The 72,089-nt window shown below is 40.6% G+C and overlaps 4 protein-coding genes across 6 annotated transcripts in view; 1 reads left to right on the forward strand and 3 right to left on the reverse strand.

The window, feature by feature from the left end:
* Positions 1 to 11,760: 11,760 nt before the first annotated feature.
* Positions 11,761 to 22,029, reverse strand: ss18 (SS18 subunit of BAF chromatin remodeling complex). 2 transcript variants are annotated; one of them, XM_053329809.1, is made up of 10 exons: positions 21,873 to 22,029; positions 21,315 to 21,391; positions 21,133 to 21,217; positions 20,044 to 20,200; positions 18,398 to 18,628; positions 18,046 to 18,216; positions 16,242 to 16,364; positions 14,592 to 14,722; positions 14,106 to 14,168; positions 11,761 to 13,370 (listed from the first exon to the last, which is right to left on the reverse strand). In XM_053329809.1, the coding sequence occupies exons 1-9, from the start codon at positions 21,939 to 21,941 to the stop codon at positions 14,151 to 14,153; spliced, it is 1,062 nt and encodes a 353-aa protein (XP_053185784.1). In that variant the 5' UTR covers positions 21,942 to 22,029; the 3' UTR covers positions 11,761 to 13,370; positions 14,106 to 14,150. The 2 variants fall into 2 exon arrangements, with proteins under 2 accessions (XP_053185784.1, XP_053185783.1); XM_053329808.1 differs by lacking the exon at positions 14,106 to 14,168.
* A 664-nt stretch (positions 22,030 to 22,693) lies between these two features.
* Positions 22,694 to 27,888, forward strand: psma8 (proteasome 20S subunit alpha 8). The gene is made up of 7 exons (XM_053329974.1): positions 22,694 to 22,886; positions 23,956 to 24,082; positions 24,293 to 24,417; positions 24,595 to 24,717; positions 24,821 to 24,940; positions 27,230 to 27,292; positions 27,383 to 27,888. The coding sequence occupies exons 1-7, from the start codon at positions 22,785 to 22,787 to the stop codon at positions 27,476 to 27,478; spliced, it is 756 nt and encodes a 251-aa protein (XP_053185949.1). The 5' UTR covers positions 22,694 to 22,784; the 3' UTR covers positions 27,479 to 27,888.
* A 24,057-nt stretch (positions 27,889 to 51,945) lies between these two features.
* LOC128369079 (BTB/POZ domain-containing protein KCTD1-like) lies at positions 51,946 to 58,673 on the reverse strand. Its single transcript, XM_053330042.1, has 5 exons — positions 58,437 to 58,673; positions 57,399 to 57,577; positions 56,270 to 56,414; positions 54,632 to 54,937; positions 51,946 to 52,365 (listed from the first exon to the last, which is right to left on the reverse strand). Exons 1-5 carry the CDS (start codon positions 58,671 to 58,673, stop codon positions 52,204 to 52,206), a joined length of 1,029 nt encoding a protein of 342 aa, XP_053186017.1. The 3' UTR covers positions 51,946 to 52,203.
* A 12,252-nt stretch (positions 58,674 to 70,925) lies between these two features.
* Positions 70,926 to 72,089, reverse strand: part of LOC128368604 (aquaporin-4-like) — a 2,720-nt gene continuing 1,556 nt past the window's right edge. For both annotated transcript variants that reach the window (XM_053329455.1, XM_053329456.1), the window contains one exon: positions 70,926 to 71,456. In XM_053329455.1, coding sequence (XP_053185430.1) covers positions 71,205 to 71,456 — 252 coding nt within the window. In that variant the 3' untranslated portion in view covers positions 70,926 to 71,204. The remainder of the gene's footprint in view (positions 71,457 to 72,089) is intronic.

Here is a 72,089-nt window from a genome sequence, read left to right on the forward strand (position 1 = left end):
ATGTGCACTGTGCCACGAGCCTTCAGGAACCACACAAAATGGATTAGTATTTTTTTAAATGCTGCTTTTTTGTATTATCAAATTTTCAATGATTGTAATACATGTATTTAGAAAGATACATGGATGCAAAGTCAGGCCAGATTACTACATCTCTAAAACAGATTGTCCGATAGTGTCTAATTCATATTACTGTATCTAAGTTTGCCAATATGCCATTTTCTCTGTACAGCTGTTTCCATAGTAACAATGCCAACAGTAAAACCTATGATGCAAAAGGAGACAGTATAGCCAGGGGATGCTTGGTTCAGATTGAGACGGCTGATTGGAAACAAAAATGATTAAATCATCTGCAGCTTCTTAATTGTAGTACTATAAACACACATTTATGCAAACGTTCCTGACAATAGTTTCTTGTAAGATCAGCTCCAAAACTGATGTCATATGTGATGCAATAGATTCAAGCACAGTGACAACATATTGTCAATAACCTGTTGTCTTTCATACAAAATAATCTAGCTTTTGGCGTATGCCGTCACATGGCTATGCTTGATTTATGAAGAATGGTCAAGACTGATTTGACTAGCAAAGTGCTCCCCTCCTGGCCTGCTGTGTGTAGTGTTGACAAGGGCTGAGTTGTTTGCTGTGCCTCTAGGCGTGAGGATGAGGGGGAGCAGCCTGGAGTTCCTGCCTGGCTCAGGGGGAGGTTGGACTGGATTAGACGGCTGACAGCTGGGCCACATCTCTGGAGGCGCAGGGTGGAGAGGCCCCCTGTCTGCCTGCCTCTGCACCAAGTGTCAATTTGAGCATGAAGGAAGGATGGAGTGAGCCAAAGAGTAAGTAAGTGAGCGAAGTGGGGCCACTGGTAGTCCTGGGTGGATTGACATCAGCGGTGCATGGGCCGTGCACACCGTTAGGCATCAGGAAACACACTGTTTATTTAGCGGGTTTTGACTTGGGGGCACAAATGTGTGCACACTTGGACAGACACACAGACACAGGACAAAGCACTCTTACAAGGTTGTAGCTCTTGACCTCTCTAGTTTTGGTTTGTGATGTTAATAGTAGGCACAACATGGTAGCATGGAAGCGTATTAAACAAGCTTTGAGATTTGACTTAAAAATGCAAACGTTCCTATTAATTGCATTTGTTTCATAATCAAAGCACAATCTTTTCTTCACAAAATCAAAGCTTTTCAATAATGTAAAAATGGCAGTGAAACTAGCTCACCTCAGGTGGTATCCTGTACAATTATGTGCAATCAAGATAACAACTTCAAAATCAAACACACTCCTATTTTACTTCTATTTTCAGTGATAGGATATGTAATTAAATCTGACTTCTCCAAGTGGTTGCATTATTTGATAGGCTGACTTTCAACAATTGCTCAAATTTCCAGATGAGATTCCTTGATAGATTATTTGATTGTGGCATGCACAACAACTGGCATAATTTACTTCAGCAGCACAGTGTTATGAAGAATGTTTCACTGCCATATGAGAATTTTCTATAATAGGTTTTCTCTAATCCTGAGAGACTGCTTTGTGTATTTCCTGCACTGAGACTTGGCTATCACTGGGATGTGGGCCGGAGTCGACTTTATTAGCCAGTGATGTTCTAATGTGATTTATTTTTATAAATGAGAATGGGGTAGGAATGCAAGTGGGGGTGGAGGCCAGTATGCAAATGTGGACCCTCATTAAACACCACCACCACACAACATTATCTGCTGCTCCTCGGATTGTTTGTGTGCATTAACGAGACGCAACCATGTCTGCTAACTAATGACAATGTAATGATCAGAGCATTCATGATAAAGTCATCAAAAGGCATGACATTTACACACTTGATGTATTAGGAACATCGCTACCACCCATACATTCAGGTGAACCCCAAGTCTGTGTTGAATGAATTTATCAGTTTGAGACTCCCAGTAGTGATTAAAAATGTGAGTTTAGAGTTTATAACAGTGACCCTCAGTGACAACAAACAACTTACCATATCTTCACTTCTTAGACAAAAACTTTGCCTTCTGTTATTGCGATTCTTCTGTTTTTCGCTTCACTTTAATGATTACATGCTCCTCTAAATGTGATAAAAATGATCTGACCTCTTGTGCTGATGAAACCCCTTGAAAATGTACTAGAAAGACTAAAATATGCATTAAGTTCAATTACAAATACATTAAACTTCTTATAGCTCTACAGAGATATAATATAAATTCTTCTGTCTAAAACACTTCAAGTGTTTTTTGTCATAATACATTTTTACTTTATTCAATAGAACTGATTTGTGGCTGCATACTATAATTATATTTATCATTATTATTATATTATGATATGATTCTTCTATTTACATTTGTATTTTTTGTGGTTTATATTGTATAATGGATGCTGTATCACACGATTCAAAGCAAAGTTGTTGTTTTTTCTTACTAGCATGCTTACACTGTTAGGCTTTGTTTCAAAAATGACCATGCAACTCTGCACATCAGATTTATTTTTGGTCCTTCAAACTTTTCTTATGAAGTTTGGATGCTGTTCTCTAGGGATTTCCATGAGCCCATTTCTGTGTAAAGATGTTTATCTTTATGGCTTTTGCGAGAATGAGGAGATTAACCCCATAACTAGCAGACATCTTATAGTTGATCTGAGCATCATTAGTCCACATTAATAACCCATGGAAGTGCAAATGGGCTTTTTTTATCATCTTAATTACATGACATCTGAGCCCTCTATCTAAAGATGACTCTCTTTAGAGATGAGACGGGCTCTGTGACTTAGAGGTACTTGTTTTTGTGTGCACATCTGACAAAAAATCCTTGTGCTAAAGAATGTGCACGCGTACTTGTACATAAAACACACACACTCACATGCACGCGCACATCAGCTATCTAAACTAAAAAGGGTGCCATTGCCCATTAGAGAGATGGATTGACAGGAGTGCAGAATAAATCTTTGTGGCAGTGAGTCAGAAATATAAATAGAGCACCTAAGATAGATTTGTCTCTGGTGTTGATGAAGTTACCTTTGGGGGTAGAGCTCTACCTTTTTAGTAATGAGGACAACAGTTTGGTCTCCTAATGAGAAATGATAGTTTTGGAGGTGCCATACAAAATGCCATAAAATAACACCTCACTTAGGCATTTTCCACAGTGATGTTTAACAAAAATGTCAAAAGTGGGATTCATTTGTGAAAGAATCAGCCCCACCTGGTGGCTTTGATGCAGACTATAAGCATCTATACAAGAGGAAGAAATATTGATCTACATCACTATCTGTTATCCACAGATCTTCTATATTATTGCAATTTCTTCAATGATAGATTTTTTCCTCAGCTTGACTTGAATGGTTAGAGCATATTAATTCAGCTCAGAAGGACCTCCATAAGATATTTATTTTCAGCATAACACGTTTAAGCACTGATGGCATTAATGCAACACCTAGACAGATACAAGAAATCTACCTCAAATTCCCTGCTGCTAAAATCAGTGGACATGCTCACACACAATCTTTTTAGGTATCAACATTTTTTTTTCCATAACAAAAAACACACCGTTAACAGCTGAATTATTTTAATTAGATCAATAAACACTGGTAAAATCAGGTAGGCAGGGGAGGGAAGGAATGCTCTATTACCCGTTTTATCATCAAAGTGAGTGCTGTGATAATTATGCTAGCAGCACCCAGTCAGAGCAACCCACCAGAGACTGATAACAGAGGACTGCCCAGGGTTACAGTGATTGCACACACCAACTCCCTCTATGCCATCTCATTGAACAGGTTGAGTTGCTGATATTCATGTAAAAAAAAAGATGCAGAATGAAATACAACAGCACTAAGAGGGTGTGATACAATGTTTTTTTTCTTTTTTTTTTCCAACCTGAGTTTGAGAGCTGGCATCCCATTAGAGCTCTATTGCTAATCAATGTGAGGCATTATAGGTTGTATAAATCACACTCTGACACCTGCTGTATGGGTCGTTAACAGAGAACCCACTAGGGATGAATAGACGGAGCAAACATGCAGACTTACAGAACATAAATGTCTGAAGCTTCGGTTGAGGCATTGATACCGAAACACTATTATTGTGATCAAAGAGCTGATCAACAGAAAAATTTGGTACAATTTAGTGAGGTCATACACTAAACAACTATAGGCATTTCTCATTTAGTAAAACACATATTGGTTTGGCTTTGCTACAAAGATACATTCACAGTCTCACTGCTTTCTAATAATGCTATGTAATCTAGGTTCAAATGATTATTTGCAATTTGCGGTTACCAAACAACCACAGACCACCGGAGGTATTTCTCAAATATTAGGAGGCAAGAAGAAAGAGGTTCCTGTGAAAATTTTTAATTGAGGATGCAGTTATTCTGCCCGAAAAGGCATGCTAGAAAGTGCACACGCAGGCATTTGTAACCTGAGTGCGGTACAGAGGGGGACCATCTGAAGACTCGCAGGCCCTTTGATGTCTTCTGAATACGGGCATAATGCATGTGTAATTAATAAGCCATTTGCATATGATGAACTAGGGCACTTAGTCAATGTTCTCGGGATACAAATACCTGAGGAAAACAATAACAACGGAGAACATTAAAAAAGGGAGTCTACGCAAAAAAAGACAAATCTATGGCCCGCTTCGGATTAGAAATACATTAGCAGCTAATTATGTCCTAATTGCCAATATTTTAGCAGGTGTTTGTACTTAACCACTGGTAATGCCCTCCTGGAACAAGCTCATCAGGGTTATTCTCAGGTGAATCTCTCCAGTCCTCTGTGATTATGATGCGACAAGATGGACTTATGGTCAAAAACATGGATAATAATGAGGCTGCTGAATAGGACAACAATAACAACAAAACAGAACAGCAAAACAGTTTTTGAATAATAATCAAAATAATACTAATAATAATAATGATAATCTAAGATGATGAAGAAGAAAAAAAGCAAAAGGCATAGAACAGGAAGAAGAACTCATCTATAACAGAATATGTAACCATGACAATTATAAACTGTTACTGGTCCTGAGATATATGTGCTGACAGCTCACAGTTCAAAGAGGAGTATTCATTTTTTGGCCAAATGTTTTTAAAGCAATCAAAGACTCTGGGAGGTGGAATTCTCTTACCTAATCAAACAGCAAATGTAACTCAGAGCCTGATTAAATATTGAGCTTAGGACTTTCAGATATCTTTTTTCATTGGCCTGCTGGCATTTTGGCAGCAAGGGAGCATCAAACTCCCATAAGTCCCTAGAGTTGGTCCACTCTGGAAAAGTGCTGAGCCAGCAGATAGATTGCAAAAATGTCATGGAGAGAAAGGAAATGAACCACAAGCATACATCATTAGAGAATCTTCTACAGACATTAAAGTTGTTCCTAAGGTCCAGATAGGTAACGCTGTGGAAAGTAAACTTGGATCATGCCTGTTGAATCAGACAATTACGATGTGTTTAATGTTGCATAAGCAAAACTGGTGAAAGACACACTTACGTTTTGTTGTGACAGGATCTTTGTCACTGGAGACATTTTGACATGTCCTAGCAGAAAAACTACAGGTGTAAATAATAAAATTAATGATGGCTGGATTCCATTTAGCTGCTTTTGTTTCAGTGCCCTGGTATTGTGCATGCTGACTCATGGTCAAACTGTTGTGGACTATTGGGAAACAATGTAGCGTTACTGATTGTTTTATGTCATGAATATTCCCCTCACTGTTAACTGTTCATCCTCCTACAGCTGTATCATAACTGTTTTTAGGTCCTGCTAAGGCAAACTGAACTTTGCCTACTACTGCTGCTTTACATTAAAAACATTCAACTGGCAAAATGTGGAATGGTTTATGTTGTGAAGCAATCAGAATAATCACAATGTGTTAGTTACTGAGGTTAGCACTAAACATAGTTGTTGTTATGTGTCTGCAAAACAAGACTTGGTCATTTTTGACAGCAGTTTTGAATATTGCAGGGAGTGATAGGACAAGAGGGAGCAGCCGCAATGAGCTTAGGGCTTGTAACCAACTCTTGTTACTGTGTGGAAAACTACTTGTATTGTTGTGCAGCATGAAATCAGATTATGGTTGCTCATGGCATGATGGAAAAAGGCCAATTATTGACTAACTTCTTTATTAAAGCAATATGAGTTTGTTTGGTTGCACTATAAACTGACGCACCAGTTGCTCCTCAGTTATATTTCTGAAAAAATATTGTTTACTGTAGCGCCTGTTGTTACTACCCATAAGTCTCCCCAAATCAAGCAAGCCTTAACTCTCAAGGAGTAATACTTTAATGTTATTAGTAACACCTGTACTTTTCCTTGACAAGTCAAAATGTAAAAATCAACTGTCATGTTTATATTTACTGGTAGATACTAGTAGTTCAGCTTGTTGTTCATAAAAATGCCGATTTGTGTGAGGTATTCTGAGAGTTGCAATTCCACATATCCTTGTGTGTTATTGAAACTACCCCAACAATCATACAGGTCTTTTGATATTTGCCTCTTGAGTCTGAAATACCACTTTCCCAGTTCCTGTCTCAATACCCAATGTTACATCAAATATCTGTTCAACTTTTTCCTCAATCTTTTTTTGTACTGTTCCGTACACTTACCATTGTATTGTTCGACCTTGAGTGAGATGCTGTCAGGCACTTTTTAGAACATAAGCGTTGCAGTTTCCCATAATCCACTGGGAGTGTTGAGGTGAGAGCTGTGGCCCAGTAGCACTCTGAGTGGCTGGCAGCGGATCAAAAGCAAACGAGGTTCCTGAGCTCATTCCAATTATAACAGCACACACTATCAACTACAAATACAAACAGCACGTAAGTGATAGCGCTGGTGGCCTGGAGGACTGCTGCCAGAGAGCAGGCAGCATGCTAATCAGGATACCTCTTGCCATGGGCTATTTAGGGAATAGCCTCTCATCCCACCAATTCCCCATGCCTTAGCCAGGAAAACGAAAGAGAAAAAGGGGAGTGAATTCCCTGAGTGCACAATCCAAGGACAAAATATTAGAAAATGGGTCTTTATCTTTGCTCTCGGCCAGTATCCATAGTAATTACAAAAAAAGGGGGGAAAAACAATACATATGTACTGAATAAAATATTAAGAGATTTGTCAAACACATACAGCTACAAATGACTGTATGGCCACCAACTTCTAATTGCCTTTTCTTTTGATGTTAATCTTATCGCCAAAAAGTACAATAATGCTGAATAAAGATATTAACATTATTTTCTCCATAAAGATCTCCATATATCATGCAAATCACACACAGGCTTTTGTTGACTTTGCGAAGCTGGCATCACACACTACGGTTTAACCTTTGCAAAAGTAGAATGTGGGAAAACAAGATCCTCAGTCATTTGCACACCACTTCACACTGCTTATTGCAATTAGTCTGATTATTCATAACAACATCTTCCTGAGCATCCCATTGTAGTCGGCCAATCCAAGAAAGTGATTTATATCCGGTCGACTGTCTTCAGGGAAGGAAGTAAGATGTTTGGAGTGGTTCTGTGGTAACATGTACGCTCCCCCACTTGCATGGACAACCCCTCAGAGCTTGGCAACTCTCCAGAGCCATGCAGGGGCGGTGGAGTACAGCGGGAGCCTGAGTGAGAAGCACACATTGTGCACCACGGGACCCCACCAGCCCCGGCCCGAAGGCACAACTCTCAAGGACATGGAGAACTGGGGCAGAGAACTTCCAAGCTTCCCACTGTTAGGGCAGGCTGAGAAAAGAGAGGGAAAGTTTCTGCCTCTGTCTGTGTGAATGTGGCTAGTGAAATGTGTGACACATGGATTTTCTTTATGTGTAAATACTAATCTCGCTAATGTTTCTTAAGCATAGAACAGCTCTCAGACACACATTAAGAGTTTGACATTTAAATGTTGTCTACAGGTACCATCAAACTTTTTTATCAAACATGTAGGTTGCAGACAGGTAGTTGAGATTAATATAAAGGGATAACAGTAGAAGCGATCTTTACTATGTTTGTGCACGTACGCAGGTGCACATAACTGTGTTTGTGTTTCTGGCTCTGTATCCACTCTGATCTCCTAGTCAAATATAATTACTGACTTGTATGACAACTCAGCAAGTGATACATTTGAATCGATGGCTCAAATAGCCACATGGTGTCCATGGAGTGAAGTGTAATTCTAGGTCTTGCAGACAAATAAAAATGTAATCTGATGATGGAAATTGCAGCTTACTGATGCACAAAACCTCAGATTTGTGTTATATAATATTTCCAATAAGGTGATAAATCAGTAAATACACATTTGTTTGGGGTGTTCGTTGAATGTGCGTAAAAAAAAACAAAAACAAAAGTTCATCTGTATATTTCAGTGAAATTTGACATAAAGGGAAGTGTATTCTGGGTTTTGATATGAAATTGTACAAAAGAGGCAACGCCTTTGACACTGCTGGAACAAGCCCTGGCTGCAGCCCTTTCCCTCATTGTCCTTCCAGTCAGGAGCTCAGGTTTACTGTGGGTCAGCCCCCCCCCCTCTCTACATCAGGGGGCAGGAACCACACTGATCTGAGATGGAGTACCCCCAACCAAACCTTACCACATCGACCCATGCCACCATCCTGGGCCTCTAATGGAAGTCCTGGGCATCCAGACGCCTCCCCCGCTCCGACATGGGCGTCAAGTAGCGATCTACTCATCATTGGAAGCAGCAGGCCTCACAGTCCTCCTTTTCTCTCCCTGGGGCTGGCTTTTTGGGAACATTGCAGGCAGATGTGTCCAGATGAGCACGTTCTAATTTGTGGGCCCAGGTTAATGCTCTGCCAGAGGCCCTGGAGGATCAATAGCTTTATTTCCCTAAAACGCTGGCGTGGTGAGAACCAGCTCATGGGGTGCTTTTAATACCGCCACAGTTCCAATGACGACTGGGCTATATTGATTGTGCCCATGTGGAACTACGTGCGCCTTCTGGGGAAGGATCTATTTGTGTCACCCTGGGCTGGGATGGGGGCTCCACTGGAGGAGTAGAGAGCTCAGCCAATGGAGGATGCCAAAAACATCAAAACAGCCATGTTTACAGATTACCCAAAGGGAAAGCAAATTACAGCAATTATGCAGGCTGTGGGAATACTGATATCAGCATACCTGCTATTTCACCCAGAGACTACTTTTATGAGGCTAGAACACATACAAAACAGCACACTCAATTTGATTTGATGGCTAAACCCTCAACAAACGATGGGATTTAAACAAAGCACTGCACATCAGATGCATGCAAAACAATGCCTTTCTAGGGGATCGCCCTGTTTGTGTATGTCAGGTCCAAAAAATCTTTTCAGTTGTTTTGAAACTAGATATAAAAGCTTACACAAATATCTGTGAGGCAAGTATGTATCTGGCAGGCATAATGATGAAAATGCAATACTGCACATTGTCTCTACCATATTTTTTTTTTCAAACAATGGCAATTAATCATTCTTTGTAAACACTGCAAATTGCTTTACAGAAAACTAATTTACCCTTGCAGCATGTATCTCATATATCAGTGCAGAGACAACATACAGAAGAATCTTATCCAAATCACAGGCCTTTGTTTGCAGCTGTCGTGACATATTCATAACTGGGGCCATAATAGTCAGATTCCTGTTATATCCCCCAGGGAGAGCAGAGAGAATGGTGTCACATCCAATTACTGCGGCACACTGTAGAGGTAAATCAAAACTCATGCCATGAACTCTGGAATCTAAGGTGTGCGCACACACACACACACACACACACACACACACACACACACACACACACACACACACAAACACCAAAGCATGAGCAAAGCAACACAACAGTTATATCAACATTGATAGAATATTGGAAAACATTCTCCTGTTAACTTGGAGGTCATGTATGGATTACACAGGGAAATGGGATTGGCTGGAGGCAGTTGTCTTCAGTCCTCTCAAAACATAAATTGACATTCATAAGATATACGATCTAGGAGCAAGTGAGGCAGACAGCATTTGCTCAAGATTGAACGATTATAGATTTGTTTGCCAGTATGCAGAAATTGAAACTGCCATTGCGGGTGATGATATTCTCCTCACTGGATGAGGAATAATTGGGTGACCAAATTCAACCATAGCTTCTCCTCAGCACCAATAAGATGCTTTTCTGTGCAGTGCAATGAATACCTTTGTATTTTCATCCACAGTAGTGAGGAGGCCTGGTGGTTGGTGGTTGGTGGTTGGAGGGTATCTCAGCAGTGCATAGCCCCGTTTCACCCTGGAGCGGTGCAAAGCTCCTGCCCAATAAAACAGGCTGCATCCCCAGGGCCCCTCCCTCAAGCCTCCAGTCAGCGCTTGTTTTTGCACCATTTATTTAGTGTGACACATCTCCAATTAAACTGTGGAGGCTGCTGCATTCCCCCCATAACTACCTCTTATACCTCCCCATAGACTTACTGTCACACTGAGAGTGTGGGTATGAGAGAGTGAAAAGGGGAGTTAGTGGGGGGAAAAGAAAGAGGGAGAGAAAGAGGGAGAGAGAGAGAGACACACAGAGAGAGAGAGAGAGAGAGAGACAGAGAGAGAGAGCGATCACATCTTGCCTGCCAGCTATGATCACAATGTCATTTTCCCCTCAGTGGTTAGGAGCCTCCTCTGAAAAGTGCCCTGAATTATAATTATCAAAATATTGAACAAGATAATCATCCTCTTAAATGATGCTGCCACTTCACTATTTGCATTACCATAACAGAACATGCAAGGAGTGATGCATTCCTGTAAGGTTCCTTGATATCTAATTCAAAACTGCTCAGCCAAGTTTGGCTTTTTTTTAACAAGATAACACACTTTAAGTTAATTAGTCATTAATAAACTAATACAGAAATATTAATGCTTAGTCAAAATTCCTCCACTACCTCACTTTCAGTATGTCTCCATCAATTTAAATTTATAAGCGTTTAAAGGAGATCTTTCATAGATGGTAAGAGTCTCCTTGCCACCTCTTCATCCTCCCCCAACGGCCCCAGACAGTCACAGGAGGAGTGACTTTGTCCGACCCCAATACCGTCTGCGAGAGCGCAGCTGAGGGCAGCAGCTGCCAGGGAGGACTGGTGGGGGAGCGCCCAAAACGCCAGCTTTGCCAAGCAGAGAGGCCGGGGGGAGCCCCAGTGGCAGCTGGGAAGGGTGGGGCAGCCAGCTGTGGAGCAGCAGGATGGTGGGGTGACTAGGAGATGCCACTAAACCTGAGCGGGGAACATAGGATACACAAGTGCACATATACAGTATGACACACAAAAAAGTTCACAAACCACTTCTTCTTAAAGCAATTCTGCAGCACTCCCCACATCCAACACTCATCATCAGCACCAAGGCAACCCAAGCAGTCTGTGGCCCTCTTAACACCAACACCGCTCTCCCATCACGTGCTTCGGCCACACATCTGGTGTACCATCTGTATCGCTCCCCCCAATGTGACAGGTAGTCCCTCTCCCTCTCTGGAGGAAGCAGAAGGGGAGAGAGGGACACGGAAGGTAATTTTGGGTGTAAATGTGCTCTGGACCTCTCTGAATGCATCTGGACAAAGCAGACATGCTGCTGAGCCAGGCAGGGTCATTATCGGTTGGAAAGATAGCAAATGAAGACAAAACAATTATATCATACTGTCAGATTATGACAGCACCAATAGTGCACATCTTGTTTATGTTGTCGTTGGGATGAATGATCTTGCACATCTATGGTACCAAAGTTTCTACAAAAAGTTAAATGCTATAAATAAAACAAGTCAAAAGTATATTAAAGATTCTTCCAATTTATTATAATGTACAGTTATACATTGCCATGACACAAATGTGACCACCATGTGGATGGGGTGCAAAAAATATTAAAACAGCCATATAAACAATATCAGAGGACAATGAATTCCTCTTCTCTATGCCGCTGTACATATGGGATCAATAAAGTATGCACCATAAAACAGATACCAAGCCAGTGATATAAAACTGCACAACCAGTCTTTACTGTGAAATTAAGGAATCCATTTCAGAACATTATTTTCACATCTTATGTTACATATTTGACAGTAACAATCTTTAATATTCACACACAACACTATTTGAATGACATCAACTTAGACGTTTATTCAAAAAGGGAAAAAGGGATTCCAGCACTGTCAAGACTAACAAAACTAAGTACTTGTCAGAAATATTTATTCGATCACGTTAGATCTTTCCCATTCACCAATTTGCAGTCAATGGACAAGACTGAGGTGCTTGTATAGAAGAAGGGAAAAAAGCACTCTAGAGAGCATCAACTTAGGCATACAATTTGCAGTGGCATCTGCTACATATCATCCCTCTGGGCACATTTGTCAAATAAAGGCCAAGACCATTATTTTGTCAGGTAATGTAAAAAAAAAAAGAAAAAAAAAAAAGGAAGATTCTATTCATGATCCAAATTTTTACAGTTTTTTCATTGACTTAAAAAGCATAGCCAAACACAGAATACAGCAATCGTTACATGTGTTACATTAAACATTTTCTGCTGTTCGTTGTTCATATTTGTCCTTCAGGGCTTCTCAATTAGACTTCCATTTTTACACAACAAATTCATGCAATGTCCATGTTATTGAAGTGGCAGATCTAATTGAATAGCTATACAATTCAATGTAACAGTAAAATACAAAACAAAATGTGCTGGATGGGATCATTAAAAAAAACAAACAAAAAAAAAACAAAAACATTGACACATACACCATGAAATAAACAACACAACTTCAGTACTACTTTCCAATGTCTTATACAAAGTTAGCTTGATCTAAAAAGCATAAAATATATTTTTACATCATCACATACATTAAGACATGTACCATGGCCTAGCGGGAAGTTTGTCTGGTGCATTATCTCTAAGCCCCCACGCATTTCCCTACTGCTGGCATTATTGCTTCTTATGAACAGGGAGCTGAAGGATAGAGAAACAATGCACCACAGTAGAATGAAACTCTGTACACATTTGAATCATCTCTGATATCCAAAATTTTTGTTAGCCTGTTTCACAATCTGCAATGCTAAAGGATAAGGCAGTTCCATTTTTTTTAAGGCATTGCTGCTTTGAGACATACTGGACCAGAGGGTGAGTTGTGGATTTTGATGTCATCAAGTCAATGGACAAGATAAATTGAATATATTTTTATAGGCAATGATAGGATCCCAAAGAGAGGGGGAAGCGAATCTTGTTTTTTGAGTGTTGTATGTTCGTGTCTGAGAGAATCTCAGTGAGCTGCAACCATCATTAAAGTCTGCTTAGCAGTTGACCACAGGTCAAAGCTCAAACAGAGATCAGAGCAGAGGTGTGTGGGTTTGCTGTGACCATCTCTCATTGCTGGTAATTTCCATACTGGCCCTGTGGGAAGAAATGTGATTCATATTATTTGACATTTTCAAAAACGCATAGGGAAAAAAAGCTTATATTTACAAATCTTAAAGAGGGTGCAAACAAACATCTGTGGATTCAACCATATACTGCAAACCATGATTTATGGCTGCATTTGCTGATATTGACCAGCAGGTGGCAGCATGGCCTCACAACTCGTGAGCTCTAATTTCTAACCTGACACCTCAGGTTTGGGCAGCAGCATGGCTGAGGATGATTATTAACTAGTGGATAGTACTTTAAGTTAAATAAATTCAGTGCAAGGACAGTAGCAGTTGATGCATTTCTAAACAGGGGTCGAAGTATGTGTTGTTAAAAATACACTGGAAACAAATTTGGAAAATTATTACTTAACAGTTCAATATAAATAACATTTCATTTCAAATATGAGTTTAATAATTTAAGCACAATTATTTGTTATTTGCATAGATTAAAGACACACCAAAGCATGTAAGCTCTTGGCTGTTTCACTGTGAACTAAGCATGCTGTGTTTCTGGACCTCATGACAATTCGACCCCTGGTTACCAACAAAATAAAAATATTAAAAAATAAGAAAATTATCTATCTTTTAACATAAAAAGAAAGAAAAGAAGAAAATGGGAGAGAGATAAAGAAAAAAAGAGACAGAAGAAACATAAATGCAAATTAAGGCTAGGTTGTCAAATGTCTAGATTGGACGTTGAGGTCTTCACAGCAACCATTACCTTTGCTTCTTACAGAGCTAGTCAGGGGTTCAAATCCCCGGGTCTTTATTTCCTCATGTGCCCCTGAATATTCAAAGATAAAGATATCAAAGTGTAGCTGTGGTCCTCACATAAGACCAAAGGAAATACAGGGCAACAAATAGATCTTCCTTTAAACACTAGAGCAGTCTGCATCAAGTTTAAGGAAGAATCCTGTTAAAGCCCTCATATTTCCCTCAACTGGCATGCCACATTAGCCAGGATATATAACTAAGACTCAAGTTAACATGTTAAAGACAACAGTAACACATACAATGTTCTGGAAAGAATAAATTTAACCCCGAATATGATGACAGCATGCATAAAATAATACCGTTCATGTCTACCTTCTTACTTCACTCACAATGAATATAGTTTCACACAGAATAACAGAAAATATACATCTAACTCTGGCAATCAACATAATCAGTTAAGTCCTGCGCTATCCAGCACTGGGAGTATACTCACCTGGTCATAGCCATAAGGGCGTTGCTGCTGGCCCTGTGGGGGTCCAGGTTGAGGGGGGCGATAGGCTCCATACTGCTGTCCCTGGCCCTGAGGATAGTTGGGGTACTGTCCTGGGGCACTTTGGGAGGGGCCTGTGAATATTTATATCTCACTTTAAAATTATGCAGTTATGACACATTTGAGGAAACCCACAAACGTTAGAAAATGCCCCTGAGCACAGTCAAAACCAACTTTGGGATTTTTTTGGCTAAAAAGAATGGTTCCAGCTAAACTGTGGAAGTGTACTTTTGTAGTCACAATGTGACTACAAACCTACAGCGGCTCAAATGTAGGCTTGAAATGTTGTACTTTTAAAACATAAGAGAGAGCATTCTACAGTGGTGTGAGTCTCTGAGAAGCTGTAATCTTTTGACTTATTGCAATTTTCAGTCTGAACACCTGCTTGTGCTTAGAGAGAGGTTCATTTGTTTGAGTCCAGACCTGGACTCAAACAAACGAGCCCAGTGTGAAAGCAGCCCAAGTTTTCTCATTAACTGTTCCATCTCCCACTTGTTACTTTGAGAACTCTAGGGACTCCCTGTTAGTTTACCATCGCTAATGGGTTGCAATAAAAATCTTTTTTTTAAAAAAGTTGATGGATGACAAAGAGAGGATGGTGGGTATGTCAGACACATTTGTTTGGGCTGCCTCCACAACGCCTGACTCAGTAATGAATGAGAAGGAGTGAGTCAGGTTGGAGCCAGGCAGTGGTTCCCTAATGCAAGGAGACATCAAGGAGATTCTGTTGGTCTTCATTAGAGGAGCAGGCTTCATTAAGAGGAAAAAAAAATAAAAAAAATCACTTTATCAGCCCCCATACACTGCAGCTATCCATGCAGGCGCTGTGAAGGACCGCGCAAAGCTTGACTGGAGCTGAAGTCAAATGAGGCCCACGCAGCATCGTTAGACGCTTATAATGTCTTATGCTGTTGAGCATAACCTTGTGGGGGCCTGTGAGAGAAAGCATGTGTGTGTGTGCCAGATGGATCTCACCTCACAGCCTCTGCCTCTCTGCTAGCTCATTACTAACATGAGCTTTGGCTCAGACAGAGGGTGAGTGATGGAAAGTTCCAGTGAAAAATGGGATGAGGGGGAAAAAGACGAAAGACCTGCAGGACCTCTAATATTAAATACTGCATGACAAACATTATTTAGACATCCCATGTAATTTGGTTAAATCCTAGATCCACCACCACATTAACCATATCTGAAAATTAGAAAATATAGGTAGGGAATAGGCACAAGTCAACTAACAGAATGCTTCTCTCTTTAATGTTTTTGTACAATAGTCTGTATATAAAGAACCAAAGTTCCTCTCCCACAGAACAGTATGTCATATCAAACTGAAGCACCAGGAGAAATGCTAATGTGGTGCCCGCCACCACTACTGATTAAATGTGTCTTCCACCAAGCTTCAATCCCCTAACCATTCATTAAGGTGGTCCTTTAATTCCTTGCTCTTGAAGATGTCTTGACATGTGTCTGGCACAGTTACGCCAGCTCGCTCAGGAAGAATTATTATTCAACAGTTTAAAAAAAAGGCAGCCAAAGAGGGCTGATAGCGTCTCCTAGAGGACAAAATGGGTCCCTTTTCGAGAGAGGAAAACTCACCGTAACCCTGCTGCTGTGGTGGGTAGCCCTGCTGACCTGGGTACTGCTGTTGAGGAGGGTAACCCTGCTGCTGGGGAGGGCCTTGCTGATATGCTTCCTGCTGCTGACCATACTGGGCATTACCTTCAGGGGGCAATAGCAGACAATGTGAGCAGCATGTTGACAAGCACAGCGAACAGGCAGACACTGAAAAAAGACTCCATATAATGGCAACTCAAGAAATCAATTAGGAACTGTACCTGTATTTGCAACACAGCATTATTTGACATACACAACCATAAGATAAATACAAACAGCAGCATGTAATAAGATTCTATTAGCAAAAGGCAGAAATGACACACACTATAGTAGTGCAGAAAATTCAAGTAGGGAAAGGCGTGCACAGCTCAACAAGCATAGACTGCTTTTAGCTCAACTCATGTACAAAGAGATGCATATAACAGTGTTTTGAAAGGTGCAGTTTTGAGACAGCCATGTTATTGTATTGAATGTTTGAATGTGAACTTTTCTTTTTTTAAATGTTGAATTCATTCGTAACAATAAAAAGGGATGACATTTGTGTTTGAAAGGTCAAAGGAAAATAGTGTAGGCAGCAGAGGAAAAAACAAAACAACAAAAAAGTAAATGTTAATTGGACAAAGAAAGAGAAGGGGTTGTTTCTCACGAATCTGCAATCCATCACTGTGGCTGCTACTGAAATTTGACTTCTCCTAAGCAAACCAGCATAGAGAAAATTGCATTGTTCATTAAAACACGAGTATATTGGTAACTTTTTTTTCTTCAAATATTGTTGGTGGCTCATTACTCTCAATATCACTGCTCCTTTGCAAATCACAAGCATTATTTTCTGCATGTGCACAAAACATGCATATTTATCAAGAATGGCAGTCCCCTTTAAACTGGTACATTATGAAGCACTTAATGAATATAAATACACTAAATGGCTATTGCTAGTAGTATGCTTAGTCATAGTAAATGTATAAATTGGGGCATTTTTTCAAGATAATTTGAAAAATTAACGCTTATTTGAATAATATTTTGATACAGCTTCGTCTTTCCAAGACATTGACTACTAAGTTTCCAAGACTCTGTCCCTGACTTGGCACCTAGCATGACTGGGGGTGGAGTGGGGGTGGCATTACAAGATTAGGTAAGTGCTAACTTATCCATGGACTGCAGCAGCTTTGGGAATAGGGTACACTCTGGCGTGCGAGTGATCACTCAAAATCAGGTATTTTTGTCCTTTATTAGAGCCCAAAGTCACTTTAGTTTCCCAGAAAATAATGAAGAAACTGAAATTTTGGTTTTGTCACAGTCTCTTGGCATCATTTGTGTTTTAACACAACTCCTGGGTGGAATTTTTTTGGTTGATTTTCTACAAGTGACTGGAGGGTTCTCCTACCTTCTGAGGCTCCCTGTCCTGCGTGACTGTACTGGTCCCCATAGTAGTCTTCCTGCCCTGGGTACTGCTGAGGGGGTCCTACATACACATACACACAACATACACACAAGTAGATTCAAGGTGTTGTCGGATCGGATGTTTGAGGGGAAGAGTAAAGAGGATGGATTCCTGGCCGCTACTCCTCGTTAGAAAGCTTTTCGTTTTGCTCCTTGACTAATTTTTAAGTTATTGGATGCTTTAATTAACATCTTGAGTCAACAAGATGTCTGTGAGCAGCAGATGTGGAAATAGAGGAAATTGAGAGGAACAAGAGTAAGAAATGCAGGAAGGTGGGTTAGGGAGAAGAAAGACTGACACTCACAACTCGCACACTTAACAGACACACACTCTGGGGTAGTATACCTTGCTGTGGGGGTCTGTAGGGGGGCATTGGCCTCTGCCCCATGACATGATTTCCTTGGTTGACCTGGCCCATCATGCCCATTGGGTTTTGTTGCCCTTGGTAGTGCTGACCGCCACCACCAGGAGGCATGTTATACTGCTGGGAAGGAGGCTGCTGGTGCATCATAGGGCCTGAGGTACACCAACACATTTCACTCTCAAACTCTACTCAGTGGAAAACCCAAACTATAAACAGCATTTAGTTCATCAAATAATTCAGGTGAACAGTGTGCAGCAAGCACTGTTAAAACAGATGATACGGCACTAGAAATCAAGACAACAGAGTAGAGACTCACAAACATTGTTGTTTTACCTTGATTGGGCTGCATGTTCATGTTTGGCCGTGGCCCATAGTTTCCCATGGGCTGGCCCTGGGTCATGTTCATTTGGCTCTGAGCTGGCATGCCCTGGGAGGAAGGGACAGCGTGATTGTAACCACCCATTGAGCCGTGGCTGCTGGGGGGCATATTCATAGAGCCACTGGGCATGTTTGGGGGCTGGTTGGGGCCTGGTCCGGGACCTTGCATGGGCATGTGATTAGGCCCTGGAAAACAACAGAGATTATTTATGATCCCTGTTAACAAAAAAAAAAAAAAAACACACAACAAAAACTACAACACATAAATATTTAGTACACATTGAATTTCTGTCCTGTTGTGCGGGTATGTTGTAAATTGAGGCTGTGACATGAGTACACATAATGTTTCCATGCAACAGGAAACTAGCCTGGGTATACCCATGCTCTCTTTCCAGCGACATTCCTCTTCGCTAGGAAAGTTAGCATGACCACCAAGACAAAATCTTCGCCTGAGATAGGGAACCAATCACAGAACGGAAAGACAGGCTCAAGACGATGATGACCGTTGAGCTACTCTGTTTACATCCAGCATGGCGGCCACGAAGGTGCAGCAACTTTTCGAAGCAGCAGTAGATTGTGTGCTAAATAAATTGGAAGGCAAGTTCAATTTGAAAATAGAACAAAAACTTACATGACTTTTCCTTCATAAAAAGGATGTGTTCACGCTGCTCCCTAAAGGCTCTGAATACGTCATTGTCTATCGTTGATATGATTGGCTTGAAGTTTGACCAGTAGCGTACAGAAGCATTTGATTGACATTCGTTGATCCCGCCTCAAATACGAGGAAATTAACGGCTCCAGGCTAACAGGAATCGCATGTTAAGAGAAAATTGCTTACACTGATGACATGTTAAGAGATTTGAGGTTCACCCAAACTGCAATTAACATCTGTTGCCTTCACCTCTGTCTGACCAATTCATTTGTGTTTCTATATTCTTTTCACGAACTCCTCTCTCACAATATTTCAAACAGATCCATTCACAAAAAACTGCAACTAAACATCTGAAGACACATCATGGAGACAGATTTGTATTAAATACGAATTTAGCAGTTGTTTTATCACCCAGCACTTATGAGACAGCCAGTCATTCAGTCCTGAGGAGGGAACATCACGATAAGGTCCAGCTCCCAAGGAGTACCATAATATTGCAAGCCACACAGGTGTGTATTAACATGCCAGTGAAAAAATTACATGACAGTGGCTACATTTTCTGGTTTCTGATATGGTGTTCTGGTCTTTCATTCTTTTAGAATATACAGTATATGTGCTTTACTGGAATCAGTAAAGTTTTACATTTTAAAAACAAAGAGTTATTTCAATGCTTCACTGAAAAATAATAAAATATATGAATTTCTAAATGAAAATCAAATAAATAATCTGTAGCACTTGAAGACAGGATAGCCATAAGGAAAAGAAGTCCAAGACCACTAGAGCTGGCAACTGGGTGACATCATCTTTCAGCAGAGCGACCTCCCTCACAGTTCTGTGTTGTTGCTAAGCAACCAAAGTGAGACAGTGACTGAGGGAGAAGAAGGGTAAAGAAAAAAGAGAGATGAGGGAGGGATGTTAAGAAGGATGGGGGGTGGGGAGGGTCACTTACCAGGCATCTGTCCATTCATCTGGTTCTGCATGTGTGGGGCTGGAGGGCCACCACTGACCATACCCTCAGAGGGCATGTTGTGACCGTGAGGAGGCTGAGGGGGGGGTCCACTTTGGTTCATCCCACCAGGGCCCATGGGCATGTTCTGAGTGGGTGGCTGCAGGCGCACAATAGACACAAAAACACACATTAGCAGCAGTGCTACAAACACATCTGAGCCTGGGCCTCAAAAGAGAAAACTTAAGAAGAACAAAAGAGACAGACAAAATAAAGTATAGCTGTGATGTAACACATTTTAAGATTTGCATGTTTAAAAGTGAAAATAAATAGAAATACATAGTCACATAATCACTGCTCTTAATTAAGTCACAGCCATCAAGAAACTTAAAAGTTGTAGGACTGCCATTGGAGAACACACTGCAAGCCCATAAACACAAATATCGACCAAATTAAACACGCCATTGCTGGAATAATAGTAACTCCAATCTGAGCTACTGCTATTTTGACTTATGTTGGGTTGGTACTTGTCGAGCAATATCTACTCTAAATAACACTCATTCTTTAAAAAGGGGTTTAGTTTTGAAGTTTCATAAGGGTGGTGGATGTTCAAGAGACAGCTTTTTAATAGTCAAATTAGTGCAGCAAAAGCCAAGTTATTGGATTTTTTTTTAAATTTTAATTTAGCTAACAGACTATTTGAATTTCCCCTCAGGGATAAATAAAGTAATTTTGAATTTGAATTGAATGTAACAGATTTATTTAATATGAGAGTGAACTTAAAAGGGATTTTGCACCCAACATTAACAGCTTGAGAATGGCAATTAACCCTTTCAGGGTGTATACATTGTTTAGTCTTGGAAATTATTCATTTCAATTAAACATGTCAGACCCGCTGACTGAAAATAAAGTTTCTGAGTGAATGTGCTGATTAATTTGTTTAACATCCTCAAATTTCAGCTATCCTATAAGTCATATGTGTTTATGCTAACCAGATGCAATGGCTGAATACTGACAACATCGTCTTACCAGGTAGAAAATACACATGTTTAAGCACAAATTCAGTCAAAAGCAGCATGGACAAATACTCACAGCCGGAAGAAGAGACTGCATGTTCTGATTGGAGTCTGCTATTGTGGCCAGGTATACTAAATTTCTATGCAGCATCTGTTGGTATCTGTGAAAGTGGGGGGTCATCAATAAAAGCTTTGGGCCAACATAAACTTAACATAGTAACAATGTATAGAGAACAAAAAAATGTTTGAATAACTTACTGTGAACACTCTGCTGTTTTGCCTTTGCTCTGGAAGTCCATTATACACTGAATCAGCTGGTTGTTTTCGTCTAGTAACTGCAAAGGAAAAGCAGATATATATCACGTTTATGCTATCAGTGAGAAAGATTTGAATATAGGAACACTAAATCACTAAGTATGGTTAGTCTTTGTATGCTGATGGTCAGTCCACCGTGATTTGAACATAATGGGGGGCATGAAGGGGGGGCGTTTTTGTGAAATCTCAGTGTGCGTTTCTAGCTAACAAAAGACGCTAGCTAGCTATCCTTAGCTAACGAAACCACAGGCCTCCATTCATTTAGAACACAATTATACGCAATCCTTCAAAATCGACCAAAGACTCTTCGTCTACACATGGCGTCGTCGCTCTAGAGAGGTTCATATTCACCGCGCTTTGACCCTCCGACGTTGCTCACGATCTATTCAATGTTGGACCTGGATGGGCACTGCTACATTGATTAGCTCATAGGCTAGCAGCGTCTGCTACCACAGCCTCCATTCTGCGACGCGGAGAAAAAAAAAGAAAAGGATGAATTACCTTTTGTATTCCAGCGGGTGTTATATCACCCTTCCCACGCTGCCTGTGAGGTGCAAACGCCACCGACATGGTGATACTGTTATAAAATGAAAGTGAGCAAGTGCATAAACGTCAAAATTTGCTCACACACTTCACAAATCGGTAGAACTCAGATCAACAGTTCAGAATGGGGTTCAATTTCGAAATGCAGTGGTCCGTTTTGTAGAGGGGGGATATAACACATTTGATGACATAGTTGATCATTATTGTTTATTATTGCTATACAGGGATACGAAGCAATTTAATTTATGTAAAATATGTTATGATATCTCAACATAATTATTAATATGGTAGACAACACACACATTTAAATTTAATTTAATTGATCTCTCCACCTATTTTTCATATAATGGAACAGTCTAGTTCTAGTCCAGAAGGCCACGGGAAATGGACTAGTCCATAAATAGGGGAACCACGCTCAGAGCTTTAATATATTTCTATAAAATATTGATAATATTGCAAGCAGATTTAGGGCAATAGTACCTGGTAACGGCATATATTTGTCATCGTTTTATGTGTGTTGATACGCCATTAACATCACCAAATGATCACTAAATGTGCCGACTGAATTAAACTTGGTATTGAAATATTAAAGTAGAAAGGTATTTGAATTATGACGTTTAAATTAAAACGATTTATTTATCAGATCAGTTACGCTGATCCACTGATGAATAACCTACTGTAGTTTTTATTTATTTTATGACAACTTTCCAGTCGTGGTCCCCAATCTTGGTATCACCCTAGTTCAGAGGTCGTGCGCATGCGCTGTTTTAACACACAGACAGAGTGGGTTGGTTGCTTAATGCTAACTAGCTGAATCATTTGGTTGAAGTCTCTCCCTCTTTCTTGTGATTGTACGTGTCTTGTAGCGCAATGGCGGCAAGATATGACAGAGCTATTACTGTATTTTCCCCCGATGGTCATCTCTTTCAAGTGGAGTATGCACAAGAAGCTGTAAAGAAAGGCTCCACTGCGGTAAGTCCTAAAATGAAACTGATGCTAAAGCTAACGTTAGCAAACGGCAGTTAGCCGATGAGCTAGCACCTATCAGATAGTTAATAGTCAAGTATGCCGCTGATTCTCTTGTTTAACAGAATCTGTGGTAATATTACAATTTTAGTGTACTGCTAGCTAATGTGTAAATATATAACCTCTATATAAGCATTAGAGCACGACATAGACAAATAATCAACATGGAAAAGAGATTATCATTAGCACGCATTTTGTCGCTGTGTCACTGCCACAATAGTTTCAGTTTCAAAGCGATAGGAAACAGTATGTGATGTTAACGCGGTTATCATACTTATTTTTTTCTCCCCACATTTCTCAAACAGTAAAATCATTTTGCAAGGTTTGTGTTTATGAGAGTCGAAAGTACATCAAATCCCAACGATAGATTTCTAAATGTATCTTATGCTGTTTAAGGAGCCACTGTAGTTGCGGCTAAACTCAGTGTGTAGTTTGTTTCAGGGAGCGTTGACATTTTTTTTTATCTGTTTGTAAGAATACATGCAAGTCAATCGAAACCTGTGTTTTTAACCTTTCAAACTCTTCAAAGTATATCTTTGAAATTTGAGAGCGATAGATTTTGAATGATACTGATAATGAACAAAACAAGGTTATATTTTCTACACACATGCGAAATTTCTTTCGGGGTTAATGCATTATCGATCTCCATCTATATCTAATGAGAGTATTTTAATGTTCAGCCTGTCAATTTAATGTGGATTTGCTCACAATTGCTTTACAGGCATTGTTGATGGCTGGGCTCCTAAAATCTATTCAAGAAAGAAAAAATCAGTTATGTGTGTAATTTTGCGCTGTAAATGTCCTCACATATCAAACATGAATTGAAGTTAAGACCTGTTCTTGGTTTTACATGGCAAAGTTATCTAAAGACCTTGATTTAATGTTTCCGTTTTGCTTTTCACTCATACAAGTCATACACACACAACTTTTTGCTTATTTGAATTGCAAACCTCTGGCAGGGAAAAATCTGTATGCTAGTGTTTTGAAATAGATTTGGGCTGTTTCTTCTCTGCAGGTGGGAATCAGAGGAAAAGACATTGTTGTGCTTGGCGTTGAGAAAAAATCAGTAGCAAAGTTGCAGGAGGAAAGGACTGTCCGCAAAATATGCGCTCTGGACGAGCATGTCTGCATGGCATTTGCAGGTAACCCACATAACAAAACAGTTCAATCTTTGAATAATAGATCCTCTATGTACGGTAATATGGCACAATGGACTACACCCGGTTATATGTTGCCACAGCTCACTTTGTTACAGTGCACTCCAAATTAGTTGTAACAAATATTACAAATTTTCCTGTTATTTTTCCTTCTATGTTGTATAACCCATTGAATCTCTTTCAATGTTTTGTCAGGTCTGACAGCAGATGCCCGTATTGTGATAAACAGAGCTCGGGTTGAGTGCCAGAGCCACAGGCTAACTGTTGAGGACCCTGTCACAGTGGAATACATCACACGCTACATAGCTACACTGAAACAGGTACCCAGTATCTTATCATTCATTTCTAATTTCTCTGAATTTTATAATCGGTATATTGGTTTCACTTTGTATGCTCTATTCTATGACTGTGTACAGTTCTGTTTTTAAAGAAGTATCAAGTGAAACTGACAAGTTATATATTTATTTACATAATCTTTTTTCTTTTATACATTGTAGCGCTACACTCAAAGCAATGGGCGCAGGCCGTTTGGCATCTCTGCGTTGATTGTTGGCTTTGACTACGATGGGACTCCCAGGCTGTATCAGACAGACCCATCAGGAACCTACCATGCCTGGAAGGTCAGTGATTTTGTTCTTTGTACTTTCTGTTAACTCTTAAGTGCCCAGGTACTCTAAAGTGATTACTAATTGATTGTTGTGTGTTGTTGTTGAAAAATTTTAGGCAAATGCAATTGGTCGAAGTGCCAAAACTGTGAGGGAGTTTCTGGAGAAGAATTACACAGACGAAGCCATTGCTGGTGACAATGAAGCAATCAAGTTGGCTATCAAAGCTTTGCTTGAGGTAAGCTCAAATTTAGTCCATTCCTGGATGTATTTGAACTTGCACACTTTATCAGTTACATATATTGAAACTGAGTAATTACATAAACAAGGCTGTTAACCCAAGATGCTACCATGGTGGCTTATTGAAGTGTTTTTTTGTGCACTTTAAATGGTTCATAATACAGAAAGTGTTATTAATAGGACTATAAGATTATCCGCTGCCATACAAGTATGTCTTTTAAAGGCTTTAGAGTGTGTCACAAATAAATGGTACATACAGTTCTATGTAAAAGTGTGGCCACCCCTTGGCAAATAACATATTTTGGTGATTTTTTTCCCTCATTGACAATATGTAAACACAATCTGTCTAGGATATGGAAAGAACACAATATTTTCAGCAAACAATAATACATAGTTACTCTTAACATCACAAATTGAACAAAAATAAAACACTGTGGCATGTGCAAAAGTTTTGGCACCCTACGGCCAAATGCACCGAAAGCGATAAATGACGCGCATCATATGATGCTCCTATGGTGCACTGCAGGCATCAGATTTGAAATGCCAACACCACAGAACCAACACAGATTTGTCCTGTTCTTTGTATTAACTGCTACATTAGGTGGATGCTTCTCTCTCTCTCTCTCTCTCTCTCTCTCTCTCTCTCTCTCTCTCTCTCTCTCTTTCTCTTTCTTTCTTTCTTTCTTTCTTTCTTTCTTTCTTTTTTGGCTGCAGAAAAAAACTCAAAGTGAAACAAGGTTGGAGTAGGGGCATTAAGGCAGTTTGACACTTCTCATATTGCTTTTGGTGCGCATTTGGCATTACTTCAAAACATCACACTTTTTCAGTGTTTGGTCCTTTCGAGTTCCAAAGTCTCAAATCCTTTTACAAGATCTCAGACCCTAAGCAGCTCATTATGCCTGAGGCATGTCAAATTTTGGAAGCAAACATTACACTATCTGTAAAAGAGCTGAAGCTGAAAAGAGAGTGGCTTCTACATCAGGACATTGATCCTATACATACCCCAAAGTCCACCATGGACTGCCTGAAGAGACACAAGCTGAAGGTTTTAGAATGGCTATCACAGTCCGCTGACTTAAACTTAATTGAAATCTGTGGGTAGATCTTAAAAGAGCTGTGCATGCAAGATGGCCCAAGAATTAGGGCTGGGCAATTAATCGAAAAAGAATTGAAACCAACATTTAGAAACTCTAATCGACCTAATCTTGCTGATGTCAATTAATCGTGGTGTTCACTGTTGCCATGACAGTAAAGGTTGCATGTCTTTAAGGAATTTGAAAACTTGTCTCCAGTGATCATTTTAACCCAAACCATGATCTTTTCATAGTTCTAATCAAGTGGGTTTTGTGCCTAAACTAGACATGAACCACAGCGTCACACCTTAAAACATCATTAATTTCACTCCCTAAAGATACTCGTGCGAAAATATCACAAAATATTGTGTTCATCAAGGGTGGAGATAAATGTTCATTAATCATAATCAAGATTTAGATTTTTGCCATAATCGCCCAGCCCTACCAAGAATATTGCAGAACCAGAAACCTTTTGCAAGGAAGAATGGAGAAAAAATCCATCTAAAATACTAGAACTGGAAGACTTTTTTAGCAGGCTACAAAAAGCATTTGCAAGCTGTGATATTTGCCAGAGGAGGTGTTACTAAGTATTGATTATGTAGGGTGCCCAAACTTTTGCACATGCCACAATGCTATTTTTATTTTTATTCAGTTTATTACATTCAACGTATCTGCATTGCAATGTTTGCTGAAAATATTATTTCTTCCATATCCCAGAGTGGCTGTGTTTATATCTTTTCAATTTAAAAATGGATTAAATATAGCAGTGCAGCACTATTATTTCATTTCCATGTGTAACTTGGCTTTTTGGGACCGGCTGAACCTGTCTTAGCACAGGCAAGCACAGGAAAAAAATAAGCCTTGGAGCAAATGAAATAAATCGCTAATTTCAGCAGAATTACATTTTTGCCTTGCATGTGTATCGTGAAATTCAGTAATATGTTTAGAAATGAGATGCAAGTTAATCATCCTAAAACTTGCACACAATTTAAGAGTCTTTCTACTGTCAATCAAATGTATCAAATTATTTCTGCATAAATAAAACCCAACAGTCACATTAGTCCAAGACTTTTTTTGGTCTGTTAAATTATATTTAAATAACCTCAATGTTCTCTCGCAGCCTCTCAACATGAGTAGGACACAACAGAGGTCATGAAGTGTTGATTTGTTTGGAATTCGTCACATTTCTCACAAGTATTTCTCTCTTGTCATAGGTCGTCCAGTCAGGAGGGAAAAATATTGAGCTTGCTGTTATCAGACGGAATCAGCCACTGAAGGTGATCTTGCTATAAATGATACAAACCCTTTGTGTTCTTTTGCTACCTGTTACATGAAGGCTAACAGATGTCTATTTTGGGTGTTTGCAGATATTGGAATCCAAGGAAATTGAGACCCTGGTGGCTGAGATTGAGAAGGAAAAAGAGGAGGAGGCAGAGAAGAAGAAGCAGAAAAAATCAACTTGAACAGTTAACTGAGTTTTTCTTTACTGCACTTGGATGACAGATAGCATATTTGGGTTGCATATTAGTAATTTTCAGAGGTTTTTTTCAACTCGTCACTTATGTCATTGTAAAGACCTGAATCATAATTTGAGATCTATTGATAATTGAATCATTTGCAAACCTCAGTGAGTGATACTGCAGTAGATGCAAAGAATATCGACTTCTTATACTTCCAGATATTTAGTATACTGATGTGTAAATGCATTCACATAGATCTCAAGTTATGATTTGGATCTTAAAACATACTTTACAGGATACTTTATGATGGATCCTGTTGAAAAACAGCCATTTGTAATGTTCAGAATCATAATGAAACTACTCAATAAAAACATATTTGTTTGTAACATCTGTTTATGTTGATTACAAAACTAGTTTGAAATTAATTTGTTTAATTGCTTCAAAATTACTAGCTTACTTCAAGATAGCTTGGTTAGTGTATATCTAGTATACCATGAGTATTGTCATTACAAGTAATGCACTGACAGATGTCTTGATCTGTGATGAGAGTTAAGAGTGGAAAAACAGAAATATTGGTTCCTACTTTTTTTCTTGTGATTATCCTACTGCAAAAGATAACTACAGTTTAAAATGCCACTCATGACAGTATGGTGTGTGTGGCTATAGAGTGCTGTGTTCTCCATTTATCAGCATTCCGTTGAATATATTAAAGGACAATGTGTCTTAGTAAGGTGTTGGGCCATAATTTGCCACCAGAACAGCTTCAGTTTACCTTGGTATTAATTCAGCAAGTATTTTGAAGCAAACTCTACTGGGGGGATGAACACCATTCTTCATTTGGTGTTTTGATAATGGTGGTGTTGAGCACTGTCGAACACGTTAGTCCAAAATCCCCTATAGATGTTCAACTGTGTTGTGATCTGGTGACAGTGAAGGCCACAGCACATGATTCACATCATTTTCATACTCATCAAACATTCAGTGACGCCTCGGTCCTTGTCATCATGGAAGAAACCACTCCCTTCAGGATAGAAATGTTTCATCATAGGATAAAGGTGATCACCCAGAACAACTTTGTATTGATTTGCAGTGACCCTTTGCTCTGGTGTGTACCCAAACCATGCCAGCAAAATGCCCCCCACATTATAACAAAGCTACCAGATCCCCTTACTGAAGGGGTCAAGCATTCAGGCCTGTATAATTACCTGACACCACAGGAATATGGTGAAGGATGACCATATCATTTTTTCCACATCTCTAGACCAGTGCTTATTGTTTTTGCACCACTGAACTCTCAAATGTGCATTCGTCTTTGTAAAGAGGGTTTTATGCACATTATAGTATCCCTCTCTATGTGTTGGACTGTTCTTGCTGACACAGCCTGATTACGTCTTGCATTAACATGCTGTCCACCACAGTCTCTGACCCTGTTCACTGATGTCTTTCTCATAGATCTAAATGCAGATGTCACTTTAGTCACTGTTCTTATTGAAACACCAGCAGCCTTTGTGCCTGAAGCTCCTGCCCCAACAATGAACCCTCTTTCAAAGACACTGAGATCTTTTCTTCTTGCCATCTTGATACAAGATCAGAATCGACTGGGCCTGCTCAGCATTTGATACATGCCACAGAGCTTTATTGGATGTTAAATTGCTTAACCATGCATGTACCATGCAGTGCACCTGTGTAGAAGTGCCTGCATCCATTATGTTTCTCCACTCTTTTATTCAGGTTTTTACTTTAATTTGTCTCCCGTCTATACCTGGAAACGAAGGGGGAAAAGTAGCTCCAGTTGCTTTATAAAGTGCTCACCTTTCCCTCAGTCATTTAAAACAAATTAGCGATGAGCGAATGAAGTGTCTAATGGTGGCCCAACGAGACCCCTTTTTGCTTCTCCTTTTTTATTTCACCCTAAATTCGCTTATCAAGCAACCGCTGCTCTGAATTCTCAACGACACAATTATGGCCGGCGGTGTGGTAGGGCTGCTTAATGGGATCCTGGCCTCAGACCCCAGTGGGAACTTTCAGTGACTTTAATCTGAAGCCCTTTGAAAAGTTGTGCCGTGCTGTGCTGAAGAGCCCCGGGGGTTCCCTCTGACTCTCACCAAAGACATAATGGTGAATGGTAAAGTCCTTCATTTAGAGTCATCTCCCCAAGCCAGGATTTCCTGAGTGGGTGCCCTGGCTGCCTTGACTAGAGCAATTGCACTTTGTCTGCAATTTGTCTTGTTTGTGAGTCTTATAGGTTGGTGTTTGGGTTGATGTCAGAGGATCGATTAAGCTCTGATATTACTTCCCATACTGATGTCATTAAATCCTAGGAGGGCAATAAAAATAGGAAAAAGTAATTTTGATAGGGTTTGTATGACTCACTCTTAGCCATTTTAACACTCACTAATTGCTTAACACTAATATGTTTCAAGCCAGAATTTGATAAGATTACTTTACTGTCACAGCCACTGGTTTGTTGATTCTCGCATTGCAGACAAACAGGTGCTAAATTTACTGGATGACAAAACAAGCTATAGGTAAACTTTAATAAAGTTTATTCTGGGTAATCCTTTAGCTGCAGAGGTTATCTGATCCATCTTGTCAATAGAGCAAGAGCAGCTTATTTTATGCTGCCGCTAAGACTCCTAGTCTTCTGAACTGCTTGTGGGAAGAGTTTTTCTTTCTTTCTTTTCTTTCTTTTTTTATTTGCCGGCATTGTTGTTGCCCATAATCAGCGCTACTGTGCCTCAGGACAAAGTCCATCTCTCTCATCGCTGGCTGCTGCTCATCATTAATGCAGAAAATAATGGCTTCACCAGAGGTCATCGACGGAGGAACGAGGCCTGAGGACATGTACTCTCTAAGCAAGAATGCGCACTGCTCCGGGCTGTCGACTGAGTGCATTGTTTGTATGCAAACACACACACAGCTTACAGGCCAATTGCACATACACACAGCAAACACTATGTGAACACACAACAGATTTTCTAAAAAATACAGTGCCCATGTCTCTTGATCTGTCATACACGTACACTGTAGGCTAAATGTGTTCTCATGTTGTAGCTGATAAAGAACAAATACTGAGGAAAAACATTGCACATGTTCACATCTGATTTAGGTATTTGGTTCAATCCAGCAGTCTAACCTTTTTCTAATGACATCCATTACTGTCCTCTCTAGCTGATTTCCAAGTCACAGGCAGATTTCACTTTGAAGATCTACATTTTTGTCATTCTAATGTGCCACCCTGTGGCCATATTTCAAAGTATGCCCCTCCTGGGATGTTTAAATTTTGTCACTGCTGAATGTCCTTAGGTCCAAATAAGGCAACTGCTTCAAGGGTAGAAGCACACACACACACTTGCACCTCTCGGGAACTAAGGTTGCAGTCGTCTTCTGTTAAGAATGTCTCGCTGCTGCTGTATTACTCAAGGTGTTATCACTGTCCACCAGCAGAGCGCAGTGTTGCATAAAAGCAGCATTCTCATCATATTGGTTACACTTTCATCTCACTTTTTGTCCTACAGATTGACAGTATGACTCCTCTAGCTAACAGCAAACACAGTGTATTGGCTACTGACATGTTTTTGTCTCTGTGCTTCAACACACAGCCACAAAGGCTCTCTGAACAATCAAATCCATCGAGGGAGAGTTTTTTTGCTTAAAATTGTCAGATGAAAAAGCAACATTGCCTGTGTCCTCAAGCTATGGCCAAGCTGTCAAAGTGTGTTGGGTCATAAAAGGCTATGCTCTCAACACTGTCCCTTTTCTGCTTGTCACATGTCGACAGTTACGCACATACACTATTTGTGTATAGCGGATTCGCCCGCCTCCACTCATGCCCTTTAGGGCTCTGCAGTATGAAGTAAAGTTTGGGCATATTGGTGTGCTGGCTTACATATCCATAAGCGATCAAAATATGTTCTCTTTTAATGTTCTCTTTTAACTTCTAGCTCCAGGGATACATTTTGAATATCATTCTATTATCTCATATCACACATCTCATCTTCTCTGTCCTTAAATCTCTTTCCCCTCTCTCTCTCTCTCTCTCTCTCTCTCTCTCCCTCCCTGCTCAACACACAGTGCATCTTGATTTTCAACTGTTTTCTTCTTGAACACACCCTCCACTCCTCATCACCATCATCACACAGAGCAACATATACAGTTGAGTAACAGATACTGCCGTCAGCTCTGGTTGTCGTTTACCTTTGTGTCCTCTGAAAGGTGCTGGAATACTAACAGTTTGTGTGAAGAGACTAAAGGCATGGTTTTGAGTTACCCCTCAAGAGTCACCTGTCAGGGGTTTTGTCTTACAGAAGAATACAAGAACATCCTCCTCTAATTGAAAGTAGACACCACTGGGCCAGATAGAGAGAAAGAGAAACGGTCAGAACAGGAGACAAGGAAGGAGAGGGCAAAAAGAGAAGGAGAGGCAAAAAGAAGTAGACAGAGCTAAAATAAACAATTCCCAGGATGCTGCAGGCCAAAAGCAAATGGCCGTGGGCCTTCATGGCCTCTCAGGGCCATGGCAGAAGCCAGTCACACACATCACATAGCATTACTCGGGATGGGGTTACAGGAAAATGTCAGCCGACGCATAAGGAGGAATCATCGGCCCATAGGATAATTCGATTGCCTGAGGGAGGTGCAATCTTGCATTCCCACGATTCCTCTCTTTCCACCCACACCCTCTTTTCATTGTATTTTTGAATCCATTTTTTTTCTCTTATTTAATGTTTTCAATTCAGTTGTTTGCTCTGGTAGCCACGTATGTTTACCAATGTACTATATTATTGTAAATGGAGCCTACTTTGTTCCTGCAATGTGTTGCTACAGTACATTTTCCGTGTAGCCTTTTCCTCAACCCCCATGGGGGTTTTATGGGCCATTGGTTTATGGCGTGGCCTCTGATATCTTGATTTACAACCTGATCTTTGTCAAAAATGTTGTCCCCTCTCATTCTGATGTTGTATCACCGGCAATGGAACAAATCATTCCCCTTCCAGTCTTGCTCCTGTGGCAGATGTGGTCAAGATCCAATAATTCAGAAATGTGAAATGACTCACTGCATATCATGTTTCTAAAGCAGATGTTTGTGGTTTAAAATGTTCTGCTTTACATAATCTCTATTGTACAAATGTTGTTTCTACCTTGTTACCATATGCAACTTACAGCAGAGAATTGTTGTGTGTATTGTAGTGCATGAACATGCAGCTGCATTTATGCGCGTGCATTAGATAAAGACAGAGCGAAGGATGGAGAGAGGAAGAGAGAAAGAAAGAAAAAGAGACAGCGAGAGAGTTCATTGCAGATATCTGAGTGCGTCTGACAGAGAGGACAGCCCTGAAGGCAGGTCCCAGCCCTTCAGCACCGAAAATGACACATGACTGCTTTGACTTTTGTCATCCCCTGTCTCCCTCCACCCCCAAACCCAAGCCTCCAACAAACACTGAGGCTAGCGTAGACACACACACATACACACACTCAAAGACACACAGTCACACACTGTATACTGCTTAGATTACATTATCTTTATCCTCAGGACATGAGCCCTCCTTGTTGGATGACATTTGGGCTTGTGCAGCACTAAGGTTACCTTTCTTTGCCCCTGAGTTAAAGATGCCTGTCTGCAGCATGCATTTGAAATGAAGGACGGGGAAAAAATCAGATGAGAAAGATTTCTAAAAGCACTTTGATCAGAGGCATCAACAGTCACGCACAAACTTGTTAAGCAGTATGTAAATTTGGGCTGATACTGAATAAAGTTGCCAGAATGGCATGAATCCATTGTGCTGCGATGATCAAAATAAAAGAGGGCTTCATACGCTGGAGGGCAAGAAAGTCACAGACATGAAGGTTTTTTTCCTTCCTCTTTTTTTTCTACAAAGGGGCTGATGGGATGCAGAGAGGAGAGAAGGAGGGGAGGGAAATGAAAGATAGGGGAAAGCCTGGAAGGATCTCAATCTAAATTAGCCGAGTAGAAGGAAGACTGTGCTGAGTGAGACATATAATTAAAACCAAAGTGATGAAAACATCAGCACTCATTCAGTCACTTGCCAGATGAATTTTTGAAATTGCTACAATGTTGATCTGAAGATGTTTCAAAACCAAAAGTAAATCTATCCTATTGTTAAACTACACCAATCTTGCATTTACTGGGCTTTCTCTTACTCTTACCATCTCTCTTCATCCGCCCCCTCTCCCTCTCTGTGTTTCTTTATCCCTCCCTTGTTCCCTCTTTCTCTCGGTCTGACACCCTGAGATGAATAGATGTTGTCACTGAGACTCTTGTAGCCTGTCAGCTTTAAACAAACAGTTAGCAAAAGGATCACTTTCACAGGAAACCTCCCAGTCTGAGGTGAGGTTATAAGCTTTAGCTCACTTTGCCCTGTCTACACGGGATGATCCGCCCTGTGAATGTTGTGAGGAATATGACTTTGCATATGGACGGGGTTCACACCTCACTGTGCAATGAATCCAAACAAAATGCCACTTTAAATAATTGAAATCATACTATTGTAGCTTAGTAGTCCTGCATTTTGTCCTCAATGCTGGAAATTGTATTTATTCTGGCAGCCTGCATCTATAACCAAATGTCCCTGTCTGTTAGAGAGGAGGCTGAGGGCCCTTTCCCTCCCTCCAGTATAGTGTACCTCCAGTAAATCTGTCCTCCCGACAACAAATGTCCCTGCACTAAAAAGGCCCCTCAAAAAACAAGCCTGACTTTTGTGAGGAAAAAAAAAACAGCCCCCCCAGGTGTGTTCCCTCTCACTCTTCCTCTCTGCACCTGCACTGAGTCTCTCAAGTCCTCCGTGTGTCTCTCCACACAATGGAGACAGTGCATAGCCTCTGGCGCCTCTCTCCAGCTGAGAGCCACCTCTCTCCAGAGGACAGGAGAGGAGAACTGCCAGCACTAACAACTGATCCTGGCAGATAAAGGAGCAGATAGGCGAAGAGAGAGTGCTTTGGCCAATACCTGCCTTACCCTGGTCTTCAGTGCTGCTTCCTTTAGCTCTGGGACAATGATGATAAGTGTAAAAACAAAACGTTGCTGATGAGGAGGAAGTTGAGCATAAGAAAGCTGTGACAGTCAGGCATCCTGTATTTACGCTTGCTTTTGAATTGTATTGTTTTATAAAAGCTATATGTGCTTTCACCTTACATGAAATGACTGGACGCACAGATGTTTTACATAGTAAAGTATTCAGAAAACATCCTCCTGTTGATTCTGTTTCTAACTAACTGTGTCAGTCACTATCAATCATGTCAGCTTGACCATAAACACTGGGCTGTTTAGGCCTTTTTTTTAATGTGCTGTAATGTAGTAGTGCCAGGCCAGATGACCCAGCACCAGATCAGTGTACCACTCACACTCCTGAGGGCAGCTGACTAGAACAGCAGTTAGGCGAGACGGCCGTCGCAGGTCGCCCAGGCCACAGCTGGGAACCCCTAAGCCAAAATGTTGACCTGATGTGAGCAAGTGTGCATCCAGCTGCATGGAGGAATGATACGTTGAAGGAGTCGTTTTTCCACCTGGAGAATAGTTTTGTTTTACTAATGTAAACCACGTTTTGTGTAAGAATTCACAAAGAAAATAGGCTATTTGACTGTTTATGAGAGCTGGCTTGGATTGATTTGCATACCTTTTTCCTCTCCTAATTTCTCTTACTGATCCAGTCCAGTGTGTGTGGTCTATAAGAGCCAAGCTCCCGGTATTTGTCCTGAGAAAGACCTTGATAGGAATGGGGTCTGAGTGAGAGTGCTTATTTTATTCTCTTCCACGCTGCTTCAGGCTATGGCTGTATTAATGCAATGGCAGGGATCTTTGAAGTTGTGACTTTATGAGACAAAAGCTAATTTCCTTTCCTTTGTTCATTATCGAGAGAGACTTCCAGCCGGGCGGAAAGCATGCTGTGCTAATTATTCCATTCATGAGTCGTCTCTAAAGTATGTAATGGATTTCACTGAGCTTTTCACAGGTGAGCAGGGTGATATGGTGTATGTACTTCTGGGGCTATGTACTGTCAACATGCTGGTTTACACTGATTATACCTTTTAAATATATTTAATCCTCGCTGGATAAAAATGAACAAATTGTCACATCAAATACAACACCTATGTAGAATCATATGACTTTGGATAGAATGAAATATAATAGCAACTTAAGACTGCCAGATTGAAAGTCAGTTTTAAAGTGAAGTTAAAATCAAGGTTGACACAAAGCCGCACTTTCACTGATGTCTCAACAAATATATCCTCTGCAGACTTATAAGACCCACACCACTTTGCAACTCATTAAGATCTGAACCAAATTTCACAAATGAGTTTCAGAGAGTTTGTGGGGCCAAGTTAGGCATGTGACATAATGGGATTTCCATCTTTCCCTGAAACACAACTTGGCAGAGCATGAAGGGAAATGCAACACATTTCACATTCCATCTTCGCTAGCGTACCAGGATGCCACCCACAACACCTGAGCACTCCCAATCAGCGAGATGTGTGTGTTGCCACGGATGTACGATGTGTATCCTGCCACTCAGAGTCAGATCAGACAGCAACAAAGGGATGTAGCCGTGATACCAGTGAAGCCATATACCTCCTCCACTGCTGCCTGACACCCCTCCGCCTCCTCCTCTTCCTCCTCCTCCTCCTCCTCTCTCCCCCGCTTTGTTTGTGCTCATTTCATTCCGTGTGCAGCCTCCTGGCAGGCAGGTCAAGGTTTACCCTCACACCACACACCATTTCCCTCACATGCCGCCTGGGGGAGGAACACTAGAGGCCTGAGGCAAGGGCAAGCCCAAACAGCTCACACAACATTGCCGCCATCACCACCTCTAACCAAACAGATAAGAGGACAGAAATACTGAGCTCAGAATCACACAGTGGGATCTTTGTCTTTTCTTTTTTTTGTCCTTCACCAATTATACCTTTCTTCCTTCTCCTCCTTTTTCTTTCTTTCTTGCCCTTTATCTTATTGTACATTATTGATTTCTGTCAGTAGTAAGGTATATGTCTATTAACCGACAGATTTAATAGAGCGACAATAGAAAGCTACTCATTTGTTCCCCCCGTAGTGTAAGTGTTCATTTTGAGAGTCTGATACTAACCCTGGCTAGAAGCTAGTGCTGGATTTTTAGCTGTAAATGGAAAACGCCTGTGGGCTTTTCATTTTCTGGGCCCAGACGTTCCCTTCATGGTGTCGGAGCCCTTGTGTTCACAGAGTTCATGTTTTGCTCTAGGGCTTTTTTTTATTTTGTTTTATCTCATAGCTTAGACTAGCAGGGCTTTAACTCCCAGAGGACTCCTGCGTAGAAACAGCAGAGATCAACAAAGTGAGTTTGTTTATGTTGGCTGTGTCCGCATGTTGTCGACTTATACATTTCTCAGTCTCCATTTCCTGCCTCTCCTTGCCCCAGGGGAAAGGAGCCCTCTAATTGGATCTTGTTCTAATTGAGCCTAATACTGGAGCTAACCGGAGTTGGGCCCTGTGGCTAATGAAGAGCTGAATCAAAACTAAGCACTAAAACTTTGACTGTGCGTGTGAGTGTGTGCGTGTGTGTATGTGTGTGTATAACTACATTTTTTGCTCTACATTCATCATAGATGCACCATTTCTCGTTTTTGGTTAGTCTTGATTTTTACTTCATATTATATAAAACAGATCTGGATTTTTTAGACAGGGGATACTTGTTCTTGAGTACCACAGTCAGAGCAAAAATAGTTTGTCAGATCATCCTTTGTTTAAAAGTGTTTTGCTAAACATGTGATGGAATTTTTTCCCCACTCACTCACAAACTCACATTCACGTTTAGCGGGCCGTAGATTCTCCTCAAGAGGGAGCTGTTTGGTTATTGACATGCCAAGCTGCATGGACAGCTGCAAGCTGCAATCGCAGAAGAGCTTCAAGCAAGCATGTTAATTTTGCCCTCTACAGGCAAAGAAGGTAATACAATCTTAACTCTTGCTTCTTTTTAAAATAGCAGCTACCTTCATCAAATTTTAGATATCAAATACTACAATTTAAAGTGGTTGCAAAAGATCATATGACGGCATTTTACGGGCTCAATTCTTTAGTTTGTTTTTGTTTATTGTTAATCTCAAACACAAACACATGCAAGGAGAGGACCCAAAAATTCTCAGAATAAATCTTTTATTCCCCTTCAAAATACTCTCCTTGAGATGTCATACACTTATCCAAGCACTTCTTTCATTCCCTCAGACATTTTATTTAGACATTTTTGTCATCGTTTTCTTCCAAGGTGTAGAATCTTCTCCCTTTAAGACCCAATTTTAGTTTCACCAATTAGTAGGCATACGCTACCTAGTAAAATAATGAAGCACTAGTTGACTGCATTCATGTGATGTGTGTCAAAAAATGCAGTTATTACATTTCTTGCCTGTAAATGTTCCTTTTTCAGAGAACGCATTTTGGTAAATAACAGGTAGAAATAAAGAATTTATGAATGAATGAGCTGAATTTCATTTATCTGCTTCATTTTCAGGGTCCTGTATTGGGCATGCTGACTCACTTGCATAGAATGGAACCATTGTTAATGTTATTAGTAAAACCTGTGCTTTTCCCTACATTGTCTGCTATGATAAAAAGGCCTATTGTGCAAATCATCTGCAATCTGCTGCACAGGTTGGACTGAAACTGGAGATCTGAAAACTGTTGTCACTGCAGCGCTCTAGTGTAATGATATAGTCTGGTTGTTGTTACTGGTGCTTTGCATCAATGCCACTGTGTGTCCTTGTTCTTTAACATACCACAACGTCAGGCACCGAAGCCCTGATGAAAACCCATTTTCAAAGGATTGATTTTTTCCACTTATTCTCCTTTCCTCTGTCACACTAAATACCAATCCATTGGACATCAAATGAAACAAACCAAGCACGTGCGGCTGTTTCAAGAGGCGTGTAGGCAACAGAGAAATGGAAATGAATGGCACCAGGTTTGCTACTAGAGGGTGAGGAAAAGAAATAACTATCATTTGCCCCCAGCTAAGAGACTGTCTTTTTTAATGTTCTTACCTATTTGCAAATAATTTTCCCTCTTTAAATGATAACAGATACACACTTTATACACAGTTTGTGTACTGAGTAGGCATACATCTGTGACCACAACATATTTAATTAAACAGGTTCTCTTACATACGAACATTCATATCTATTTCAGCAGAGGTTTTGATTTAGTTTGCTTCCATATGTTACAATTTAAGTATTAGCCTTTGGACAAAATGGTTGATCTGCTCTTTCGTAAGTTCACTGCGTTAAAAACATCACAGATTGCAACCCACACAGCAGGCTCCATATGGATAGTTTTGTTTTATCAGAGTCACAAACAGAGTAAGTAACACACACTAGAGCACCAGGCAGTGTGTGGTATATCACCCAAATGTTTACTTAATGAAAAATATATGTTTTTGGCAGAAGTGAAAGAAAAAAATATATCTAAATTGTACTTTTTTTCTGGTGTAACATTGATAGTTTTTAGCACTAGTGGAAAATACATCAAAAGTGCCCTCTAAGGTGCTCCCATAATATTATAAAAACGCCCAATTAGGTGCCCCTCTAAGGTTGCTCTCTAAGGTTCCCCTACAGCTTGATAAAGTGCCCTCTAAGTTTCCCCCATAGTATGATGAAATATATCTAAGGTTCCTCCACTTTATGATAAAATGCCATTAGAGGGCTTTTCACATTGTGGGGGTCCCATAGTATGAAATGGCCTTTAAGGTACTCACATAGTATGAAAAAATACCGTCCAAGGTGTCCCCACCATATGATGACATGCCGCTAAGATTCCCCCACAGTATAATGAAATGCCCTCTAAGGTGCCAGCACAAAGGAGTTCCCCTGAGTATAACAGAGTGAAGTGCAGAATTGGGTGCTCATTCAGTGACAAAAGCCCGCTATAGAGTGCACTGTATTGGAGAAAAACATGATGAATTGCCCTTCCAGTGATGAACATAAATATTTTTCCTTACAATGGAGTAAACTGACCGCTATGGTACAAATTATTTTATATTGTAGGCCTATCCAAAATTATATAACATTCTTAACAATATACTAGATGGATAGTGAGATGGATAGATAGATGGCTATTAGATAGGATGTACAGTATAAGTTAAACTGGTGCCTTTGTGTAGCCCTGTTAACAGAGAAACAAACAGAGGAATGAAAACATCTTCCTTGGTAGGGGGTAAAAACATACATGACAAAGGAAAGACGGCTAGTGCAATTCTAGTGCCCTATGACAGTGTCAACACCCCAAGTAACTGGAAAGGCATGACAAATGACAGATTCTATGACATGGAGGAAGACAGTATTGTCACTGAACTCAAGTTGGCCCACTCTTCCTATGCTCTCTCTACCAGCAATGTCCAAGCTATGCTAACATGCCTTAAAGAAAATGATGTGGACAGACACAGTGTTCCCAAAGCTGACAAAACCTCTCAAAATATATGCTACATTGCCAGTGACAACTGCATCAGGCAAGCGATTGTTCTCTAAACTGAAGCTGAAAAACACCCAGCTTAGAAACAGATTTGAAGAAAGAAGGCTCTTAGATCTTCTGCTGTTGTCCAATCAGAGGGACATCCCAACTGGCCATAATGAGGTCATTAATATATATAAACTAATGCCCAAAAGAATCCTCTTTTGATTTCACCAACTAATAGTTCCATGTTTTTACTATAGATGTGAGTAATAAACATTTAAAACATACATATTCACCATATTTTATTAAAGAGATGGTTGCAAAATAAATGTTAAAAAGTAGCCTAGATCCTTTTTACAGAGGTTGTTTTCCATATAATCTGAATCACCATATAAAATCTTAATTTGTCTTTTCATTAAACAGCATCATTGTTCTCTGCTGGTGGGGGCTCATTGAATGTATCAGGTGCCCCTTTTTTTGCCCTACCACTAAGACAGCCTGAGTTATAATGATAACAAGTTCATTTCACACCTTCTTTGCATGCACTTGGTAGGTTATTTTAAGGAATATTAGCTGGCAAGGGGGGTTAGCTCCAGGTGCTGCAGTGAAACTAACGGTTAGCCACTTGATACCAGAAATAAACATGGGAATAGTAATAACTTAGAACTTAAAGAAAAAATGTTCAAGTTTCTTTTTACCCAGTATGTCATCTGTGCTTGTCTCAATTCTAGCTAGTGAGAGTTGATGGGCACTGCTGTAACATATGTGGTTAAGCTTTAAATTTTAAATAAATAGCCTACTGTATGATTCAAATCCATTCTCGCAGCTTTTTACGGTGCAAAATTGTATTGTGATGCTGGCATTATTCAATCTTGATCTCCAGATTGTAATGTTTTTCCAAGCAATTGCTGTATTTGGAGGCCTTTGAGGCACAAACCAATGTTGCACAGTGTTACCACCAGAGGGGGGTTGGGTGGAGACACCACACTCCAGGTGGGCTGAGTTGCACCCCCTTGAGCGTTCTGCCATGTCTCAAGAAGGACGAGGGCACAGTAAATGGTTCCAGACCAAATATAGCCTTCCAAAACCTCCTGCCTCAAGGATGTAGCCCAAAGGCCAATAGAAGATTGGAAGCAGATGAAAGAAAGAAACTTAGGTGGGGCTCTTGGTTGCTCTTATGAAACCCAGCTGGTTGAAAGCAGTTTCTTTAGAAACTAAAGAATAGGTTTTGTTAAAATACTCAATAGAATAAAGCTTCCCTTTTTTAGATGTAAACACTTGGACATGTATAGACCTGAAACTTTACATGCATGTGCTTTTCATGTGTTCATACTCATTCAAGAGTGGGATTGCATTGCATGAGTAGCCTTCCAGCTCTTGTCTTGTTTGTTGACAGTATTAAACAAATGGTCAGAAAGCCCATTACTCATGGGGGAATGAAGTGAAACCATGTGTGCAAGTAAGTACTGTATATATATATATGTGTGTGTGTGTGTGTGTGTGTGTGTGTGTGTGTGTGTGTGTGTGTGTGTGTGTGTGAATGTGTGTGTGTGTGTGTGTGTGTGTGTGTGTGTGTGTGTGTGTGTGTGTGTGTGTGTATATATAGTCTTGTGTGTGTGGCCCCACCCTAGCCCTGCAGGTTTCTCTGGGGTTTCTTGTCACCCTATGTCTTGGAGGTGAGAGGGCGGGTGATAATTGAACACTCCCTGGCACTTTTAACAAATGTATTGAAAGGGGGAATCGAAAAACCTGTTAATGAGATTTCCCTCCCCAGGCAGTGCTCAGGGTTATTATTCTTATAATTTTCTTAATCTAATGAATTACTCAAAGTTTATTTTCAAATGTATTTCTCACTCGCCCTATAGGGCTCCTGTTTTATTAGCCTCTGTTCCTCAGCAGCACACAAACTAATAAATCAATTTATAATGCTTTGGAGGAGGCCCCTATCGAGACTCAAGCGTTCAAAATATCTCAAACCAAACAATTGGTAAGACAAGGATTCATGGAGTACAGCGTGAACGATGGAACAGGACTGGCTTAGTAGCAAGGAGCATATCTTTGTACTTGGGTTTGTTTACCTCACAAGATGGCTCCTGGCTTAGGGAATGGACCATGAAAATGGCTGCTCTCTTGTGCCTGCAGCACTCTATATAGATTGGAGTTTTTCGTGTGACTGTTAGGCTGCTGGGATATACACCTCAGGGGATGTGCTCTCATTAAGCACAGTAGCTCTGGGCACTTTTGCACTGCTTCCTGTGGCCACTGACCTCCTTTTCACCCGTGGGCTTACAACCACACCACAGCTCTGCTTCTTGGTCTCCCTGTCACTCCCAACAACGCCCTGAGGTTGTCACATGACTCAAGTGACTCCTGACCTGCCTGGACTCCTGCAACCCCTCCCCTCCTAAAGGCGAGTCAGTTAAAATGATCACAGGCAGCATAAGGGTCACACGCGCCCCCCCAAAATGGCGGTTATGGTTATGTCCTTGGGCTTTTGAAGGAAGAATTTTCCGAGCTGACAGTGTTAAAACATCCTGTCAAGAATGGCCAACCCTACGAATTTTTTCATGTGGAAAAGTTTGAGCACCACAGTATAACAGCAAAACATCCATCATTCCTACAATAGTCACTCAGAGCAAATTAGTGATAGAAGGCCCCTGTCTTGTTGGAGCTTTACCTTGAGTTCAAGCTAATACTGAGTCGTGCTGCTTGACTGGACACAAGCAAGATAATAACATTGCTTCGTCACCGTCCTCCCTGAGCCATTTCTGCAGCCTTTACCTCCATGTTAGGGTTCATTTTCGCCACAAGACAAACTAGGTTGTGAAGAGCACCTAAAGGTGATCTAGGATCCCGACTAGGTTGTTAATCATTGATCAAAAAACATTACTGTGTACTTCAGGCATTATGTGCCTGAAGTGTGCAGAGAAATATCAATAAAAATCCCCTTGATCTTTTTTTAATTAAAGGCTACAAGCGTGATGCTCTCTTTTACTGTTATACTTCAAAGTTTAATCCTAATTTTCATTGTCCACTTTATGAAGAAACTAAGAGGAAATAGCCTAAATTTATAAGCAAAACATGCTCATGTACACAGTACATGAAGGCGTGTGATTTTAAGTGATATGCTGTGGGGTGGCCCTGCATAAATGATTGGTGGATTGAGATATCAGACCCGTTCTCATCAGCACCACCCATACTTATACCTGCAGGCAAAACAATTTTGTCCTCCACTAGTAAGCAATTAGATTATATTCAAACACAACACACATACACACACACAGAGCCTCCACAAACTGTATTCCCCCTATGAAGCATTCTCCCTTCCTCAGTATGACACTTGCTTCCTACATATGTGTGAGTTTGTGTTAACACAAGGATGTGAGCAGACACACACATAGATACACACACACACACACACACACACACACACACACACACACACACACACACACACACACACACACACACGCAGATGTACACGCACACATACACACACACCCTGTAGGTATAAGGTTCCAGTTGGTATATCTCTGTCTCTAAGCCCCAGTTTGATGCCCTAGTCTCATGGTATCCAACCCCCACTCTTTCTGCATCCCCTCAGGCTCCTGTGTGTGTGTGTGTATGTGTGTGTAAGATGGCTACTGAACCAAGAGGGCATTGTTTCTCTCCAGCAGGGTTTCATAATTGAACGTTCACATTTATGCATTCATTCAAATGGATACTAAAAGTAGAAGTACAGCACATAACCATGCTCAACATTTGAATTATCCATGGCTAAATTAAAACTCAAGATTAAACTCAAGATTATTGTTGTGAGGTATCATACACCAAATCACAAACACATTTTCGTTGATGCATAAGCAGGAGATAATTACACATGCACTGATTGGAGCCTTTCCACGGGAGGTGCAAACTCCAGTCAGACTGCATCAGGTTGTGTGTTTCTTAGGCACATGTGTGAGTGAAGCAGGGAAAAGAAAAGACAGCGGGCAGCAGGGACAAACCCGTCAGCCACTCAGATCACATCAGGTCTGTCGGGACACATTGGAGCACAGCGAGCCTGATGGGATATGCCCCCCAGGGGTGCGAAGCAAGCCAGATGACATACAGACACAGGGGCAGGCAAAGAAGGAATGAAGAATAGAGGATGGCAACTCCAGCCTTTAATGCACAATATGCTCCAATAACATGTATGCAATTATGAATGGTAACCCTGACTACATTATGTACTAATTATACAGTAACACCATGCCATCACAGGCATACACTTACATATACTGAGGCATGCAAGCAAGCATGCATTCCTACTCCCATCACACACAAACACACGTATATGCATGCATGCTCAGTGATATCGCCATAAACATGTAGCCTGGATCTCACACCAGATAACCTACATCTTGAACAACATGGCACATATGCTAATGTGAAACGTGAAGGCATGATGTTTATGAGTTGCACACGATGCATATGCTTCTGCGTGTGGGTAAATGCACAGACACGCTTGGGTACATATGTCCGCGGGGGCAAAACAGGAAATAGACACTTCTCTCCATGCCTGTTCTTTAATTGGGGCATTTATTGTTTTGTGGTGGTGTTTACTTCATTAAATTAAGGCACATTTCGGAAATGCAGCATGTTTCAAGGTTTATATAAGCAAAATTATGCTTTCAGCCATTAAGTTGCAAATTAACATATCTTTATGACTGTGGGATATGCCAGTTGAAGATGCTTTTACATTTTCACACTAATCAACTTGACTTTAACATGTTGGATTTCAGTTTGATTTGCTTTCATCGCAAATATTGTTTCCCCCCCTGGCTGTGTGTGTCTGCACGTGTATTTGAGCTGTGGAGCAGTGTTGGTGTATGTGTGCATGTAAGTGTGTGCGTCTGTACGCTTGTATGCTTCTCTTAGTTGTCCATGGCACCTTTATGTCAGCCCAACTGTTCCCTTTCTTAGTAAATCTGAAGATGTGTGTGAGTATGAGGAGGGGGGGGGGGTGTTACAAGGACAAAATGAACTAATGTTGAATATTCCGTATTGGTTTTACTGTAATTCTTTTCTAATTCTTAGTTTATTCAATTTCATCTCCTTGAGGCTGGTAGGTATGGAAATGAGGTCTGTTCTTTTTTTTTCTTTTCTTTTTTTTGCCTGTGTAAATTGCAGCTATCACCTCAAGCCTTTTGAACAAGATTACCCAGATGGCCTTGCGTTGTGTGCCTGAAGTTTTATTTTCCTCCTTTGCCTGCTTTTCCTTCTTCGCTGCAGGGGAAAGGAGAGGGAGCTGGGAAGCCTCCTGAATGCTCTGGGCGAGGCCAAGAGGCAGCAGCTGTGGCAAAGAGAGATCTGGGGGAAGAAGAAGAAAAAGAAGAAGGAGAAGGAGAAGAAGAAGAAGAGGAGTGAGTTGGGGAGGGAGCGCTGGGGGGTGGACGAGATTGGTGCAGGGGGCGTTGTTGTATGCATGTGTGTGAAAAGGAGGGGTGGAGGGGCACTAAAATCTAAAGCCGAGAACACCAGCCATTATGAACACTACCCCCTACCTGGCTTGGCTGTCAAGGGGACCGGAATAACCCTTGGAGTACTCAAAGAGGGGGCTGGTGGAGTGGGCACACTCTGTATGGAAACAGGAAGAACTTGGGGGTTGCGTACATGAACATGTGTTATGAGTAAGGTGTTGTTTGCAGATACAGCAGAGTGTGTCCCAGTGTAAACATGGCATTACCACATCACCAGTCGCGTTAGCAATGCTTACAATTCAAAAAGTTCGAATCACACCCTTAAATGCCAGGATTTGGTGAAAAGCATGATAAATAGCAACCTCCTGCCCAGGTGATCATTGTTGTGCGAGTGTTGGGATTTATCATTGGGTTTCCACTCACCGTGCCCTGGACATAATCTGCTGCTGGTTTTCTGCCCTGAGGAAGAATATGATTTTAATACATTAAGGTGGTGCAGAGATAGAGAATTATGCAGAGTTAAAGTGTTCACCTGTTTATTATTCTAACATGCAACAGCCTCCATCCTCACTAATCTCCAAAACACACCCAACTCCCAGATTGCAGATCTTGGCTTGTAGGCAACAGTGAAAGGAGATTCTCACCTGAGATAAGGTGAAGAGAGGAGGAGGAAAAGCTGCATATATCACTTAAAATATACTCACAAAAACACAATATTGCGGGAACAAAGCTGAGAAGAGAGAGTGATGCTCCACGGCTTCATCCTAACTGACAACCATTCACTAGACATTTTTTTTATTTAGTGCACACACATGCAGGTGCTGTGCTGTCAGTATTCTGAATATAGTTGTTAATACTGGCAATATGAAAAATAAATGTCTTAGCATGTAACCTGTATGGTCAGGTTTTTCATATTTAAGTGAGCTGTTGAATCAACTTCCCTTCACTCCCACCCCCTGTTATTTCAGCAACAGCTCCTCAGATGCTGCTGCCAAAGAGTCAATAGTAGGCTATCACTGTTTGTTTTCACTCCCTCCATTTGTTTGTTTTGTTAAGGTTTTGCTCTCCATCATAATGAATCACTTTTTTCATCTTGTTCTTATTTATTCTCATGGCTGGAGGTAGAATGTGGTGGTTGATGAGGGGCTGAAATGAACTGAGCCTTAGCCTTAGCCTCAGGGCTGGTGCATATCTTAGCATAAGTGATGGCCAACCGGAGGGCTAGAGCCTAGCTGAGAGCGCCCCCAGGACAGCAACTCTGACAGATCATGTATTTATAGGTCTGTTGAAAGACCTCTATTGTGTCCCACATAGCCTAAGAGCACGTCTGTCCTCTGTATTATAATAAAGCCGCTGGCCTTACCACTATGATGGATGGGTGGCCCTCGAATGGCAAGCTCCAGAATCATTAGAGCACTCCTAACATGCAGGTCTACCCGTGTGAAAGGCTGGTGCAGGGAGGGGTGCTACCGGTGAGCAATACAGTACAGTTTAGACCTTTTAATCAAGACTAGGTAGCCCTTATTAATTCTGAGCCAAGTGAGGGAGGGAGTGAGAGAAAAGAGAAAAGGAGTGAGGGAGTTTACTGATGCTTTTGCCAAAGGATACATTTGCAATTATCTCAATGGCTTAAAATGCCCTCCAGGCCTTTTCAATACAGGTTAGAGTGTGGCACCTATAGCATTTACAGCCAGGCAGCTTCACTGGTCAGATTTCATTGCTCCTGAAAATTTCACCAAAGCCAGCATTCCATCACACCTCCACTGAGCCATATACCTTCAGATAGAAATTGTGACCGTGAAGGTATAACCAAGCACAGCATATACCGTATATATTAGGAGATTATTGGAGAAACTATTTTTAAAAAAACAGAAAAGAAAAACAGAACTTGCTTAAATATGCTTTGCAGCTAAAAAAAAACAGAAAAAAAACAGCTTGACTTTTCTGTGCCTTAAGCCTCACAAGCAGAGTGGTGTTTGAGCTGTTTCCCAATCTCATGTTCTTCTGTTACCTCTGGAGTAGAATATAAATGATACCCTCTCAGTGTACAGTGTATGCCAAGGGGCCTGCAGCGACCATAGTCCAGTCTAAAATTCCTCACTGCAAGCGCACCATAACTCAAGGCCTGACTGATAAATAAACAATGGACAGCACAGCATCTTGAGGAGCATTACCTCAAATCGTCCACTTGGAGCACTGTCATACATTACAGACCAATATCCATGAGGTGACTAGTGGGTCTGATGAACCATAATGTATAAAATCTTGACAAAGATGGCAAGCCAAGAGTAGCCCTGCAGCATGGTGCAGGATATAAAACAATGTACATCTGGGGTTGGAATTACACACTTGTGATCTGAAATGTTTTATTGGTGGTAAAGATTTACATTTTGTCACCTCATTAGTCATGCAGAGTACTAAATAACAGAGTATACAACACTGTTATTATATTCCATTTTATGTGGCAATGGAGAAGTTGAGTCTGATAAGATTGCATGAGTGACATCAACTAGTTTGGGTTTAGGCTTGGGTATCACATAAAGCTGGCATGAAAATCTTGGGATGACCTAGCCTAAGGACTAAACGTTGTGATATTTCTGGTTCTATGGCATCAATTTCTTCTTCTCACAGAGACTATGTTAGAAAAGGCATGCTCCAATGAATAAACAGACCACTTTTGGTTTATTTGTCAATAGCCATCCACCTCTATTGTTGCGTTACTATCCAAGACACTGTGCTGCTGCCAAGATATCCAATGACTCACCTGACAAAACCACCACGAAGGTTACCAAAGCTTACTGTTTTAGAATAATCTGTTAAACATTAAATGCATTTATGCAATTATTGCAAGTTGCCTTGGGCTTATACAAAATAGAAAACTTGAGGGACATTAAGGATAATGCGTTAATATGGTAGCCTACTGCAGAGACAAAAGTACAGCATATGTCACAAAGGTTGCATGCAGCCTCCTATTCAAACACATCCAGCCCGAGGTCCCATGCATTACAGGTGTTGAGCTCTACTTTTCCTGTTTCAGCTTGTTCAATTTTACACTCAAATTTCTATAACTCAAGCAAAGACACTGTGACATATTATTCTACTAGCGAGTGTCCATTTGAGATATTATCATACTAGTGATTGTCCATCTAAGAACATTTAAAGCCCCAAAGACTGTGCAGACATTCATCACTCAGAGGAACTAATTTTTCCACTAGAAATAATGGCTAGGAATACAGTATATGGCCATTATATTATAATAAAGGTATTTATGAGACTTCAATCTCACAGCCTCACTGTGAGATATCTTTGAAAATTTGAAATCAGCTCCCGAGGCTGAGGAAAGGGGGAGGGAGGGTGAGGAAAATAGACAGAGAGAGACAGAGAGAGAATGTGTTTGTGTGTGTGTGTGTATGTGTGTGTGTGAGAGAGAGAGAAAGAGAGAGAAAGAGAGAGAGAGAGAGAGAGAGAGAGAGAGAGAGAGAGAGAGAGAGAGAGAGAGAGAGAGAGAGAGAGAGAGAGAGAGAGAGAAATGGCAAGGGAGAGATGTGGGAGTTGTGCTTTGCTTTTTTGCCATGGGTTACATTTATAATTATCTTGCTGGCATAAAATGGCCAAGAGGCTTTTTCAATAAAGGTAGGAGGCACCTACAGTACAGAATATTACCTACAGATCAACACAGAACAAGAGAGAAGGCTGCAGATAGTAAAAAAAAGGTAAAAAAGAAGAAAAAGAAAGACTAAATACAGAGTGCAAAGTATATCATCTAATAAGTGTATTTAGTTAGGACATTCATTAGGAATAGTAGCCACTACTTGCACTGTGCTCTACAACTGAGCACTGTGAGGGCTGATGATTTGAAGACGAGGTGAATGAGTCCATCCAATGACCTTCACTTGTGGTGAGTAAGCAGAGCCTGGGGAGTCAGGGAAAGATGGCCACAGCCACTTTCTCCAGGCCCTACTCTGCCTTTTGATGACTGGAAATAATCACTAGAGAGAAAGCTAGTGAGAGAGACATGATCATAGACACACTACAGAAGAGAGGAGGATCTCAAATTACTTTATTCTCCTCGAAACCCCTGTCCTCTAAAGGACTGGAAGTCAGTTTCTTAATACCATTCATCTTTTCTCCAACAGGCTGTGTCCTGAGAGGAGGATATCTCTAATTCCTTTTCAAGTTAGTGTGAATCCAGGAAGTGAGAAGAGATAGGGCTGGACGGGGTCTCATTATACTCAGGCTGCCCCACAGGTAACAAACTTAAAAATCACATGTGGGTGCACAAAAAGTACTGAATTTACTAGACACATGTTCATCACTTCCATCTTCCATCACCATCCAATATATTTTATTTTACCTTAAGAAAACATTGTCAACCATCTGGATTCATATATCCTTTTTTCAACTGATTCTTTGGAATGTATGCCACTCTGAGGACTGTATGATAAATATGACGCTACAGCAAGCAGCTAGTTAGCTTAGCTTAGCTTAACACGAAAACTGGACACAAGGGAAAACAGCTAGCCTGGCTCTATCCAACACGATTGGCATGTAAAGCTTGCTGTGTCGTTGTAGTGTAAAAACTACAAGCTTTTACAATGGGTTACATGCTTGATTTCAACCAATCCTACCAACCAACTTGTTTTTAACCCTAACCCTAACCTTCAGGAAGTCACTGCATCTGGCCAAGAAAGTCCAGCATGTGACCCCAGGTAAGACCACGACTTCTTGTTTTGACACAGACAGGCCAGCTGTTTCCATCAGTTTCTAGTCTTTGTGCTAAGCTAAGCTAACTATTAGGTGTCTGTAGCGTCATATATTTAATGCACAGACATGAGAGTGATTTGATCTTCTCCTTAGTAAGAAAGTGAATTAGCATATTTCCCAAAATGTTGAGCTATTCCTGTAAAAGTATTAACATTATATTTTAAAATACTTATCATGTAGTATTAAGCTAGTTTGAAAGGGTCAATAATGTGAATTTGTGGACATTTTTAAAATGTGGTGTAAGCTGAATGTTGGATTGATTATATTTCTAATTGTTAAGAATATGCTTCATTAGTCATGTACAGAACATTTGAGTGGTGAGCTTAATTACATTTGTAAAGTGATGCTTTTAGTATTGATGTGTCTGATACCTGTTCCATGAATACTGCTTTATTACTCAGATACTGAAAATTTGATTGCATGATTGAGGCAAAGCGGTGAGTGGTCCTTGCTGTGGACCACTCACTGTTGCACCTCTAGCCTATGAAAATAACAGTCAGTCAAAAGGGAATCTAGGGCAAGGAGGCCTGAAAGGGAGACATATAGCATAAACCGTAGATAGCCAAAGAAAGTGGAGATTCTGCCAAAAGGGATGAAGACAAGACGACAAGGCTCCGTGTGGGATTTCACTTTGGATTTTGGCCCTGCAGGGATATGTGGAAGCACAACTGACAGGACTTGCGTGGAGAAGTCGGCTCTATTCAGTATAACTAAGTAAAGAATGCCCCATGTAGTCACTGATGCACCAGCATAAATTCTCCAAGGTACAATATTGCCTTGGTAAAGTTAGCTTTACCTTTCTGGTTGTAGAGAGCTAACAGAAACTACATAATAAAAAAATACATTAAGGGTACTAGAAATAATCTTGAGATGTGGAATTGATTCAGTAACTTCAAAATCACTACCTAATCGCTCTGAAATGCAACACTGTACAGACAAATCAAATGTGAAAGCATCCCCTACAGCGATGTAAAAACAGTGAACAGACACAATGACAACTTTAGTTGAGATTTATTTCACATTTTTTGCTACATTCCTCTTTACTCAAATCTAGGGAGCATAGGTGGGTCAGTCATCTTAGAAATACTTTATATCCAACTTCATATTAATGTGCTACAAGTAAAAGTGATCTCGGATTGGGTAGTACAATAAACTGTAATCTGTTCAGTCATGGCTGAGGCAACAAATTTGCTTTAAAAAGATTCAATGTAAAAAACACAAACACATATACAATGAAAAAATTTACAGGTCATGACTCAGAGGAATATTATGATCCAATTATGTAATTCCCAAGGTAGCACATGGGGGTTAGTGGTTCATACTCCCCAATGAGGCAAATAATGTGACATAATAATTTACTAAATTATTTTCTTACTGTGTATAGAATGGTCTTCTAAGTTTAAATTTTGATTTGTTATATTTTATGGCCTTAATTTTTTATTTATACTCCAACAAAATAACTTCAATTAAAGTAAAAAACAAAACAAAACAAAACACTTCATTGGTATCACAATATTCAACATCATGTTAATTGTGAAAAAAAGATGCTTTGTTGAAACTAACTGTTCATGACAACTGAGACATTCTGTACTGTAAGCAACACATTAGTGACCTTTATACAATGAGGGATTAAAACAGATTCAGCCAAGTTGCCAGTGAGACAACAAAAGTCACTGATGACAAGCTACTGTCTGCAACATAGTATTTCAGCAATAAAAGCCTTTTTTTAATTTAGATGGGGAAATAGAAATCATATTCAACCTAATGTAGGCTCCAAGTTTTAAAACAAACTTCATTTGGGGATCCAGCATATATAAATCCTTTTTAAATTGGTTCATGGGGGCAAGACAATCACAAATGTCCTTGCAATCTCAAACTTATCAAATGTCTTGTATCTTCTTATGGCAAAAATCTCCTGTTGCACCTCATTTTTTAATTCTCTAGATGGTTCTCAAGTTTAAGAAAACAAAAACATCAACAAGGAAACAAAGAAAAACAGAGTCCACAGAGCTCTGCAGTGTTGAGCATTTGGCTGCCACAGAAAAGTCTAGCACCTCCTACTGCTCGGGAGGTTTCTAGTCCAGCTGCTCTTGCTTTATCCTATTTGAATTGGGTCCTCGCTGACTTGTCCTCCTCAGTTCCCTTCTCAGGACGTACTCGCTGAATTGGGATGAGTCCACGCCCCCGCCACAGGAACCAGCAATCTCGAAGCCACGTTGTTGCAGACGCTCTAGAACCTGGTTAAAAAGATGTCAATAACAATACATAGCATCAATCATAGAACAAGAAGCATTGTTAGTACATTTATTTTAGCATTCTGGTGACAGGCAGTGTCCTTTACTCAGACACGTATTCATGGAGGTCTTCCGGTCACCATAAACTGTGTATGTATGCTAAAAAATTGATGCAAACTCTAACCTTTTGTTTCCTACCACAAAGCTGGAAAGCGTATAATTTGAAAATTCTCCACAACTCTTCTGTGCTGCCGAGTTAGTGTTAAGTCTAGCATTGGAAACAGCTTTGGGAGTAAGCTGTAGCAACATACGGCCTGTGACGGGAATTTGGATGAGATTTTCACAAAACCAAGAGCCTCTCATTTTGCCTCATGCCTCATTTTCATTGTTTTGTGGTGTGTTTGTTTGTGTGTGTGTGTGTGTGTGTGTGTGTGTGCATGTGTATGTGTATGTGTATGTGTATGTGTAGTTGCTCCTGATCTCACAGCCTTGCAGACATCTACAGACGTGTCCAGGGGGGCTGTAGGATCACATTCCATCGAAGAGGCCCCAGGGAGCAGTGAGGTTTTCTCTCTGCCACTTGGCTCAGTGTGGGCTGCTCAGCAAAACCCCCTTTCCCCATTTCTCCCCCAGCCCCCAGGCTCAAGCCTCCGCCAAAACTACAAAGGTCCCCCTACTGCTGGCAGCTCTCTCTGCCCCCCTTCCTTCTCTCAAAACCCCCGCCCTGCCTCCATTAGCCGCAGATACAGCATCCACCGCCGGCGTGCTTTAATAACCAAACAGGATTATGGGCCCTGCCTGGGGACAACCTGCCAGGGAGCATGCTCACTCTCTTGCTCGCTCTCCACGACTCACACACTTCAGAGACGGGTTTGTTTGTGTGTTTTTGGGAAGGAGATTTCACTTCCTCAGATGGAGACACAGTCCAAATCATTGTGAAATCTTTTCAAATATGCCTCTCCTCTTTCATTTATTGATGCGCGTCTGAGGATTTTACCATCAATGAATCAGTGGAGTATCAATACGTAATCAGTACAATATTACATATTGATATACAATATTGCCAAATACATGCTGAATATAAAAACTGAATCCTACACAATTAAAGATTTGTTTTGCCCAGTGAATGCTTAAAGATGCAATGTAGATTTCTTTATGTAGAAGTGTCTTAGTCTTGCAAGTATAGTTCCGCCTGGAAGCCATTTTGCCATAAATAAGGATATTAAATCCCTTTAATGCAATATAATGAAAAGTAATACTAAGTGTCAAGTGTAAACAGATCTTCACTTGTCAAAAGAAACTAATTTACAGAACCACCTCTGGAACACTGATAATGAAAGACTTCATAGTTTTGCTCCATCAGAATCACAATTTACCCAATACCTTAAAAGTGTTTATCAAGACAATGAAAATATCTTTGATCAACAAAGATCGCCTCAAACAGCAGGACTACTCACTGCACAAACTTAAAACACCACTGGTATTAATTTCCAAAAGATGCATAACATCCAGAGTATGTGAAGACAAGTCACTCTTGGTTTTATTCTAAATTGTGCATTGATCCAACAACCACATAAGACACTCAGGGGCATCATTTTATGTCTTCCTGGTGTTTTAACTGCATCTCGAATTACCCACTCCCTCTTGCTGTCAGCAAGTCCCCCACAGTTGCACATTCGTGTGACTCTCTGCCACAATTAAAGGTATCTCACATTTCCTGAAATCCACAATGAAGATCCTTATGGTCTCTCTTTCAGCAGGTTGGCATTGATTTACAATTAAGAACAAACACTTAAGTGTTTGATTGTTTTCATTCACACTGAAGATTTGCAGAGCATCTGAGTGAGATGTCAAGAACATTAGTGTAGTGAGAGATGCAAAATAAGAAGAAGCTGACCATCCACTAGCTCCAGATCCAAAGCTGAAATCATTATTCAAGTCAGATCGCAGAAAAGTAAAGATGGTAGACTTGTGTAATGATGGCTTGCTAAATTGATGCTTTGATGAACTCATCAAAGAACTTGTTTTTCTGCAAGGCTGTTCTTATGATTCAATTAGATTAAAAAAAGATAAGATTCTGCAATCAGACATCAGTAAAAGTCTACAGTGCAACAGCAGATAAAGGGAACTGGAGTTAACCGATTATCACCTCAGCTAATTCTATGGGCAGACAACTCAATGGAAAATTTAGGAAAACTTAACCTAACATTTGACTGTCTGTTCTTACGAGATATGTTAAACCCAAAAACAGCCAATGTGTTACCTTTACCTGCACAGAGTTGAGGTGGCAGTACCCATTGAGTGGGAAGCGAATAACGTGTGTAGAGTCATGGTTCCAGCCAGCATTGACTGAGTTGCACATGACGTCACCGATCTCCGGAAACACATCTTCAATCAAGGCCTTGTCACCGCTCAGCGTGATCCTCTCGCCCAGGTCAGGTGCAACACGCACCACCAAGCATTCACAGGGGCGTGACACGCGGCTCAGCTCCTGGTCCTGGCGCCAGCGCTCCAGCTCAGCAAGCATAGGCTGCAGCTGGAAGTATCGCGCCTCCTCATACAGAAGACTGTAGTCCTAGGAGACAGGAGTAAGGACACTGACATCTTAGGATGCAGAGAAAGGAAAAATATGCTTATCTTCAAATCATTTCCTGCCACCTGTCTCTTAATGAAGGCAAACATTTCCAAATATTGCTAAAAAATCTATATAAATAGACTTAGATTAATATTAATGTGGTGCCGATTTTGACCAAGCGTGAATAATAGATATCAGTTGCACATGAATATTCATCACACAGTATTTAACTCATACTGGATCTTGAGGTCAACCCTAGAAAGATTATAGACTAGAAGAAAAAGTTCCAACATAATTTGAGTTCTGTCAATATCATGAATGTAATATTCTGAAGAAGTTATTTGTTTGAATATTTAATGCAGATATTCTGAAGCCCCATGATCTATAGTATAACATAAAGCTTGGAAGTATATTTAAATGAGTTTCTTGGTTGTAAAATACTACTTCCACTGGATATGGAGGTATTATTATATCTATATCATGTGAATCCAAAGCCAAGCAAAAACAACAATAAGTTTTGAATCCCATTGTTCTACGTGAACGAGCAATAAACCCTGGCTAAGAAACCGTTCAGCAAAAATTACTAAAGATACAGAGCAGGGGAGATGTAGTGCGACATGTAACACAGGGTTGCATGGGGTAGAGGAGCAGATCCTTCACCCGTAGGACTGTAGCGCCTAAATTGCACTACGTTCAAGTTTTCTCATGCTCCTCTTAAAATCTACCCAATGTGAATGTGGCCTTTGACTGAACTTGAGCCTGTCTTTTGTCTTTGCTTATTTTAGCTGACATACTTTCCACTGATTGAGTCACACTGCGGACAGTCCATCAGATAATGTGGTTATTTGTTTTCTCCCAGGGCAAGTTAAGTAATTACTGACTAAATGGCACATAAGAGTAAAATGAAGAGAATGCTTAATGTGTCACATACAGTGAGGCTCAACCTGGATGGACACTTGGCATGAGTACATAGAGCATTGTGGAAATCTAGCACATAAAATCAAGTCATGGGCGCCAGCGCATTTATTTATTTGTCTCGATGCAAGCTTATTGTTTTCCTTCCATATTGCCAAAGAATCTTTGACCAATGACAGCTGAAGGGGACCAAATTGCCTCTTGATGAATAAATTCCTGGTGATTGAGGGTTTGTTTTTTGTTGTTTTGGAAGATCACTGATATTTTGTCTCCGGCATGGGAACCGTTTTCTGCAATTCAAGGAGGACCAATGACCAAAGGCATTACATGGTCTTAACATTCATTGTGTGTACTAAGTTGTAGGACTGCTGACTGGCTGATAGGACTTTACAGTTTCTTAGATGGACATCCACTTACTTTGAAGTCGTCTGGGATGAGGAGCTTGGACGTCCTGAGGAAGTTGAGGATGTAGCGGAACATGTGTCCATCCCTGTCAATGAAGTAGTGCTGCTTCAGGCTGTCCAGGACTATAGGCTCTGTGCCATCAAATAGGCGGCCAATTCTACCCACATACAGGGGAGGGGTCGCAGGTTAGGCAGAAAAGGAGAGGAGGGGGGAGGGAGGAGAACATGTCAACAAAAACAATCTTATATTTCTTGACATTTGCATGAAAGGTTTCTAATTGTATTTAATGCGTAACCAAGTGTGCAACTCTTGAGCTCGCATCTGTGTTTCCTGCATCTTGTATAGACGGAAAGGATGGTTAGAAAAAAGATATACAGTGAAGCAAGAGCATGTGCAAAGGGATGTGACTCACTCAGTTTTCTCGAGCTCTGAAATATTTTTCACACCTTCGCACAGACATGCACACATTACCAAACCTAATACACCAGATCAACCAGAAATACAGGAGGAAAGAAAGAAAGATTAAAAACAGAGGTGGTCTGAAGAGGTCAGGGCCAGCTGGTAGGTGGTTCCCTGAGGCAGGGTGCCAGTCACCCTCAGGCCCGCGCTCAGAGCGACAGTGCGGCCTCCCAGCCTCCAGATGGCCCCATGCCCTTTGGCCCTTTACTGCTGCTGTGACATCTGTCAGAATAACCAAGTTGCTTTTGTCTGTGATCTGCATTCTGCACTTGAAGCTCTTACAAATTGTTTACCGCTGAAAATAACTGTGGGCTTTATCTCCGAGACATTTTGCAAAACTACCTGATAAATCCATAAACAAGTTTCTTTTTTTGCTTTTTTTTTTTTGGATATGTGGGATAAACATTTTTTTATGCACTCAGTATCTCCGCCAAGTACGCCCAAGAGATATTTTTGTGATTAGAAGAGATGTGACATTTGACTGTTTAATGTCACAGGATGACATTAAATATTAGATGACATTAAACATTGAGGAAATTCTGACACTATAACAAACACTCCATATCAGTGAGTGAATTTTCCACAGTTTATACGAGCAAAAGACTAGACACAAAACACATCAAAAACACAAGTTTTATCCATCACACGCTTGATTTACAGGTGCACAGATAGACAGACTCACCGGGATTCTGGGAATTTTGTTAAGGTGGCCAGACTGCTGGTGTACATGTGTCCGCCCACATCAATGTGCACAGGGGCATTGGACTTGGTGAGCTGTGCAGGTGTTGGGATGCCCTGGTTGCTCAAGGGAGACACCGGTGACCGTGTGATCATGGGCCTGGACATGCTGGAGCGATTATCCTGTTAAAGGGAACACAAGTGAGAAAATAAAATGACACAGGGAGCTAAGACAGATAAGAAAATGTATTCAATTTTGTTTTTTCTCTGTAGATTCAAAATGTGCAGTTAAAGATAAAAGAAGACACTATTACAACAACCATATTGCGACTGAGTATATTTAAATTTAAAATCATATTATAATAGTATTTCTGTAATGTAACACACTCCACAGGCAGGAGTGCCAAGGAGCAAGATTTTTCTCTGCAAGTTAGAGCAGCCTGACCTTGACCTGAATGTTACCACAATCCACAAACATTCACTCCTGTGGGCCATAATCTCCAAAACCAAATTAAATTGGAGCATCAATCTCATAGTCTTGGAAATGAGCAGTAATAACTCTTGATTTGAATACTGTAATAGGATTGGGAGAGATTGTCTCCTGTTAACCTACAAACACCATTAGCAGACAATTTCTGTTAAACTCTCAGAAGAAAATGACTCCCCCCCCCCCCCACCCCTTCCCCCCTAAAAAGTTTCAGACCCTGAGTAGAGATGGGAAAATGCTTTTGTCTGATTTTGCTTAAGCCTAATGTTTAGACTTTTAACACACTTTAATTTGACACTCAACTCCTGAAAAAGACCTAAACAGTAAATTAAAGCAGCAAGCAGAAGACTGTGCGTATTCAAATAACATGACAATGGGTGCGCACTCTACATTTAAGGGCAGCAGGAGGACAATCTATACAAACGCTGCATTCAATAAAAAAAAATCAAAGTGTCACTTCGCTCCTCCCGCAAAAGTGACAGGACGACCACAGTCCTCCAGTTATTAATCTCTTTTTTTTCCTTCCCAAACAGTATCGGACTTTTACGCGTTTACCTGCGCCGGCATCACTGTGGTTGGAGAGGAAGTCACCGAGTGGTCATTTTGCTTGAGAGATGCTGCGGGGACAGGCTCTCCTCTTACCGCGTACATCAGCGAGGGATCCCTGCACTCCGCTGCTCGGATCGGGAGTCGTTTGAGGGAAGCATGCACAGACTCATCCACGGAACTGATTGGACGCGGTCGCTTTCTCGCTTTCTGATGCGTTAAGTCCATAATATCCGTTTCGTCCATTACACCACAGACTTTAAGGTTAAGAGATAGGATGCGGTTGGCTTTTCCCAAGACACCTGCCAAATGTGGAGAGAGGCGTGAAAGGGGGGGATAGCGAACACCCGGGGAAGAGCGGAGCCGTGGCTGTCACACGGAGCAGCTTCTTTGCAATGGCTGGGAGAAGTCAAAGCCCCCGACAACATTAGCATTGTAGCGCCTGAGGCTCTTTTGGGCTGTCGCTGTTTCAGTGGCAGGTACTGTATGTGTGTCGCATTTCTTTTAGAGTAAAACAAATCCTGCTTCACAGAGAGCAGCCTGTGTATAGTAAGAGTCGGGTTAACGCGCACATCTGGACCTGCCACTGCTGGCCTTTGCCCTTTTGGAGCAATGTTTGCGCACGCCGTCACCCTCCTCCTGACGTTGATGCCCATTGTTCAGCATCAGCAGCAGTTTTGTTCAAATCTTCCTTCAACAAATCAGTCCCACAAAGCTTTAAGTTTCAGTGACAAACTCCAAAACGGTGACCAACCCACTCAACCACCTGGACAAAAATGCCCCTAATATCCTCCCCCCACCCACCCACCCACACACACACACACACACACACACACACACACACTGGTCAAGATCATTCCAATCACACTAAAGCAGACAGTAACACATTTTTTGTTAATACAAAAAAATGTCTCTTCTTATAATTTATACAGAAACATAAAAAAAATTCAACACTTTAAGAGTACAAAGACACACTATAGCTTAAGTTTTAGATCACATCCTTCCAAAACAGCAATCTGTCCCTACGAGAAACACTTTCAACCTCCACCTACAATCTGTATCTGACAAACATCTAAGTTACTGTATGACTGCAGTGTGTAAACACCACCTCCGTTGACCACATAAGCATTGCAAAACCACCACACTAATGACATCATGGAGTATAAAACCAGACAACATGCCCAATCGCTGTTCAAAGTACTGCCACAGCACTCTCTTGGGCTGTTTCATAGAAAATGCAGGGAATCCACAAATTTTAATAACATTCAGATTAAAATTAATTAGTTCAACCACTGGCCTTAAAACATCCACATTCCTGTTTCTCATTGGCAGTGTGAGTTTCACACCTAGATACCCAATTAGCAATTAAGCTTGCCTTTGAGTGTAGGCCTCCAATGCGGTGTGTGATCCTGGTCTGATTTGCATGCCGTTTGTGCACGCGCTGATAAGCGCAGGCAGCAGCCATACATAGTTTTAAAATTCAACTCCAGAATCCCTCGCAGAAGGCAAAGGGGCCTTCAGGGCAAAAGAAAGAGAAATCACATGGCTGCTCTTCAAAAGGGGACCTGTGTAAGGCAGCCGGCAAAGTGCGTGGGATCACACTCAGAATGCAGGTAATTTGTTCCCTGACTAATTTGTGGAGATGGTGGTGTGTGTGTGTGTGTGGTGTGTGTGTGTGTGTGTGTCAGAGAGTGTGAGAGAAAGTGTGTGCCTGTGGAGAGTAAGTTCTGAAAACAGCTTGGTGGAATTGGATTTCCTCAAAGCCTTGTCATCGCAAAGGTGGATTGAGTGTAAAATCTGCAAGGCATTATGGAAAATTGCAGGGGAGAGAGAAGAGAGAGTGAAAGAGAACGGGTGGTTCGGTGGGTGGGATGTAGAAGGGGGTAACGAGTAGTAGGAATAAGCTCTTATATCACAATATCATTTTGAGTTAGTGGAAGTAAAGATATATGTATTGTGGACCTTTTTCTTGGACTGATGTCCACGTCACATTTGTTTTGTGTCTCAAAGACAGTTCAGAGTTCAGAACATCTTCAGAATCCATCAGTAATCACGTGATGGATGACTGATCATTGACAGCTCATGTATCAGCCATAAGCTCCATTTTCCCACACAAGCGCTATTCCTACCTGTTGCCATTTGTGCCAATTTGGCACAGTACTATGAAAGTTTCACATATGACAGCATTTGTCGATGTGTTCCCAAAGTTTCTTTAAAAAAAAACAACCAAAAAACAAGTTGAAACGTATGTGTTTAGGGAATTTGCTCGTTTACCCAGCTTGTGTAATTTTGTTGCTCCACAGTATGCACAAACAAATCTAAAACAGGCACACTGCATCAAAGCCCGGAGTACTAGGGCTGCTCCAGTTACTCCTGTTGTTTTCCACCACTGGTCTGAAGTCTTTCAGTGACAGGCCTTTTTTGCCTTTTATGCAACATCATCATGTTCCTTTACATCTCAAGGAACAAACACTGTTAAATCTTTAGTAAGCTATTGCAGGGTTTTATCCGCCAGTGCTCTGAAAACTTGAGAAGCGAGTACCTGTCTGCTACTGCAATAATCAAAGGGCATGTTGGGATCAGCATCAGCAACAAACTAGCATTCAATTTTCCATCCCACAATGCAGCTCTCCAGTGTTTCGACATATCGCACAAGACACAATTAGCATTTCAGATCAGAGCATTAACATTCAGTTTGAGGCAGGCAGACTGGTATTTACATAATCTGGATGGGTTGTCTCTGCTTTGTTGCCCATGGCCATTTGTTTCAAATGTCCACAACTACAGACTTTGGGTTAACTTCACTCACTGCTGGCTGTAAAGGGTGGCAATACAAAAAAAATACCAGGAAGTGAGACTGTCAGAACAGCATAACCTGGGTAAATACTGTAAACTGGTTCACTGGTTAGGTGTGTATTACCTTGGACTTTATAAAATGATATTAAGCAACATTATAAGGTATTCACAGCTTCGAACCAATACTCTATTATGCTGATGTGAAACTATGAATATAAAACTTCAAAGAAAAGTTAAAATTAATGTTTTCTCTTCTCCCTCTTCCATGTCAACACAGTAATTAAATTATATAATTGTGCAATAATTGTGTTTTATAGTTAAGATTAATTTTCTCTCTGTATTTTAGGAACCTGCTTTGATAACAAATTCAAGCTGACTGTTTTTTCTTAAATGACTCTGTGACAGCAGGACAAGAGTGACTGGCAGTTTGTGGTGACAAATGTAGAAATGTGTTGAGTATGAAAAATACTTTGACAACTTGAGAAAACAAGCTGAGAAAAGTTACAAGGAGGGAGGGAGGAGACCTCACTAACCTCCACTTGAGCAAAGAGAAATGTGATTTGTTTGGATAAGCCACTTTTTAACCCTGATAAGTAGAGGAAGCAAATAAGGGAAACAATTATTTGCAACATCTCTGAGTGATCCAATCTGTGTCTAAGAATCCAGAGAATCAACAATTACCCAGAAGTTGAGCCACACTGTTCATAATAAATAAAAGGCAATCTGAACTCATACAAAGTTTCTGATTTCACATCCAAGAGAGCAACATGTCACAGCAGTTTTCCCACATACATTAAACATATAATAATATCCTAAGTATTTACTTCATTTTTGTACTGTACATCAGCATGACATCACAGATAAACAAGTGTGATCAGTGCAGAGTTGCCGCGGGCTGTTGGAGACATGCTGCATGTTCACTGGCACAGACCTATCTATCCCAGGGCAAAGGAGTGGCAGGGCCATAATGTTAAATGTAATAACAGTAATTTTCTCAAGTACAGCACCTTTTGAAACTGATGATGCAGTTTGACATGTGGATGATATACATATTCCTCTCTTTGTACTAGATCAAAGTAAGTTTGTAAAATGTAATTTTACTGGAAAACAAATGTCCAGATGCTGCACACATAGTATATGGTTTTGTCATTACAGCGCCATCAAGTGATAGGTCCTGACATCCCAACATCTCATCATGCTGTTTATTCATGCGCCTTCTCAAACTGGTGAAACTGACAACAGGCTTTCATTACAGGTATTCTGAACTTACAGGATTTTGTTTATTATGTTCTTTTTAAAAATGTCATTTATAGTATTATCGTCAACGCAGAGGTATAACTAAGTAACAAAATGCTCAATCTACATTATTATTTAGGATGCAATGTCCAGTTTTAACCTGTAAACTTTATGAAGAGAATCAGCTGTTAATTTACATACATGGTTACATAGGGGGAACAGTTCTAGACTATCACTTAGTAAACTATATTTGCAGAATCGCAATCGGACCTTGGAGTTTATTACGCACGGCGCGGTCAGGGAGCTACAGTAAGAGAGAAAAGTAGAGGACAGAATGGAGCCCTATTTTCTCTGCGTTTACATAAATATGATCCTCTAAACACAGACACGATGATTCACGGATTCTGCATTGACGTGTGTAAAAGGTACATCCTGTCTTACAGAATGAGAAAAACGCCTCGGGCAAAATTACTCCACAATGGCGTCTTTCATTAGAAGATCTGGGGCAGCCAGGAAATAGAACTGTTTCACGACAAAACCGACTTAAAAAAAAAAAAAAAAAAAGATCTTCGTGAAAACGACAAACGCGGTTCGAGTTAAGTTATGAACAAGTTATTACAGCAACAGCGACACGGAGACGGCGATGTGTTGGGAGCTGAAACGCGCCAGGAGCGAATTCACACGGTGGATAACTAGAGTGTTTGCTCGACAACATCGCAGTCTAATCCGCTGATCGTTTAAACCAGATGTACCAAAGCCTCGTTTATTGTAGTCACGCGCATACATTTGTACAGTTACTAAGGAACAATAGCCAGGAAGTGGTTAAATATTTTTTAAGAACTGTACCGCTCGAATCGCTTGGCACATGCGTAAAAGCTGCTGCGCCTCAATGTCCCAGTCCATCCAGCCTAGGAAATAAACCAAATAAATCTCCGCTTACCTGATACATAGAGCGGCATAAAGTATCTTTTTGTGCACCTTTTCCCTCCGATTTGGCCCACGATCTGCTTCTCTTCCTACACCAGTGAGAAATGCAATAGCTTGGCTAAGGTAGACAGAACAAAATACAGAGAATACTTGCTCCAGGGCTCCGAAACCCCTCAAGGCAAAGATCAGGATACAATTAGCTCATGTCTCTGCCCCAGTCTAAACCAATCTGCAGAATAAAACTCCGAGCAAAGGAAGAGATCACAGCAGCAGTGCCTCAGTCTTTGTTGAGTTTATGTTTTTATAAAATCAAATAAAGAATTTTTTTTTTTAGGATTTACAACACCCTCACTCCTCCTGCCTCCAACTTGCCTTTTGCCTCCCTCTCGCAGAGAAGCTGATTTTAATCGTTATGATTAGTTTTGATGTAGCGTTCCCCCAGGCGATTTCTACAAATGGATGGAGTGTTTCTTTGCCAGGGAGGAAAAGCAGCAGATGATGATAATTATATAGATTGTTGGTCCTTTGATTTTTTTTTCTTCCAAAACCTCTTAAACATCTAACCACTGCTTCTTTAACACATGCCATACACAATGCATGTGCACCAGACAACTTGTTGATCAACTTAATAAATTAATGGAATGTGGTTAATGAAATTCTCACTTGGTAGTTTCTCCTTTGTAATCTTTTCAGTCTCTTTCCTCCCTTTGGACAACCTCCAAATGACGTAGTTGTATAGCTTGCCTTGCCCCAATCAAGTCTGAATCAGTGCCTGAGGGTGATGTGCGAGCTCATTTCAAATGTTCAACCATGCATGATTTCAGGAAGATTGAGGCACTTCTGAGGCTTTTAGATTTACTTGGGAGATGCAGACAGTAAAGGAATTACATGTTATAAGTCATTCTTTTTGTAAAATCCCTTCATGTGAACATGCATAATTATTCTGTATTCTGATTCAAGAGAGCTGTTATGGGAACATCTGGACATAGAATTGACACAGATTCTCAACACTCATGCCATGGACAATAGAGCAAGCAATACTCTCTCTTTCGCCCCCTACTGTTGAAAAGATCAACTTTTGTGACAGCAGCTTTGAAAGCAAATCAATTTAGCTACGATATTGCAACAGTACCCAACATTAGAAGCAGAAAAAACATGAGAAAAGTATGAAAACATCCATTTAAAACAAATATTTACAAACAGACTTGGTATTTTAATGTTCATCCAGGGAGAAAACTAAATCCAAATTTGCTCAGTAGTTCAAGCAATAGAGGGATAAGAATGCCATGCTCAGAGACCGGTAACTGATGGATGTTCTTGAAATGCAAGTGCACAGACACAAACAAAAGCATTTTCCAATTATCCTCATCAAAAGAGCTCCCTTTATTGAGCTTCTTTTGTAGATGATAAACAGAATAGCTTTTGAGGATGGGCCAGCTATCCATTGCTCATTCAATCCAAGGAGCATTAAACCTTACATTTTTTGACCACAATGTCCCATGGGAAAACAAACACAGGATTAAAGTGTTACGATGAAGTTATTTGCCCCAGAGGATAACGGCTGGCACACGATTCACCAAGCCTCAACTATGGAGGCTGCATACACACACATTTTTATGCCATTAGCCTGACAAACTATAGTGAACAGAGAGCACCCCAGGCCTTAAAATGCCATACGTTATCCATTTTCCACACAAATGGAGTCCATTCATAATGGAATCCTCGCACTTCAGTATTCAAAAATATGCATCAGATGTTGTTGAGACTAACCAGTGGAGATCTTTGACTATGCACAGTGTTTGGTGCCAAAAAAACAAAGCCATTGTTCTAATGCCGCTGTGAAGGGGTAGTATTTTCCTTGGATCTAGACCTAAATGCTACAGCAGCAATAGGAGGCGAGCACTGGCTGCACCATATTTTGGTGGACAAATTATCCAGATTGGTTGCAGATGTGAGTTTGCCCCAAACAGAAACGACCTAGCCTAGATGACATCATAGAGTTATAAATGCATTCACAGGAGAAAGGAGAGAGGAACCCTGGAAAACTCACTCCACTCGCTGGAATTTTGACTGTGGTGACTGCAGTCATTTCATACACACACAAAAAAGTAAGTGTAATCAGTAGTTTGGTTATTAATCCTTTCTGTCACCAAACATGACTATGTATATTTTGAAAGAATAAAATAACACATTCTTGCTCTTACAAATGAAAAGTTCATTCAGAAGACATACCCTTTCTCTGCAAGTTTTTGGGCTACAGTCTGGTATTACTAGTAGCTTATGGCAACTAATGTTAGCAAACTTTAAATAGACATTGGCTGACTGACTTTATGACTTTTCTTTACTTGTACATCTGTTACACTGCATCTTAGTATTTAACATTATCCTGTAATGCTGCTTTTAAGCAAACATTACACAATGTCAAATATATAATTTTCAAACACTGAATGAATGGCTCTGTTTTATCATGAATCACTTAACAGCAGATGTTACAGTGCTGCCAGTTAAGAACAAAGATACCTCTTTGCTCCAAACACCTTTATGACCTTCATTTCCAATGTCAGATAATGCTGAAGTGGCTTGACAATGACTACACATTACATTGAACCTTCAACCATAACAGCTACTGCTTTACATTGGCTTACCCACTCTTTGCAAGGTAGTATGGACTAAGAGAGATGTTGGTTTAGCCTTAGACCATGTTAATAACTGCAGCAATACTTGCCACACCCCTCTAATGGCCCGTGGTTATGTAAGGGAGTGGGATGGATAAGGGAAAGTGCTGAAGCCGCTCCAGAGCCTGACTCAGTCTGCCCTGCAGGGTTGCACAGTTTTAGGCCAGAACTGTTCATCAAATATTATCTTTGGCACAATGAAATTCAGCTTTGGAGAATGTCTCCCTTGCTACAGTGTAGTCCAAGTTATGCCATCAGGTATGGCACTGGAAGGCAAAACATTAACTATGGTAATTATATGACAGAGTAGCTCTTTTGTTCAGTTAGTCATAGCAAACAGTAAAGAGAATCAACAAGCGTGTGCACTATAGTATGTCTTTGTTCATACCCTCCACCAGAAACTTGTAATATGCAAACTCTATAATGTTTGCATGTGCATGTGTCTGTTTTGCTGTTACAGCGTGGTTATTCCAGTCAATAAAGCAAGCAAGGCACACATGACTGAGTGAACTCTTCTCATGAAACTGTTTCAATTTACTATTTGACTAAATTGATAGAAAATGATTATTTTACATTGGCAAGTCGCTTTTTCTGCAAAAACGTTGTGTGGAATGACTTGGGTTCCCCACTCGTTGGTTTCCCTTTCAGCCCCAAATCCACCCATCCCACCCACAGTGGACAGAAGAGTCAGTGACACTACTATGAGGGGAAGAGAGACAAGAGGAGGGGGCTGCTTGGGTAATGCTGGGAGGCTCTAATAAAATGTAATCCTATTATATGGTTCCCACTAGAGGGCAACAATAATAAAGGTTTCCCTAATAACACGAGCAGACCAAACCCAAATGGAAAACAGCTCCTCCGGTCAAGTCCCACACTTGTACATATATCCTCTCATTAACCCAATTGCTGTTGGGCCACATTACACCGACAGGCCTTCGAGATTTAGTCGTGATGGCGAGGCAAGAGTTAAGTCAAACAAATGTGTTTCATCAAACTGCAGTTTGGGCTGCTCTGCATAAAGGAATTGAAGGGGGAAGGAGGAGGAGTGAGGGAATGTGTGCGGGTGGGAAGTTAGAAGCAGACCCTGAGGAAACCAATCAGAACTTCTCCACCCTCCCTTCCTGTGTCAAAGCCACCGGGGTCTCAGGTGTGCGTTACATGAGCTAATACCTCACAAACTTGATTGTTTGTGTTAGAGTAATCAGAGTTTTGTAAATTACCATTTTGGAAATGATAGTCCAATCATTGGTAAACAAAATCACAATATAGTAGAGGAAGACCACATACTAGAAATCATATGATAAGACTTGACAGCTTAGTAAACCTCCAAATGATTATGAAGTTTAATTCTTCCTCATGGGCCAAGTGAAATGAAATATTCTTTGGTAGTAAAGTTACAAAAAGCTGGATTTTCTTCGGATCAGGTTCTTTACAAATATTTTACACATGAGCAGTGAAAGTGACTTTCTTTGACTAGTGTTAATGAGAAATGGCAATTTCCCTGCTGGATAGAGATGTAAAAACAAACTCTCATCTTTATATGATTTGATAATGTAATGAATGAGTTATTACGCTTCCAAGCTATTGCACATGAATTCGGTGAAATATTTATCATAAGTGACAAGGTGAGTGAGAATATCAATCATGTTCTCAAGACAGCTTGAGTTATTAAGTGAGCCAATGTAACAGTATTACAAAACCCAGAATAACAAAGTTATTTATCTCTCTCTCTGCATGTGTGTATGTGTGTGTACGTGTGGAGGTGTGTGTGTTTGCGTGTGCATGTGTGTGTTTATGTGTCTGTCAGCATCAGACAGAGAGAGAGAGAGTGTCGCATGCCTTCCTGTTCCTGTACCACCCTCCAACCCCAGAGCCGCAGACTCAAGGCAGTTTCCAGAATCAAACAATTTCACGCAGCTACTGGAGGAGGAAATGAACTGAGCCCAGAGCAATAATAAAATTATACAAATGTTATTACAGACTCGCCTGCTACTGTCCTACTTTAATTCAAATTTGGGCACTCCAGGCGGTGCTGGTGGCAGAGACCTTCCTGAATAAATCAACATTAGCTTACGTCTAAATTATTAAGGAAGTGGGAGACTTTCTTGTTTATAGTATGAATTATTAAACAAGTGTTTAACGCTGTTTTTCTTCATGAATCCCCAAATATTAATTGCTAATGATCTTTAAGGTGTGTGTTTTATCTTTTGCCCCTTCTGTTGTGTCCTGGGAATTGCGCATCTGAATTTTCAAGTTGCAAGAAATCTGTCTGTTCTCAGTTAGATAAGCATGAGATGCACTTTGAGATATACTTTTGCTGGCATCTCAATGTGCAAATGAAGCTGTGGTTCTTACAATATCCCCATCATATAGCCATTGTTGGTATTTGCAATGCATGTGAATGTACATAAATTAATGAATTATGGAGGCAGCCACTCTGAAGAATATCTGTGTATTATCAGTTTTCTGCTCAACATCTTGCTGATAAGCCCTTTAAGATGTTAACAAACAGACAGTTGAAAAAGTGTTGGTCTATTATTTGCTGTCAATTTTATTAGCTTTTTTCTAATTGAGGTGTCTGAGGAGGTTGTTAACACAGAGAGAGAACCATTTACTAATGCAATCTCAGGATGTGATTGGCACTTCACAGCATCTTCTCACTTATGTAGGAATTTCAAAATATATGTCTCAACAATGTCTTGCTCTGTATGTACACCACATACAAATAACCACCTTTTTCTTCTGATCACCAATATTAAAGTTATAACAAAACCAGATTGTAATCCAGAAGGGAGAGTTCTCCTCACCTGTCCTTCTATTTAATCTTCAGATGAGCAAGGGATGATAAATCAAAACCAAGTGAGCCCACTCTGTCCCAAGAGGAAACAGTCAATGCATGCAATGTCAGATTTATATACTCATTTATTTGGGCAATAAAGATGATTAAGGGGAGCTGAGAGAGTGCTGGCCTCGAGCCACTGAAACCTTAAGGGATACAGGCAGCATGCCTGCAGGTAACGGATAGTGCTGCTGAGAGAATCACTGCCTCCCATTTTTAACTCCAGTAGGCCTTGAAGAAATCCATTTGTTAACATCAACACTCTCACAGCACTAGTTTTAAGCCTGACTGTCTGCAACCTTTTAATGCAGAAACATTTTTGGAATAGAGTTTGAGTGAAAATAATAATCCATGTACTTTCTCATCCTCTCTAAAATTTGTAAAAAGAAATGCTAACAATAAAAAAAGGTTGACAAAACTTTAGTTGAATTACTTTTGGAGCTATCAAACCTTGAATTCAAAACCTGGCTCCCTGTTGGCTATGCAACCCTTAATCCTCATGTGTAGTTCTGAATTAATGGCCTGGACCAATTTCAAATGAAATGTGGCTTCAGACTTATGAATAAAACTGACTTGTGTCTACCACGTCTGCAGTGTAATCTGCACATCCAAGGCTCTTGGCTGCCCTCCCCTGGAGAAATCCAAACAGGAGCATTATTGCACAGAAGGCCATAAGCACTATGGCCAGTAGGTGATGCTGTTGTCACATATAAAAAATTGCACTTGGAAGAAGGTGAAATGGAGACAAGTAAGTACATGTAGGAGTAAAAACAAATTTGATTTAGTATCTGAATGACACTGGCATTCAAGCCTTGAAAATGCAATATAATTTCACCATGTAGACAACCTCAGTTTAATGCGGCAGGGTCAGTGGGGCTGATCGTTTCCTCAACAGAGACAAAAAGATGAAGAAAAAAGAAGAAGATGAATTGCACCTGTTCTTTTAGTAAAGGAAATAAAATGTAGACATAACAGATCACCTCTATTTCGTATCACAAAGTGGTATCATTTCCCGTGCTCTCTACTGATGGAATGAGATTACATGAAGCTATTCTCAGAGACTTAACTCACAGGAAATACACATCATGGACATTTATCTGGCCATAGGGAGACATAATCTAAAGGTAGATGAGCCAATCCATCATTGATCTGAACCTTTCTCTTCCCAGTGCTCAGCTCCTCCTATTAGAAACAAGCGACTCCAGAAAAAAGTCCTATAATTATGGTCACAAGTTATCTTGTGGATGTGAGGAAGCTTAAGTGTGCAGCTATCCTGTTTGCATGTTGGAAAACATCTATCATGAACATATTCAGACACGAGTGAAAAAACAAAACATTAAGAATGACTTGGATTTGGAAAAAAAACCCTTTATTATTGCAACTTATTATTCTTACTGGGATACACATCGCACCACTCCAGTTTGTGATGATATCACTCAGTCTATTATGTCACAGTGTTGAGCCCAAGAGAGGAGGTGATCAATATTTGAATACAAAAGTCATCAAGGCAGATCAGCCATCTTTTTTTAGCAATAAATTAAATATTTAAGAGTGAAAGTACCAAGAATCAAATTTACCTCTAGAAAAGAAAAGAAAAACAGCACAATATGTCACACTATTGGGAATACAAAAAATAAAGTCATATAATTAAAGACATCATAAACACAACAATTAAATAAACTTTTATGGATACATAGTGTTTCCATAGAAATAAATTGGTTGTTTCCCTGACTGATGCACTGAAAATAGAGAGCAGCGTAATACACCCCTGATAAAGCTTGTCAGAGCTGTCTTACATAGCTTGGGACCTGTAATGTGCTTAATGATCACAAGGAGAATCTTGCCTGTTATTACATATACAGCACATGGACCAAATGTGACACTAATCCAAAAATAACAAGGCTGCATTTTCCTCCTCAATTCTCCAATTCAGCGTGATGACCCTGCATAATTGGTTGACCCTACACATAGTTCCTTAACTCAATGTATTGCAGGCTGTCATTTGCAGTGTGCAGTGTGCAGTGTGCAGTGTGCAGTGTGCAATGTGTGCCGCATGTCAACACTGCTGTAAAATCATTCAGAGCCTTAGGAAAAGTATTGATAGGCTGTGGATATTGCCACAATGCCATATTAGTTTTATGACTATGAGAGTAATTCAGCCCTGCTGTAAAGCCTTGTGGACAGAAATCATATTCTGCTTTGAGGATGAAGTATTTGAAGGGGGACAGGCTCAAGATGGATACTCCACAGTTTTACTGTCATTCTGCTCTACAGATTGGTCTCCATTTCCAGTGCACGTGATAGTCATACAGAGGACAGCACTTCTCCTGTCTGTTCCTGGAAAGGATCTTTTTTCTCTGGTTTCTCAAGATCGATAGTGTGGATGGAACCTGGCTTGATGGCGATGTCCTCTGACTCCACCTCCTTGTATTTCCCTGATGCATCCTTATGAAAGACCTGGCTTAGCCTCTTCTTTAACTGAGGGTCAGGGCAATACAGGTACTCATACAGACCAGCAGCAAGGATTCCCCCCAGAATGGGTCCAATCCAGTACACCTGCCGTTAACAGCAAGACAAACACCTTAGTTAGTCAGCTGGATAATCGGTGCCTGTGGGAGATATTTTATTTTTGGTCAACAAAATGCAGCATGGACACATCAGCCAAATCAAAGTCAAACTCTCCTGCTTTATTAGGCTACAGATGGGGAGAAGAGAGTGAACCTTCATCAGAGGCAAGTTCCACAGTGTCTGAGGCATCAAGCACCAAGAAAAGACACTTCTGAATATGACACCAGCCACAGTGATAGTAATTGACAGTGTTATACTCCAGCACATCTCCAACATACACATACATACAACATGACGCCATGTCTGTCTGCAAATAGGTCAGTCAAAAGCATTGCTAAGATACAAAAATATGAGAAGTAATGTTATTTTACACCTTGTAAGGTGACATCTCATTATGTAGCTGCAGGATTGAATGCTGTAAAAGTGCAACCGTTGGGCAATTCTTTTGTTGGGTGGAGTCCTAAATTCAAGAGTCATATGTAAAAGTTTTTAATAACCTTGTGTGTTTTCTTCTCTTCAAATTTAGTGATATAAGTAAAAAACTCTTTGCAGTTTTGTCATGAGGTCGCACCTGTCTTTACTGTTCTGCCAAAGTGATGAAGCTGTGACCTTACCAGGTTT

The sequence above is a fragment of the Scomber japonicus genome, chromosome 12 (assembly GCF_027409825.1).
Source record: "Scomber japonicus isolate fScoJap1 chromosome 12, fScoJap1.pri, whole genome shotgun sequence".
Classification (NCBI taxonomy): domain Eukaryota; kingdom Metazoa; phylum Chordata; class Actinopteri; order Scombriformes; family Scombridae; genus Scomber; species Scomber japonicus.

Coding starts and splice junctions, on each gene's coding strand:
- psma8 (XM_053329974.1), top strand. CDS start 22,785: ATGGCGGCAAGATATGACAGAGCTATTACTGTATTTTCCCCCGATGGT. Junction 24,418..24,594: donor ACATAGCTACACTGAAACAG/GTACCCAGTATC, acceptor TATACATTGTAG/CGCTACACTCAAAGCAATGG. Junction 24,718..24,820: donor GAACCTACCATGCCTGGAAG/GTCAGTGATTTT, acceptor GAAAAATTTTAG/GCAAATGCAATTGGTCGAAG.
- ss18 (XM_053329808.1), bottom strand. CDS start 21,941: ATGTCGGTGGCGTTTGCACCTCACAGGCAGCGTGGGAAGGGTGATATA. Junction 21,392..21,872: donor CACCCGCTGGAATACAAAAG/GTAATTCATCCT, acceptor TTTCCTTTGCAG/TTACTAGACGAAAACAACCA. Junction 18,629..20,043: donor GATGAATGGACAGATGCCTG/GTAAGTGACCCT, acceptor GTTGTTTTCCAG/GGCCTAATCACATGCCCATG.
- LOC128369079 (XM_053330042.1), bottom strand. CDS start 58,673: ATGGACGAAACGGATATTATGGACTTAACGCATCAGAAAGCGAGAAAG. Junction 54,938..56,269: donor TCATCCCAGACGACTTCAAA/GTAAGTGGATGT, acceptor CCTGTCTCCTAG/GACTACAGTCTTCTGTATGA. Junction 52,366..54,631: donor GCCACCTCAACTCTGTGCAG/GTAAAGGTAACA, acceptor CTTTTTAACCAG/GTTCTAGAGCGTCTGCAACA.